This window comes from Physella acuta, unplaced genomic scaffold (assembly GCF_028476545.2).
Source record: "Physella acuta isolate Inbredline_101_S28 unplaced genomic scaffold, ASM2847654v3 ptg000519l, whole genome shotgun sequence".
In the NCBI taxonomy this organism is placed as follows: Eukaryota; Metazoa; Mollusca; class Gastropoda; family Physidae; genus Physella; species Physella acuta.
In genome coordinates, this window is record NW_026732038.1 from 589,481 (window position 1) to 661,569 (window position 72,089).

General features: G+C 36.8%; 4 protein-coding genes across 17 annotated transcripts in view; 1 reads left to right on the forward strand and 3 right to left on the reverse strand.

The window, feature by feature from the left end:
- Window positions 1–1,302: 1,302 nt before the first annotated feature.
- LOC131945024 (fatty acyl-CoA reductase 1) lies at window positions 1,303–18,727 on the reverse strand. 4 transcript variants are annotated; one of them, XM_059305985.1, is made up of 13 exons: window positions 18,704–18,727; window positions 9,423–9,836; window positions 9,073–9,248; window positions 7,896–7,968; window positions 7,623–7,729; window positions 7,238–7,415; window positions 6,883–6,927; window positions 6,684–6,802; window positions 6,042–6,109; window positions 5,827–5,908; window positions 5,477–5,566; window positions 5,127–5,384; window positions 1,303–4,225 (listed from the first exon to the last, which is right to left on the reverse strand). In XM_059305985.1, exons 2-13 carry the CDS (start codon window positions 9,633–9,635, stop codon window positions 4,066–4,068), a joined length of 1,569 nt encoding a protein of 522 aa, XP_059161968.1. In that variant the 5' UTR covers window positions 9,636–9,836; window positions 18,704–18,727; the 3' UTR covers window positions 1,303–4,065. The 4 variants fall into 4 exon arrangements, with proteins under 4 accessions (XP_059161968.1, XP_059161966.1, XP_059161967.1 ...); XM_059305983.1 differs by lacking the exon at window positions 18,704–18,727 and adding an exon at window positions 11,669–11,751; XM_059305984.1 differs by lacking the exon at window positions 18,704–18,727 and adding an exon at window positions 11,238–11,350.
- A 2,440-nt stretch (window positions 18,728–21,167) lies between these two features.
- LOC131945031 (uncharacterized) lies at window positions 21,168–27,422 on the forward strand. The gene is made up of 4 exons (XM_059306003.1): window positions 21,168–21,289; window positions 21,669–21,805; window positions 24,913–25,065; window positions 25,786–27,422. Exons 1-4 carry the CDS (start codon window positions 21,277–21,279, stop codon window positions 25,945–25,947), a joined length of 465 nt encoding a protein of 154 aa, XP_059161986.1. The 5' UTR covers window positions 21,168–21,276; the 3' UTR covers window positions 25,948–27,422.
- Window positions 27,423–30,091: 2,669 nt separating this feature from the next.
- On the reverse strand, window positions 30,092–48,048 carry LOC131945022 (uncharacterized). Of its 4 annotated transcripts, none has more exons than XM_059305977.1 (23): window positions 47,781–48,048; window positions 47,378–47,495; window positions 46,702–46,826; window positions 45,939–45,983; window positions 45,408–45,476; window positions 44,349–44,487; window positions 43,698–43,822; window positions 43,373–43,402; window positions 42,912–43,074; window positions 42,447–42,571; window positions 41,680–41,721; window positions 40,264–40,332; window positions 39,783–39,918; window positions 39,288–39,412; window positions 34,236–34,286; window positions 33,871–33,991; window positions 33,612–33,736; window positions 33,089–33,130; window positions 31,573–31,638; window positions 31,274–31,409; window positions 31,063–31,187; window positions 30,734–30,763; window positions 30,092–30,570 (listed from the first exon to the last, which is right to left on the reverse strand). In XM_059305977.1, exons 1-23 carry the CDS (start codon window positions 47,878–47,880, stop codon window positions 30,494–30,496), a joined length of 2,184 nt encoding a protein of 727 aa, XP_059161960.1. In that variant the 5' UTR covers window positions 47,881–48,048; the 3' UTR covers window positions 30,092–30,493. The 4 variants fall into 4 exon arrangements, with proteins under 4 accessions (XP_059161960.1, XP_059161959.1, XP_059161961.1 ...); XM_059305976.1 differs by having other exon boundaries at window positions 40,264–40,329; window positions 43,370–43,402; XM_059305978.1 differs by having other exon boundaries at window positions 30,092–30,407; window positions 43,370–43,402.
- Window positions 48,049–55,490: 7,442 nt separating this feature from the next.
- LOC131945028 (CD151 antigen) overlaps window positions 55,491–72,089 on the reverse strand; it is a 30,818-nt gene continuing 14,219 nt past the window's right edge. For 4 of the 8 annotated variants that reach the window (XM_059305994.1, XM_059305999.1, XM_059305997.1 and 1 more), the window contains exons 2-8: window positions 59,106–59,283; window positions 58,493–58,577; window positions 58,007–58,198; window positions 57,729–57,803; window positions 57,058–57,156; window positions 56,728–56,868; window positions 55,491–56,225 (exon numbers count right to left, since the gene is read on the reverse strand). In XM_059305994.1, the coding sequence (XP_059161977.1) occupies window positions 56,079–56,225; window positions 56,728–56,868; window positions 57,058–57,156; window positions 57,729–57,803; window positions 58,007–58,198; window positions 58,493–58,577; window positions 59,106–59,110 (744 nt within the window). In that variant the 5' untranslated portion in view covers window positions 59,111–59,283 and the 3' untranslated portion in view covers window positions 55,491–56,078. Of the gene's footprint in view, window positions 56,226–56,727; window positions 56,869–57,057; window positions 57,157–57,728; window positions 57,804–58,006; window positions 58,199–58,492; window positions 58,578–59,105; window positions 59,284–59,799; window positions 59,963–60,603; window positions 60,669–63,174; window positions 63,364–66,675; window positions 66,734–72,089 lie in introns of those variants that run through there. The other 4 variants (XM_059306000.1, XM_059305995.1, XM_059305998.1 and 1 more) reach the window with 4 other exon arrangements.

A 72,089-nucleotide genomic window follows, 5' to 3' on the forward strand; every position in this document is an offset into this window, starting at 1 on the left:
GGACACACAAGCATCTTGGCCGGTTATACCAAACTGAACATCTTTTTATTGTGTAGGCAGTCTAAACACAAGCTATATAGTGTGAGAACATTGGTCTATAATACACTATCTGTGTATGTTTAACACTAGTTGTGTAGGACATATAGCTAACACTAGCTGTGTAAGACCTTAGTTTAAAAACTGTGTAGAACATTTTGCAATACTGGGTCCCCTTTTCATGTGCATTAACAGATTTATCAAGTCACATAAATTATTTAACTTTAATGAAAGGGATAAAAGTGACATGTATCTTTTAGTTTTAGTTATCCTCCATACTTCAGCTAAGCCAGAGAAGCCTAGTAAATCATATTCTTCTGAAGGTTGCATTTACCAATCACACATTTTTATATCTTTTGATAAACTTCACATCTATTACCTTAAAAAAGCCCCAAGCAATTGACTAAAGAAAAAGCTATGCTATGGATAAAACAAGCTAAAACACAGTGATGCAATGTAAATCTAACCTGTTAAATGAATATTTGCAATAACTCTTTAATAATATGATATGATTAATATTATGACTTAAAATTGGATTTTAATATATTATTAACTTTGTAATAATTAATTAAAAATACAGAGCTTGTCTTTATCATAACAGACTAGCTGTAGAAAATTTATAAATATATTGAGTTCTCAACACAAACATTTAAACATTAGTTATTTAACAAGCTGTCATTTAACTAAGGAGTCACCCTCAAAGTCACACTCCGTAAGAGAGGGCTTCAGAAAGTGTGAGGACACTCTTCTGCATTTTAAATTTTAATAGGTTAGGTTAGAAACTGAATTTTCACAGTGATATTGGACTTTTTAAGTTTGGGGCAGTTGTTTTTTGTAGTATATTTTGATACATAAATGAATGTACCTAATGTTGCCTGAGCTCAGTAAATATTTGAGAAAGAAATCTAAGTTTAAAAAAATAAAGCAATTTTGAGGTGGGTTGTTACAATTAGAGGGGGGTAGGTAAAAATCATCCCAAAAAAAGCATGACATCATTTAAGGATGACCACTATCAAGAAAAAAGTATTCTTAAACCAAATTTTTTTTATTATCTAAACCTGTATTGGACCAGATAAAGAGGGCAGATTTGAATGCATTATGTGCCCAGCTATGTTCACCTTCCTAGAGCTGTGTGGACTATAACATCCTGGGTCCAGGATATAATCATTAAATTTATTTCATTTAATGAACTGATTAATACCCTATACAATGTTCTGAAATATTTTTTAAAAAGCATCCAGTTTGAACAAATTAAAAACCATCCAGGTTGATCAAGCACTTTATTGCATAATGAGTTGTGTGGTTAAGCCTTGTGTAATGGGCACAAGAACAAAGGGCTTAAGAATCTCCAGGGTCAGGGGTTCTAGAATATAAGAAAAAGAAAAACATCAGATAGATAGGTCATCCCAGACATTCCTTAACTAATGTTGTGGTCAGCTAGAACAACTCTAGAGGAAGTTTGTTAAACTTTAAGCAACAGAAATGTGTGTCAACTAATTAACAACACACCCAAAGTTGCTCGTCAATTTATCTTATAGCAGCAATGTACAAGTGTGTCCTTAAAAAATGTGTTTAAAATATTAAAACAGAAAATAAATAGAAAAAAAATTCACTTAAAATTTTCAAAATACATTTTGATCAAAATGAGAAATTAAAAAAAATCTCAACATCAGCTAAAATATAACATAAAAGCTGTATCATGTATGGCAGCTAATACTTCTGTGTCAATGAAACCAGAAATTGTTGAGTCAGCATACAAAATTAAAGCAGTAGTTATTCAATAACACAAGTTAACAATAAAAACAAAAAAGTATCTGATCCACAGGTTAGCACTTGCCATAAATAGTTGCTTTACATTTATTCCATCCAATTATGTAAAATTATAAAATGATGCTATTACATTTTTATTATACAAAAGTGAAATAACATTATGACAGGGAGGTAACTAAGTATGACAATCATTAAATACCCTAGAAGGTTATGGTAAAAAGTGGTAAGCAAAACAAAATTTGACTAACAAGATTTGTCATTAGTTCAATGCTGTAAAGCTGACACACTGAAAAAGTCAAATAAAGTATCACCTGTATTATGACTATAATTCTTAGAACTTCACATACACTAGTATGTATATGAGCTTTGTATTATCTAGTAAGGCAATAAAAACATTATGCACCATACATTAGATATTTAATAGTTTGGTGCAACTTTGGAGCAGGAATTTGTTTTTAATTCTTACAATCTACTAAAAATTGCAGGATGTAACAAATAACAAAAATAAACAAGCTGCATCAGAAAATATTACATTTAAATTGACTGCAGACTAGACTGCATCAAGCTATTCCCTGATATAAAAAAACCTTTCTCAGTGCCAAATTTACAGCAATCAGCCATGTGTTATATAAATAACAAACAAGAGTTTGTACAGTGATCAAGAAAAAAAATTCAATACTGGGCTGTACATTTGTTTTAAACATACATATTGCATTGCAAGAAATGTGTTGAGATAACTGAGTATAAACTAATGGCAACCACGGAGTAATTTTGATTGTTAATATGTGTGATCACTATTCATTAATAAAAACAAATATTTCAACAGAAATAAGAACTACTAATATACACTGACTTATTACAAAGCAATGTGTAACAGAATACGTATTTCATGCATCTCAACTTTCATTATATATGGCTCAAATTCTAAAGATTAAGCTAAAATTAACTTGAGCCATACTGCATATAATAATTTCTAAATAAAACTAACTTTCGCTAACATTAAGTGGTAAATGTTTCAACCAAGTGCCACAAACTAATTTAAATTATAATCTCTGACATGAGGCCACAAGTCCCTAAGTAAAACACTAGCTCCCATTCTCATTGACAATAAATAAGGCAGACTTGCTGTCATCATAGAGTAGTTTGTGGCCGCATGCCAGAGCTTATTGCCACAAGTAGACCTGGCGATTACAATTTTTAATGTGAGAATGTAAATAACCTATTCACTAAACAACATGCATTTGCATGGAGACTTGTTATACTTCACAAATATAACGTACATGTTCCCTTTTTTGAACCTGATGGTCCAGTGGGCAAGTGAAGTAGAGTTTACCTGTAATTATTTACAAACAGAGCGGTATCCTGTACAGCAAACAAAATTAAATAAAACTATGAAATTATTTTTACACATGTTTTCAACTTTAAAAAATTAGCGTGCATGTTTGAGAGGTTCAAGAAAATGAGAGGAATACCCATGAACCAAGAAAATTGTGTACTGTCAAACTATTACGTAAAACAAAGCAAGAGTATAAAAGATCACAACTCAGTAAAAACTTCTCCCTGAAGTGACAACACTTGTATATGACTTAGTGTTTTATAAAGTATTCCCTTTCATTTAATTACATACAATCTGTAGGTAAAACAAGAAAATTATGTTTTTTACAAATCAGGAGTTTGTTCAATCTTCCTTTTAAAAAGTAACATAACTTGTAGTACATAAATTTAAAAAAAAAACATTCAGCATAACTGAACAAACAGTATATATAAACTGGTAAAAATTTGCTTTAAAGTATGACTGTATAAAATTATTAACCTTTTTAAAAATGACTTTTTGAATTTTATAAGAAATTTTATGCAGAAGTTACTTATAAAAGCAGAATGTTTTTAAATTATAATTATAAAAAGAATTGAAAGCACCAGAAAAGTGTCAACATAAATCATATACAAAGAGCAGGTGAAGACGATTGATGTTTAATAATCCAGCAAACATTACAAAAGGTAATTAGCTGTTTGAGACCACTGTTTGCCTGCTAGGGTTACAAAATTAATTGACTTATACAGAACTTAGTTGGGAGATAAATAAAGTGACTTACATACCTTAGGTTGGTTGGCTTGTATTGTTTAAATATTGATCAAAGTATAAGTTGTTCAAAAGAACATGAATGCTATTTACCCAAAACGTGTAAAAGGGGTGGTTTTATTATTTTTTTTGTTATATAGTTTGCGACATTCACAAGCAGACTGGACCATTCAAGTACGCTAAGATGATCGGGCTAAACGTGGAACCTTCATGAACAAAACCTGGACCCAGCCTAACAAAAGATTCCAAAGTGAATGAAAAACTGGTACTCTCTTCACCAGCAGCCTCCAGACCAACACACAGGCTACAACTTTCAACAAGCTCTGTATGCGCTGTAACCTAGAGATTAAAATTTTAGCAAATTAAGAGACACTCATCTAGAAGATTTTTTACAGCTACCCGTTTCCAAGTATTAGTATCAAATGTTGGTTAAAATGTTAAAAGTTTTGGTTTTAAGTAACATAACACGCATAAGGACACTACTAAAGCATCCACAAAGAAAGACAGTAGTAAAGGTGAGTCTCAGCAGTTAAAAACATTTTAAACGCAATTTTCTTGTAGCTCTAAATGATCTAAATACTCAGTGATGCAACTAAAACGCAAGTGGCATGTGATACCAGGTTGGCTATGACTCAGCTGCTCAGTGTGAAACTGTTGAGCAAGATGTTACATAGACCTGATGAAACAGCTTGCCAGACACATTTTCTGAGTATTACTGTATCAATCTAACTCAAAATCTAATTACTTTCTTTAAACTAAACCATTTTAAGCATTTTTATTTTATCATTTTCCAAAGTTTAGAAATGTCATGGGTCATTCTGATCTGAAATATGTACATATTTAAAATGCACATTAAAAGTTTAAATGTAAATGCCTCAGCTAATGTAAATTGGCACCCCCAGATAATGAGATTGTTAAAATTCCAAACATCACCAGTTTGAACTTGCATTTTAAACATTCTGATTAATAGTATATAGAGCTAATAAGCCTTCTTGTATAATCTGTACAAAATATAGCATAGGAGGGGGGGGGGGGGGGGGGGGGAAATTTAATAAATTTCCACTTATGGGACTTATGATATCTACACAACCTCAAAGCAGGCTCATTTATCACTTGGTCTTGATGGTAAATAGTGATGTATGTATATTTGCCAAAATTGGATATACAATAAATTATATACAATATACTCTTAACCACAACAAATATAAGTATATTTAATTGGTGATGTACAAGAACTCACCTCTGAAGAGCTATTCTAGCTCTGGGTAACTCTGATATATCTTCTTTCAAAACAAACTGTTTGACGCCTAGGCAGTAGTTGAGCATGTACTTTTTCCAGTCAATACTTCGAGGATCAAAACAAAATGTCCGCTTGTCTTCTTCTGTCATCTTCCCAAGCAACATAAAAATATTATCATTGTGAAAGTGCCATTCATTTGATGTGAAAAACTCTAGCGTTGTCACTGCTTTGGACAACCTGTCTTGAATTTTAACAAACCTGGAAAGGATTAAAACACGAAAATCAATTTCAAAGTTAATGTTCAGATTGTTCAGTATGGCATGTGTTAAATCTTTAAAGCTTGTACTTACATTGGTCTTTTGCCGGTGATCCTGAGATAAAAGTCCATGATGTAGGCTGGAATTAGCTGGTCAAAGAACCACATTGTATCACGCCAAAACCTGGACAAAAAAAAAAAACACCTGTTCTAAAGTTATGTAAATATTTTTACCATGACAATGTAATAAGTTTATTCATTTTGAAGCTTAAATTCTACCAAATAACAAAAAGATTCTTATATAACTCATGTAGGTTTTATCAGCTAGAATCCAATTTAAAGATAAGGTACTTATGCTAGGAAAACTACAATATGAACAGGTATGTTAACAAGTTATTCAAAAAGTTCTAGATACAACCCAAGTGCTAAACAATTCAAACTTACATGCTAGGGGTGAATCTTGGCTTCGGCACTCTAGCAATATTGTGGCAGGGATTGATGATGAAATTTTCTCTTATACAACATGCTAAAATGAGAGAATATTGAAAAGTTTAAGCCCTGTGTATTTACCAGTACACAGCAACAAAAAACCTTTCCTAACAAAGACATAACAATAAGTACAACATGTATATTTCTAACAGTACTACAACTGAACTTACCCATGGCACCCCATGTTAACCTGTTGATCTGACCACTTGTACAGTTATAGACAAGAACATCTTTAGGCCTAGAAAAAAAGTTGTTAGAAATATAAATAGAAATGTAAAAAATATATTAAATGAACAATACAATAGTAGTATATTTTACTCAGTTTAATCATTAATTAATGGTGTTACCCAAACATAATTAGCATAGAAAAAATACAAATTTGGCCACCAAATCCTAATTTTACAGGAAGTAGAATAGTTTCAGAATCCTTTAGCTCTTTGCCAAATTCAATCCCAAAATGTGTAACATATCCTTTGTTTTTTTAGTTACTTTATAATTATTAATTATAATATAAAAATTAAAGTTGCCTACAAACAACCCATTTTAGATTTTCTCTGATATTTTAAATTTTTGTAGTGTACATTTATTGAATGTATAAAGAGTTATTTACTAGTGTTAGAAAGTCAGATTTAATTTCAACATTAGAAAAGCATTTATTTTTTATTTTTTATTAAATATGGAAATAAATATTTTATGAAAGGGTTCCCTTGTCACAGAGTTATTCTTCTTACATTGGGAATTCAAGCGTGGTTTTAGACAGAATGGACGGGTCACTAATGGTTAAGCACTGCCTACTTAATGTGTTAACTCACCTTTCAACAGCTGTATACCATGCAGCTGCAATCATAGCATTGGTTGCTGTGTCCACAGGTATCATGTCTGCAGTGCAGTACACATCGCCATGCATTACGAAGAGCAATCCTTTACCAACCTGTCAGGTCAGTTAAGAAAACATAATATACACCATGTATGTAAAATTTTAAAAACTGAAATGATAGAACGTTGACTTACTGCTGCTAGCAATCCAGTTGGTCCATTCAAATTGTCCACCCAACCCTGTTGATTAAAATAATTGAAACATTTAAAAGCAAGCAACAAAAAGCGAAGTAGTTTTAATGCGCAATACTCTGTAACTTAGGTGGCCAGCGTGGTCGATAGTAGAACATACAACTGCTAACCCGAAAGTCTAGAGTTCAAATCTGGGTTCAAGTCAGTAGAATGTCAATGAGTCCACCCAGGTCTGATAGTAAACAAAGGCAGGTGGGCATATTGCTAACCACACTATCCCTTCACATGACAAGGTCACAAAAACAGGTGAACTTCACTTCCTCATGGACTATTAGGTTTGAAAGGGAACTTTACTTACAGGCATTGGCTCCTCCCAAGAGGCCCCCACTATAGACGGTCGAACAATAGCAACAGGGAGACCAGCTCCCTCTTCAACCAGCAGGAACTCTGCCATAGCTTTGGTGTATGTGTAGGTGTTTGGTCTGGAGCCAATCAGCTTGCTTGTCAAGGCTTGAATGGCATCTTTGTCCATCCATCTGACAAAAAGGGAAAAAAATGCAAAATTAATATCTTTTATAGTACAATAATAAGCACTAAAAAATAAATTAAGTTTTATTCCTGCAATTGATGCAAACTATATACAGGAAAAATTATTCAGTGATAAACACAAGTTTGACTGGTGTTTAAGTATACTTTGTTTATCAAAATATGTTGTATTAGGTGTAGAAATAAACAGAACATACTCCATGGCATCAATAATTTTATTTGGGTGAAGTGGTGGGTCATACACAATTTCTTTCACAGATTCCTTGTCACAGTTAGCATAGGCCGTAGATACATGGATGAGAGCCTGTGGATGTATTAATAAATATCTTTACATGTCTGTACCTTTAAAAAAACATTATTTTGTGGGAAATTGAATTAAAAAGTTAACTCAGTCAGCCATGCTGATATGCAGTAATAATTAATATACTCAAATTATAAAATGTATAGCACATGCTATAAATGAGACTTGCCTCTAAATTCTTCATCTTGCGAGCCAACTCAACTATTCTCCTAACACCAAGCACATTCATTTGAACAGACAACCTAAAAGGCATTATTAGAGAAATTAGAACAAGAGCAGTGACACTTCAATTCAGAATGGGTCACAACATTTTGAGTAGAAAACATAAAAAGAAATGGTAATTCTAGACAACTTTAATTGCAGGACAATCAGCCACTGGATCCTGTTCATTTAGTAATATAATCAGGGAGAAACAATAAAATATACCTTCATCTAGAAAAATAATTTAAAGAATTGTGTTAAAGATTAAAATTGTAGTCTAGTGAAAAACTTTAAAAACAGTACGTCTATAAAGATGTGTAGTATGCACCCAGTTACCTAGCCACATATTTTAATGAATTAAAGTGAATAAATACAATGAGGTAACTAATACAGTACAGACTCAAGGGAGATGTGAAGTTAAAGAGAAACAAAATTGCCATATGGATTTCTCTAACTAATCCACGGCCTACTGCAAACAGATGAATAATTTATAAACATTTTGATGCTTCTGGGTGGCAACAGTGGCATATGACAACATCAAAAGCCCTATAGAATGCTGCTGATCAATAATGTGGATGGACAACTTGGGCTTGGGGAAAATCAGCAGAATCATATTTACAGAGAGAAAAAATTGATTTATGTATCAGTGAAATGTCAGCACTTAAATAACTAATGAGACACAGGAAGTAACTAAACTCCAGTAGCATTATAGCATAGACCGTGAAGCATAGTTGACAAATGTATACTAGATTATTAACTGTGAATTTGAGTTGAAAAATATAAATTAAGGTTTAAAAGTGAATTTTAATTAACACAATGTACAGATTTTAACCTGAAGGATATAACTGACAAAAATGAATAAAGAATAAAAGAATGACTAGGCAATATGGATGAACTTACTAAATACAGCATGAAAGCAATGATATGGTGATAATCAATTTATCACACTAAAAAAATGCATATCTGGCAAATATAAAAAGTATGAGAGCAATTTATGGGTGGAAATAGATATCAATCTGTCTTTTGACAGAATATAAATAAAATGAAAACTGTATTATAACAATATCAATGTAGACCTTAAAATAAAATGTATAGAATTTAAATATGAATTTGTTTTCTTTTAAACAAACAAAGAGCTGCCTTACTTTAACTCTTCATCAAATTTAACAGTTGCGGCTGAATGGAAAACTATGTTGGTCTCTGCTGTGATGCTCTGTTCATCTTCAATACTCAAGCCTAGTCTAGGCTCAACAATGTCCCCGCAGACAGCTACCACACGTTCTTTTAAATCTGGCATACTGGCTCTCAATTTGTCATACAACTGTAAATCAAATAAACATACATTTGTCTTTTAGCTTTTTATAAATAAAATGTAAACAAATTTACACTCTAAATAATTTGTTGTAATGTTAAGGTTTAATATTGTATATAACAATACAATCAAATAAGAGTAATAAAAATTTTGGTAGGATATATGTCAAATATAAAAAATTACCTTAGAATTTATTATGCTATCAATTCTTTCCTGTGGTGTCTGTCCTTTCTTAGGTCGAACTAGAAGGTAACATCTCTTTATGCCTGGGCAGGATCTCAAAAGCTTCTCTAAGAGAACTTTGCCCATAAACCCTGTAAATCCTGTGACAAAGATGCATTTATTTCTGTAAAACGATGGGATACTTGGTCTTTGCTGAGAAATGTCTTCTGCCATGATTGTTGCTTGAACTGGACGGTGGGTATAGCGAAGTAACTGGTGACAGGTATAGTCAAGCTAAATTTTGAAAATATCCAACTGATCCCACAGATGTTAAAAAATTATGATTCTATATTCTGTTTTCTGAAGATTCAATTCAATGCAGCACAAATCTTAAACAGCTAGCTGTGTTCTTGATAAGATGTTAAGAAATGTTACCTAGAAAAAAAAAGAAACACGTAAATCTAAATAAAACACCAACGACTTTGAAATAAATGAACAGCTTTTACATTCAAAACAATAGCAAGCATTCATCAGTGTACTGACATATTAATTATACCAACATCCAAGTAAATCAAATTAGACAACTCTTAGAAATGTGAATATGATTATTGCAATTAACTTCAGCTTATCAAATAGGCAAATAAATTTAAGTCTCCTCCTTTAATTTAAAAGCCTTACATAGCATTTCTTAGTCACCAATCACCCAAAAAAAAACAAATTTTTACATCCTTTCATTTTTCTGTCTTAGTTCATTTAAAGAAATATTTAATTTAGTAAATAAACTTTATCTAGCCTATAATTAAAAATATTTTATTTTACAGTGTGGATGGCATGGTCAAGAGCTCAACTACTCCCTAAGAAGTCTTTAGTTCAGATCTTAGGGAAAGTAAAGGCATTGAAGAAAGTAAAGGTGCTCCTTCATATGCCAAGGTTCGGTTAATAAACATGTGAACTCTGCTTCATCTGCCCAAAAGATCATTAGGTCTGAAAAGGGAACTTTACTTTTATTTTACTTTTAAATAAGGCCTTGATAGGCTCAATATAATTTATAATAGTAAGAGTACTCTTGCTTATAAAGGCACATCCAGCTCAAACAATAGTTACAAAGTAATCAATACTCTTATGACTAGACTAGATCCAGATTAGAATCTAGATCTAAGATCTAGAATCTAGATCTAGAAACCTAGATCTAGTCTAGATCAGTTAGATCTAGTAGTAGATCTAGTAGTTAAGTAGTTAGAAATAGATCTAGATCTAGATCTATATCTAGATTTCTAGATGTAGATATAGAATTCTAGATCTCTTTCTCTCTAGAATCTAGAGATCTGATGCCACAGTCCTTATTATTATTATTAATATTAATTTATTATTATTATTAATATTAATAATATTATTAGGCCTAAGCCTTAACTTAAGCTTTAACTGTTCCTTAAGTTAACACTACTTAACAACAGTTTAATTTTAATCAACAACGAATGCCACAAACTTAGATCTAGATCTAGATCTACCGTCTTTTTGTCGAAATGTAAATCCATCAAATAAGTTCCATACGAATGATTTTTAGTTAGCCTCGCCCTAGTCCCTAGCACTCGTCTTTCATTCCACTAGACCTAGACTCAGAAAAAAAGGTGTGTGTGAATCATGCGTAGCCAACGACGGAACATTGATTGGCTGAGTTTCCGTGAATGTTCGGTTAAGTAAAAGACCGTTCATAAAATTCGCATTCAGTCATTAATAATTATCTATGAATGGAACTATAATTATTGTCAAGATAAATAAATGGGGATTAACTAGTAAATTAAAGGCTTATTTTAGATAACTAGAATGTCTACTGACCTGTAGAGTTAAATACTAAATAAATACATTTTCCAATAACTCGACTGTAAAAATGACACTGAGCATCATCATTAGTATTAGTATAAGTATTAGACTTTCTAGAATCTAAATCTAGAATCTAGACCTAGATCTAGATATCTATCTAGAATCTAGATCAAATTAATTATTATACTAATATTATACTATTATAGGCGCGACATCGCGGTGAAATACTGTTTTACCAAGTCCCTTCTACCAATGTAACAGTAACGCAGTTGCCAGAAAAAGGAAACTTATTATAATCTACGTCTCCACATATCTAGATCTAGATCAAGATTCTATATTCTATACATTTATGCCCCTGTAGGGTCCAGATTAAGTTATCGATTTTATCACCGTACTTATTTTAAAGAAATGGAGCTGAGCGATTTTTTTAAAATGACGTCACGTACTTGCCTAATGAAGATCGTATGCTTAATGTTTGCCGGCCGGTGGAAATCGTTGAAGTATAGACAACCAAGCAGATAAATATAGAACTCGCGGCACTTCTATCGTTGCGTAGCACGATTTAAACAAATACCTTCTAGGTGGGGTGGTTAAGAATAAGATAGGCCAATGTTATCTGGTTTGCTAACATAATAACCTGCCTATATTAACAGGCCTACATTTTGGCCATTTAGTGCAGGTTCAAAGGTTTCGAACACATTTGCGTCACAAATTGTTCAGAAGAAGTGATTTAAATAACAAGTCATACTGGCCGATTTTCACAAACTGTGGCGTAGAACTTAGTACAGCCTTGGTTAAGCAGAGTTTCTTTCAGACTTTTTTCCAGAGTTTCTTCCAGGCATCTCTTCGGGGGGGGGGCGAAGCCCCCCCGGGAAATTTTTTACCGCCCCCCCCCCCCCCCGAACGAAATGAAATTTATATAATTTATATAGAAAATATATACTTTTAACAGTGTCCGCCTCCAGAAGAAAGTTTACCGCCCCCCCCCCCCGAAGATTTCAAGTGCCCCCCCCCCCCCGGAGAAAAAAGTCTGGAAAGAAACACTGCTTTTTTCTCCTGGGGGTGGGGGTGGGGGGATGGAAGGGGAGGAGGGCATCTATAATTTTCGGGGGGGGGGGGGGGGGGGCAGAAACTGGTAAAAGTTGAGCATATCTATTTTCTATATAAATTATATATTTTTTCTATTTTGCTCGGGGACGAGGAGTAGCTTTGCTTCGAAGGTGAGAGGTTACTTTTGAGGCATCTCTTCTTTTCCCCCACCCCCCCCCCCCCCCCTCCACAAGCAGCTTCACGGTACCACGACAAAATAGAAAACAAATATAATTTAAATTAAAAAAAAAATGGTGTCCGCCTGTTCCCAAACAAATAAGCGCCCCTCCCCCTCGAAAGTTTTAAGTTTTTCCCATCCTCGGAAAAATGTCTGAAAGAAACTGATTTATTTTGGTTGGTATACGGAGTGGGGGGGGGGACGGCTTTGCCTCTATGTCCCTCTTGAGAAAAGCCCGAGCTACACAATACAAAAAAGCCTTATAGTTATACTGTAATAGATTGAGATAATTGTGAGGTCAAGGGAACTCACTCTTCTGTATTAGTATTATATTTATATTGTTATCTTGAGTGATGTCCCTTGTATATGGTACTTCCTCTTCCTCTTCCGTCATGGCTGTAAATAAAGACTGTTAACAACCAATGTGGCTCCTCGTCAGTGTTTGCCAATCTATCTCATTGGCGGCGAGGATAAATAATCTACTAGAAAGAGCACCTACTTACGCAAAAAAGAGGTTTGCTAGAGCTTATTAGCTAAGTATTTCTAGAATAATGGCGCTGTATGGCCAAATAAAAGAATTTGATTCGAATGATGAAATCATTCAAGATTACCTAGATAGGTTAAGCTTTTACCTTGAAGCAAACGACGTGACGATAGAAGCCAAAAAGAGAGCTGTTTTGTTAACAGTTATAGGGCCTCAACAATTTAGGCTACTAAAGGACTTATGCGCACCAGCTAGTCTAACTACCAAGAGCTTTAACGAGCTGAGCAAATTGCTAACAGACCACCATGCGCCTACCCCATCAAAGTTCCTATGTAGAGCTAGATTTGACGGTAGGACTCGTCAACCAAACGAGTCAATATCAGAATATGTTGCTGCTTTACGTCATTTAAGTAAATTTTGTGAATTCGGCGATACGCTGTCTGACAGACTATGTGAAAAGTTTGTGACAGGTGTAAACAGCCCTGATGTTCAAAGAAAGTTGCTGCTCGAGTCAGATCTAACATTAGAAAAAGCAATACAACTTGCAACTTCATTCCAGCAGTCATCCGATGCGGCGAGATCTCTAGCACCTTCAGAGATCCATGCAGTAAACAGCAGGTTAGTCAATAAACATCAACCCCATCAGAGCATTTCAACTTATGCTAAACAGCCTGCACGTTTAAAGCCTAGATCTAAATCTAGTAATAATTATCAAAAATGTCATCGATGCAAAGGTCCCCATGCATCTCATCGGTGCAAGTTCAAGTTGGCAACTTGTTATAAGTGCAGTAAGCAAGGTCACATTGCCAAGGCCTGCTTTGCAAAGTCTTCGTCTGTTGCTAAATCTAGCCAGTCAAGACAGTACCGCAACCAAAGGCAGCACTATGTTAACTCTCACCAAGACTACCTAACCCAACCAATGAACCACTCTACCTGTAAAAATGCTCAAACTGATTCGCAGCCGGATTTCAACCTGTTCTCTGTGAAATCAATAAGTCATGCTCCCATCAATGTACTAATTAATATCAACGGTAAGAGCATCAGCTTCCAACTTGACATTGGAGCATCTCTAACAGTCATAACAAAGAAAGATTTTGACGCTGTCACAGGAGGATCAGTGTCTCTACAACCGTGTCACAAGTGTCTAACAACATACACTGGTGACAATGTTCCGGTAATAGGAGAGTGTATGGTTCATGTAAGTTATAATGGTCAAAGTGTTAAACTTCCTCTTCTTGTGGTTGAAGGAAATGGACCACCATTACTAGGTAGGAACTGGTTAAGTAATCTTAAGTTAAATTGGGAGAGTATTTGTTCATTGAACAATGGAAAAGAATCTAGTCTTACTTCACTAGATAAAGTAATATCTGAAAATAAAAGTGTTTTTGGCAATTCAGGTTTACTAAATGATAGAACAGTGAAGATAAGCATTAAAGACACAAATCCAAGATACTGCAAAGCTAGAGTTCCACCTTATGCAATGAGGAACAAAATTGAAAATGAGCTAAGTAGATTGGAATCTAATGGCATCATAAAGAAGGTAGACTATTCCGATTGGGCAACGCCCATTGTGCCAGTGTTAAAGAAGGATGGTTCTATAAGAATTTGTGGAGATTATAAAACTACACTGAATAAGCAAATAGAGCTAAATAGGTACCCTATACCTAACATTGAGGAAATTTCTTTGAATTTGGCAGGAGGAGACAAATTCACTGAATTAGACTTTAGTCATGCTTACACTCAACTAGAACTGCATCCAGATTCAAAAATCTATACGACAATAAACACACATAAAGGACTCTACCAATATGAAAGACTATGTTTTGGCATATCATCTAGCCCTGGAATTTTCCAAGCTGTCATGGACAGTATTTTTAAGGATATTCCAAATGTTTGTGTGTACTTTGACAATGTGTACATGACTGGTAAGAATGACACTGAGCATCTTAAAACACTTGATAAAGTATTGAAAATTGTTGGTGAAAAAGGTTTAAAGATAAACAAAGATAAATGTCAATTCATGTTGACAGAAATTAGTTTTCTTGGTTATATATTGAGCAAACAAGGCATCAGACCTCAACCTGAGAAAACAAAAGCCATTAAAGAAGCACCCAAACCTGAAAATACCCAACAACTAAGAGCTTTTTTGGGCTTGATAAATTACTATGCAAAGTTCATAGGGAATCTGTCTGGTAAACTATCACCACTGTACAAGCTGCTACAGAAAAATGCAACTTGGCACTGGGGTAAACAACAAGAAACTGCTTTTAATACAGCAAAAGAGGCTTTGTCTTCTGACACCTTACTAACTCACTATGACCCAGGGAAAAGACTTATATTAACATGTGATGCTTCACCAGATGGTGTAGGAGCAGTCTTGTCCCACATGGATGAGAAGGGTGACAGACCCATTGCTTTTGCCAGTAGATCTTTGAACCAGGCTGAGAAAAATTATTCTCAGTTAGATAGGGAAGGCTTAGGCATCATTTTTGGTGTTAAGAAATTTCATAAGTTTCTGTTTGGTAGGAAGTTCACCATCTTTACAGATCATAAACCATTGCTAGGTTTATTTGGAGAAAACAAAACCCTACCTGAGCATGCCTCACCAAGAATTCAAAGATGGGCTATCACACTAACTGCATACAATTATGAATTGAAATACAAACCTGGATCTGAGAATAGTGCAGATAGTCTTAGTAGATTACCTTTAAAAAACCAAAGCCTGAGCTATGTACCAGAAGATGTATTTGTTCTCTTCACTATCATGGATAACTCCAATATAGATGTGAATGATATTAAAAGAGAAACACAAAAAGATGAGTGCTTAATAAAAGTATATGAGTACTGTAAGAATGGTTGGCCTGAAGAGTCTGTGAATGATGACTTAAGGCCATATTAAATAAGAAATAAAAACCTTTGTGAAGATAATCTAAAAGATGGAGAAGATGCAGTCCATTATCAGTCAGAGTTGCCTAAACAAAGTATTTGTAACTTAATAAATGATTATGGTGATATGGCAATTTCAAATGTTTTAAAGAGAATACATTAGTAAGAAGGAATGTGATCATCAAACAACTTTGCTAACATCATTAGCACTTACAGAAACTAAAAGAAACTAAAAGGGTAACATCAAAAGTAAATACCAAACAGAAGAAGCTAAATATGACAATGAAAGAGTAAACAGGTTATTAGCCAAATACCGCACAACTCCTCATATAACAACAGATGTTGCACCATGTGAATTGCTATGTGGTAGGAAAATTAAAACTCATCTTGACCTACTACATCCAACTGTTCAAAGGTCTGTTTCCCAACATCAACATACACAAAAAGTAAATCATGACAAACATTCATTGAAAGAGAATTTGGTGTTAATGAGAATGTGTATCTAAGAAACTATGGGAGAAGGGAAAAATGGATACCAGGTCAAATTGTTCAATGTACAGGACCTGTGTCTTATAAAGTAAAAACAAATGATGGACTTATTGTCCGTAGACATGCAGACCAGTTAAAAATAACTTGTGCAGATAATAAGTGTGAATCTGCCAATCCCACCAAATCTGAACAGTTCACACCAACTCAGTTTGTTCCACAACCAAGTTCTGTTGATATGAGTGAACCAAGTTGTCTGGAGTCAGAAAATGTAAATTCTGGAGTTAATGATTTAAATCCTAGACCTCCTGAGATAGAGAATCCAGATGGTCAGAATCTTGAGTCACCAAATCAAAAGCCACTGAGAAGGTCAAGCAGGACAATCAAAGTCCCAAATAAGTTAGACCTATGATTTTAAAGGTCAAAAGGACTTTGACATCATTGTTTCGTATCTTGATTATGTTGTGGCATATTGTGCATTGTTTGTAAGGATGTAATCTACCATAGTGTTCATGTTACAATATAATTGGTGATTTTAGGATACTATCAATTGTTCTATTGAGAGATGTGTTATTGTGTTCTAAGGGTAAAGGGATGTAATAGATTGAGATAATTGTGAGGTCAAGGGAACTCACTCTTCTGTATTAGTATTATATTTATATTGTTATCTTGAGTGATGTCCCTTGTATATGGTACTTCCTCTTCCTCTTCCTTCATGGCTGTAAATAAAGACTGTTAACAACCAATGTGGCTCCTCGTCAGTGTTTGCCAATCTATCTCATATACATTTTTAAATACTAAGAACAAAACATGTTTATAACAAATATAAAAATTACAAATATATCAAAGATTTACTAAGTTTTGAGAGCCCTACCGACCAGTCACCTCCTAGATCCGCCTATGACTAGGGGCAGGCTGGTCGGGCACAAGCAGTTTGTGAGCACCACATTGTCTTTAAGGCTATAACAGATTTAAAATATAGTCTCAGTGGTGTTGGTCACCGAGACCTCGCTCAAACCAGAGGCGTAGAGACGGGGGGTTACATATGTCACCGGGCGCCGACCCCAGGGGCGCCAAAATAAGCTCATTTTAGCTGCTATTTTGAATTATAAATATAAAAATATATGGGGGATGGGCGACAAAATGAAAGTTTGTCCCCGGGTTCCGGGAGGGGTCGCTACGCCTCTGGCTCAAACTGAACCTACCCCTGCAGCAGGGACCCTGGACCTCAGTCCACCTCACCCACGCTTTGCACAAATGACGTCACGCAATTTAAGACGATTTCACCCTGAATCCTATCGTCACAAGTCGTCTCAAATTATTACCCACTCATCTTAAATAACGTCACAATAACACCCCTAGTAACAATAACTATGCTTTTCTTTTTTTTCCTATAATGTACAAAAAATAGGTTATGTCACTTTTACGTGAAGCACATCCTCACAAGACCCCTTCACCGACCAGTGGATCCCTAATAGTATGACGTCATGTAAAGACGACTTCCCCACTCATGTGTCCCCCATTGTTACAAAAGTGTTAAGGACTTCTCACGTGCAGCAAAAGTGTCAAGGACTTCTCACATGCAGGTGCGGGGTGCGGTTTAGTGACGATTTCCTTTTGTTCCCTGTTTAAAGCCCTCACTTGAATAGTGTCACCTCATCTTATGGACCTTCTAACCAGGAAGCGGTGACGTCATTTTAAGTAATTATTTTTATCTTATTTGTTTGCCTAGACAAGTGGCTCCTTAACATAATCATCGCACACCTCTTGTTTACTTAGCTATTTGTACTGAACTACACCACTGCAAATATACACGGCTGTGTACCAGACAGTATTTATAGTTGATGGGGTCCTAAGATAATAGTGTGTAGTTTTTTTAAATGTTTGTTTGTTATCTTTACTTCCAAAGTACATATTCCTGTCTTTTAAAATTTACTTGGGGGTCCACAAAAGCTGGGACTTTCTAAGCTCTGGCATGTTTAGCTTATAGATCCTGATTGTAACTGATTGAGGATTGAGCTCTTTACAAGCACTTTATACAAGCATTAATATGATGTCTAACTGTCTATTATTCAAGTTATAATTTGTTACGGTCTTGTCTATTTTACCTAATTCACGCGAACATCTTTTGAGAACCACCCACTCACTCGAACTTAGAAACACAATAGACTCGACAGGATATATATATATATATATATATATATATATATATATATATATATATATATATATATATATATATATATATCTGCCTATGTGTACATATTCTCGAGGAGGTTAAACCCTCCCCCCCCCAAAGAAATTTAAAAAAAAAAAAACTTCACCTACGCCCTTTAGAAACAAGCACATGATATTTACCTATTGTTAGCAAACAATGAAAGACAACCTACTGTTGCACTTTGAAATGATCTGCTCAGTGTTTGCACAGGTCCGCGTCTCTTCCGTCTCGTTACGTTTTTTCTTCCTCATTGTTAAGTGTACATGTGTGTGCGCAGTAATTGTGTGTGTAAATGTGTGTTGCTGTACATGTGATGTAAATTCATGTTATGTTTTTAATGAGTTACGAGCGAGCTTTATGTGAATAAACGATGCCTCATAGTATCGTTAACAATAGCAGAGTTTTTTGTATATGTCTGTGTGTTTGAAAACGTTTCTGGCTTGATGTGGGGAACTGAGAGATTGTTTTCTAACTTTAATCTAAGATTAAGCCTTTTATTTGTGTGGTAAGGAAACTCTGGTTTGGTAAACATTTAATGCGGAGAACAGTAGGATTGTTTGTATGTGTATACCTGTTTTAAATCTGGTCTGTTTTGATATGGGAAGAGAGGTCATGTGATCACAACACAACTCGTAACATTAAATGTAAACATCAACCTAACGCTACAACTAATTACAACGCTAAGATAACCCTATCCCTTGATTCTAGCTGGAGTTTCTGTCCTGTGGCGGATTAAAGTTTGGGCTGGCAGGGATTACCTCAGTGGGCCCCCAAATTGTCTTTTACAAACAATAGTGAATTAATCTTTTAATCATCTTTTATTTTTTACTAGCTGATTAGTAGTATATACTGATTCAGGAATAGATTTAAATAAGTTACAGCGGTATTATGACAGTATGGCCTACGTATGCTGGAGACACACACATTGTTTTGATAAGCTTGTGCCTGATTAACTTCTAGTAAAGCAGCTGTTACCATTTAAAAGAAAGGATTACATACGAGGAATTTCAGCATGACAAGCTCACAATGTAACAAGGAATGAACAATTATATATGTGTGCCTTGAACTAGAAGGCCCCGCGGCCGGACGTGAAACAATAAGCATTAGTACTATTTACAGCTACATTTTTCTGGTCTATAAATAACACATGAACCTTGACTGGTTTGAACCGGTAACACGTGTTTTATTTCGTTCTAAAATTCAATTCTTTTTCATGTCATGTAAGAAAATAGATATTAATTGGTAATACTCCTTTACCAAATATCTTTTACTACGGCTATATCTAGCAAGTTAAATAATCAATCACATATACATTATAATCCACTGTTAAAAATACGGGCAAGGTGAACAGGTTAAAATATTTGCACAAGTAGATTTGTTACTTCCAGCAATAGGGTCAACCGTCATCTACAACTTTCCAGAGTTTTTTTAGTCATTTTATTCTAAGTTAAATTTATTTATTATTATTTATGTACTTGACATTTGGGAAGCGTTGAAATTTATCTCCATCTTAATCCTAACTTGGGACATGCAGATGATGCAGTTCATTTGCTTCAAGGACTTAAAGCCTAACCGTAAACTTAAATTGGCATGATGTAATGACATAATTTTAAAACGTATTTGAATAATGTTCAACACTAAAATCTAGCCTGGTGAACTGTAGGTTAAAATAATTAATTAAAGCACGCATAATTTGGCCTATAAAGTCATACTCAGTTACACGATAAGCTGACATAGATAACTGATGTCGAGTAGAACAGATAAATCCTGACAATTCAGATCAATGATACAAATGTGCTACGTGTTGGGTACATGTGCTGTTACATTGCCTTGTCGCTAACATATGACAAACGAAGTCACACTGATAAGAAGGAAAAAAACCCATATCGAACGTCATTTAGCCATTTATCCTTCCGAACTAGTAACACATTTTTTATAGTAGAGAGAGAAAAATTGTTTGTAAAAGTTTGGCTGCAAATTCGCCACCAACTATGCAAATAAGTTGGTACAGCTAGATCTTTATTATAGGAATCTCAAAGTAGGTCAAAAAATGCGATAAGTAATCCTAAAAACGTCTTAAGGCCCATTAAAGTAGGGGTCGCTTTTGTTCAGATGAAAGTTTATATGAAGGAAAAAAAATTGACAAGCACGGTGTCCTGCTTATTCCTCTTATTTCTGCCATGCATGATCTAATTATTGCTGCAAAGTACTAATTAGGACCGGGTGAAATCACAGGAAAGCTACAAAACAACTACCTCATTTTCGGGTGCATAAGTGGATTCTACACACCCCCCACCCCCAACACTTCATGTTATAATATAGATCTAGTTTCAAATATACCCACCCTATACTAACACCGGGAGTATGAGAAGACCCCCAAGTTTTGAGAAGAGATTTCTAGGTTCTAGAGTAATCTAGAAGCCAGTTTTAGGTTAAAAAGTCGATATTATAATAAAATTGAATAAAAAATTTCACAGATGTAAACGTTTTTAGTAGGTAGGCGTGAAATAACACACGATGATTAATTCGCCTTTTTGCGCTCCCAGCACCTGATAACGACAACTACCAATCCTGATATCGTCTGCTGGTGAAAACTGTCCCACAAGTTATTTATACATTCTGATCTAATTCTCCCACGTGATTGGCCACACAGATAAACGAAATTTCCCGTCCCTTTTAAGCCACGGTATTGAATTCGTTAGAATATACCAAAATGGAAGAGAAAAGTAAGTTTTCAGTTATTTTTAAATAATTTCCGTAAATTAAAATATTCAAATGTATAAGTAAGCTTGTTTCCTTTCATCAAAATAAAATCAAATTTACTTTTTTAGTGTAAAAAACATCTTCATTGCCAATTAGTACATGGTTTATATTGTTGAACATTGACCTATAGGCCTACAAACTGTTAACCCTTGTTTTTATACGCACAATAAGGGCGACAATTGCTATTAATTTCATAAAATAATAATATTTATATGTGGACTATAAAGGCGACTAAATCGAGAGATCACCTGTAAAGTGTAAACATCTTTAGCCGGCTCCCCAATGCTAAAATAAGGATAAGATTATAATACATTCGATTTCTTTTGTTTTTCTTTACAACAGCCGCCCCACCCCCTTCGTATGAAGCAAGCAACTCTGGGTCTGGGGGGATAGCAAACCCCAACTACGACGCGGTCTATTCTCCGCCCCTGACGGTGTCAACTGCCCCAGTTCAGCCATACTATGGCATACCGATGGGGGTAACTATACCATTTTGACATCTACATTGTTGTTTTGTCTAAATGTATCTGTTCACTGTCTTTAAATCATTATGTGTAACAAACAATGAACTAAGCGCTCAATCTTCATTGCTTTTTACAATGCAGATTTACGAATCAAGGCCCGCAATCCGGGATTTAATGGGTAGATGTTTAATTAAATTGATGTAGTAGCCCACTCGTATCAGACACAAGTCCTTACAATTATCTGGCAAATTTCAGGATCTTATAATATGAAGGATTGTATTGATGCCAAGTTTAATAATCAGTGTTTCTTCCAGACTTTTTTCTCCGGGTGGGCACTTGATATTTTCGGAGGGGGGGGGCGGTCAACATTTTCCGGTGCGGGGGGCGGACACTAGTAAAAGTATATAAATAAGTATATAAATTCCATCTCGTTCGGGGGGCGGTAGACAAAGTTTCTGGAAGAAACTCTGTTAATAATTTGTCAGAATGTTCAGATCCAGTCTATTAGGGTTCTAAAAAACAACCTTCACTGTATGTATCTATCTGATGGACGTTTCGAAACGTTCTATACTTGACTCACTTTCTGTTTGACCTAGCTGTCACCAGGTGTTGACTCTACTGCTCAATGCCATCAACGTGATAGATTTCAGGGACAGGGTAATTGATACACCACATATCACGTGACGTGTTTTCCGGGTACGAATCGGGTCAGGGGGTAGCATAAACCGTGACGTCAAATGCGAAACGAATTCACAACCCGGCGGGTCATGTTACCGACCTGTTCATGAAATGGTGTCATGTGTAAGAGAAGATTCCAGAAATTTAGTTCGTGTGGTGACAGCGAGCTTTCCATTAAAACATCTTCCTATAAAGTAACTTAAATCCCAATATATGTGTATGAGTAAATAAATAAATACACACACATTATATATATATATATATATATATATATATATATATATATATATATATATATATATATATATATATAAATATATATATATATATATATATATATATATATATATATATATATATATATATATATATATATATATATATATATATATATAGCTTTTATATATCGCGAGTCTGCCCCTGTTGATGACATATTTAATTGACGTTAGCATGAACCGTGACAATTATTAATTAATTGTATCCTAGAGCGTGTCGATGACTTATTGAAACCTAGTACCTGTGGAGGTTGTGGAAATACTGTCATGTACCACCACATGGGTACCCCATACATTAGTAGACCCACTAACACCACAGGATGACAGCTGGTGTACCTAGTGAGTGTTTTGTTACCATGAACTAAATAACAAGAGTGTAGCCGGTGTTTCAAAAATATTTTACAACTTAAAAGTTTTTTTTTTCACAAGTTTTGAGTTTGTTGCAAAGACCAGAATATCATACACAGAATTATAATAGAAATTCTTTTAGTTATTTGTAAAAGTAATTGATAGATATTTTCTTTAATGTTATTCTAGAACAAACTAATACACATATACCTATGTTTAGTTTCAACTATAGATATAGGCCTAATTATCTTATATGATTAAACCCGGCCTAATTTCCATAGATTAATATTCAGCTTCGCCCTCAGAATGTGTAGGTCAGTTTTTATAAATATACAGATCTAGTCCTTTAGGGTTCTTAAAGACAACCTTCTCTGTATGTATCTATCTGATCAGAAGTGAACATACTAAAACATTTGCAGGATTAACCCTAGTAGAATTGACCATGAGAATCCCAATAGGATTAACCCTAAGAAGAAGAACACATTTAAAAAGTGAATGTGCGCTGTTTGAGGCTAGTACAGGAATCATGAAAAACATAAACACACAGCGAATTCGACCAAAGAAACGAAACAATTTTTTAGTACTGTTGACGACGCAAGTTTCATCGACAAGGTCAAAGCTCGAAATGGAATTCGCTGCTCTATTAACATCATAAATCGCAGTAAGAAAATTACGGTGAAAATGGCTCACCTGTTACAAATTTTAAGGAAGAACATGAGCGACTACTTTAGGGTTTATGAGACGGGAACATTGAAGAGATAATCTTTTGAAAACCAGGTGAATTTTGTGTGTCTTATTCAACCAACGAGTCAACTACACATCTTGTCAGTGGGGAAGGAGGGTAATTTATTTAAAATATTTAGTAAACGCCAAATCAATATGTATATGTCTGTTCCACAAAAAACATGACCACTCCCCTGTTCCAACCAAATATTTCTGTTCCCTGAAAACCTGTCTACGCCCTACGCCCCTGTTCACACCCGAATATTTCTGTTCTACAAAAACCTGTCTACGCCCTACGCCCCTGATGACACCCAAATATTTCTGTTCTACAAAAACCTGACCACCCCCTACGCCCCTGTTCACAACCAAATATCTCTGTTCCCCAAAAACCTGACCACGCCCCTGATGACACCCAAATATTTCTGTTCTACAAAAACCTGTCTACGCCCTACGCCCCTGATGACACCCAAATATTTCTGTTCTACAAAAACCTGACCACCCCCTACGCCCCTGTTCACAACCAAATATCTCTGTTCCCCAAAAACCTGACCACGCCCCTGATGACACCCAAATATTTCTGTTCTACAAAAACCTGTCTACGCCCTACGCCCCTGATGACACCCAAATATTTCTGTTCTACAAAAACCTGACCACCCCCTACGCCCCTGTTCACAACCAAATATCTCTGTTCCCCAAAAACCTGACCACGCCCCTGATGACACCCAAATATTTCTGTTCTACAAAAACCTGTCTACGCCCTACGCCCCTGATGACACCCAAATGTTTCTGTTCTACAAAAACCTGACCAGCCCCTACGCCCCTGTTCACAACCAAATATCTCTGTTCCCCAAAAACCTGCCACGCACCTGATGACGCTCAAATATTTCTGTTCTACAAAAACCTGTCTACGCCCTACGCCCCTGATGACACCCAAATGTTTCTGTTCTACAAAAACCTGACCACCCCCTACGCCCCTGTTCACAACCAAATATCTCTGTTCCCCAAAAACCTGCCACGCACCTGATGACGCTCAAATATTTCTGTTCCCCAAAACCCTGTCTACGCCCCTGATGACACCCAAATATTTCTGTTCCCCAGAACCAGTCAGTGTACGGCAACACCGTCATCACCCAGCCGGCCATGGTTTACAACCAAGTGCAGGCGGTCCCTGACCACACCACACTGGCCGTCATGTCCGCCATTTGCTGCTGTCCTCTGATTGGACTGTTTGCAGTGATGAAGGCACTCGACGTAAGACAAATTAATGCATGCATTTACACACTAATGCACACAAGATAACATACTCAGACCAGTGGCGTAGGAAAAAGGGGGTTAAGGGGGGGGGGGGGGGGTTATAACCCCTCCCCTGGACACCCACCCTTATATATATATATATATATATATATATATATATATATATATATATATATATATATGATTGTATACATATGGAAAATATTTGAACCTCTCCCATTCAGTGTTTCTTCCAGACTTTTTTCTCCGGGGGGGGGGGGGGGGGGCACTTGAAATTTTCGGGGGGGGGGGGGAGGGGGGGGGCGGTAGACTTTCTTCGGGGGGGGGGGGGCGGACACTGTTAAAAGTATATATTTTCTATATAAAGTATATACATTTCATTTCGTTCGGGGGGGGGGGGGCGGTAAAAAAGAGATGCCTGGAAGAAACTCTGCTCCCATTGCCAATTCCTGGCTACGCCACTGACTCAGATCTTTCCTTTACACACATACTTATATATAGGCGATAGTTATATATCCCACCCCTAAACGTATATAATATAGGCCATATTATATTTTGATATAAAGGTGTATCTAACTTTTTTAATAACAACTGAAATCCACTTAAAACTATCTACAAATGTTTTTAAAGCAGAAAACAAAAACACTGTTTTAGTCTGAAAAGTGTGCCATGAGTTGCCAAATGGTAAATGTCTGTTATATTTTTTGATCTGTCTAGTCTCGTACTGCCCTGGCCAACAACGACATCCCTCTAGCCATGACGAGAGCTCAAGAAGCGAAACGACTTTCGATCATAACCATCATCTGTGGTGCGGTTGTCTGCATTGTTGCTGTGGTTGTTGTCGTTGTGGTCTTACAATCAAGCCTGTATTATTATTAATGCTAGTTGTTGTTTTAAAATAATGTAATGCAATTGAGCAGTTCATGTTTCCCTTCATATCGCATCACTTAAGAGCAGACCCTTGAATGTTTCAAATTAATTTTACTAGATTTAGATCTACAAAATGTTATTTGCTATACCACGTCAAAATAGTGTTGAAAAGCAATACTTGGTTGATCAACAAAGTAGGCTAAATGAGAGAATTTGTTGTATAAAATTTGCACAAAAGTGAGAATGGCCACAGATATCACCAATTTAGCAACGTAACAAAACTACACACGTTTACTTTTTTACTGTTAGTTTTCTAATATTGTCTAGTTGATTTTTTCATTGAAGTAATAGTAGGCCTATATATATATATATATATATATATATATATATATATATATATATATATATATATATATATATATATATATATATATATATTGTATTAGGCTTTATTATTATATGAAACTTTGTTTTTATATATAATGTATGTCTATGATTTCTGTCAGACGTAATTTTCACTCACCCAATTCATGTAATGACATCTGTCTGTGTGATCTAGATGTGCTGTGCTACACATAACATTTCTTGACAGCACTGATCGAGCGATTCAAAGCTAAGCCTTATCCTAAATCAATTACTTCTTTAATACACATTCATTCAAAACGTGGTTTTTTTTCTATTTCCTGCGGTTAACGGTTATCCACTCGCTAAACCAGTCTGATATCCACTTATGAGAAAATCTGTGCACTTCCACGGCCTTACATATTTAAACGGCAAAGAGTTTATTTTTTTAGAAAGGCGGTTTCTCTTCTGAGAATGTTTGGTGCCAAGTATATCCAGCGAAGTCTGGAGTTGAATTGCTGGAACCTGTAAGTGTGAAAGAACAGTGATAGTATGCTGTCTACGCTCAGTAGCTAGCTGACTTTAGCTCTTAAGCTAGCTGACTTTAGCTCTTAACTTGTCTTAAGCTAATTGGCTTTAGCTCTTAAGCTTGCTGACTTTAGCTCTTAAGCTAGCTGACTTTAGCTCTTGAGCTAGACGGCGTTAGCTCTTAAGCTAGCTGACTTTAGCTCTGTACCTGACCTAAGCTCTAAAGGCCACCTAACTTTTAACTGCAGCTTATTGACTAACTCTGTAGGTATCTGAGTTAAGCTCTGCGGGCAGCTGACTTAACCTCTGTCGCGAGCTGACTTTTGCTCTGAAACTAGCTGATTTATATTTGTTATACACCAATAATTTCATTGATTACGTTTTTACCAATACTTTACTGCAATCGATCAGAGAATTCAATTAAATGTTGGTGTTGTATAGTAATTCAGAATTAATCTTAATCATTATCTAAAACCAAAATGGTTTCCATTGTATTTTGAGTTGTTAATTTTTAAATTAAAGATTTATGATTACACCTATAGATCCATGTATTGATAAAGGGGAATAGAAATTTTTACACGGGGTAAAAAATTAATAAACATAATAGCACACGTGTTCTTTGTTGGTTTGCATTGATTACCTACCTGGCGTATTTTCTTACGAACACATTTTTATTTTAATTAAAAAAAGAATTTTAAGAATATTGTTGACTTTTAAATGTTTTATTATAAAAATGAATGAAAACACACATTTGCTCAGGAAATAGAACTAAATCAATAAGGTTTAAAGTAAATCAGAGCTAAACCAAGACTAAACTTCAGCAAGCCAGAGTGAAAACAAGAGAGTGATTTTTAATAATTTTTTAAAAGAGCTAAATCAAGACAGAGCTAAAGTCTAACGAGCAAAGCCTCTCCCGTGAATAAATTGTAACTTGAGAAGTTTTTGAGGTCACACCCGACTTGCACTGCAGTCTGAGATTACATCGAACTATGGTACTGTAACTTCAAGGGACACAAGGCAAGGTACACGACGCTTCCCTCCCCTGTGTACGGTGTCTGTCACGCCATCGATTGGCTGAGCTAAAAGCTTTAATTGATTCAAGAAAGGCCCATTCATTGACAAAGAGTTGATTTACACGAAGATATTGGCTGAAATTTCTGGAAAAGTCAGGCTGAGGCATTTAGTTGCGTTCGCAGGCGGGGCAGCTCTAGTGTGATTAACTTATTCAGATGTTGATTAACTAAAGCAGATTGTTGTGTGATTGTCTAACACGCAGGCTACTGTTGTATGATTGTCTAACACGCAGGCTACAGTTGTATGATTGACTTATACAAACTGTTGTGTGATTGTCTAACACGCAGGCTACTGCTGTATGATTGACTTATACAAACTGGTGTATGATTAATTGACGCTGATTGTTTCATTGCGTGCTCGTTGTAAATTAAATACCTAAAAGAATAGATAAAATTGTCTCAAGGACTACATTTGGGTAGGCCTACACTAGTCCTACAGGTACCCGTACAATGTTGAGAAAATATATAATATATATTGAACAGTACACTGGCTATATAAACCTTCATATATAGCTCCTATGTGACAGTATCAACATTTTTTTCCTCATTTTTGTATGAGGAAATCTTGAAAATAAATGTACTTGTTTACACAAAAATTGTTTACTTAGCTATGGTAATAGCGATTGTGAAACTGGCACTAGCCGCCTGCACACAAGTTTATAGAAACATAGAATTCAATAGTGATTCAGGACACGAACCCACCCTTAGCACTGACTCACCTTGCCAATCACAAACAGCTGGTATCGACCAAGCTATGCGCTCACTCTCAACAAATATCGAGTCTCTCGGCTCTAGTTTTCTACCGGCGATTATTTCCCTTGACGCCATTTTGTACCACTGCTGGAGTTTTTTTTTAATTTAGTGATTATTTCCCTTGACGTGAATTTTGTCACCTTGCTGTTCATTGATTATTTCCCCTGACGCCATTTTTTGTCCCATTGATGGAGTTTTCTTATTTGTTCTTTATTGTGATCTAGAAAGGGATTCTCTGCTAGATGAGTTGCTGTTATAGAAAACGAGCCTCATTTGATCGTGGTCCGAACTCTGGACCCTCGGAGATAACAATCCTACACTCTTCTGCCGTTTCCTCGAGTTTCCTATTTCGTGATTATTTCCCCTTCCATTTTTTGTTTTTCTATCCAGTACGTACAGGTAGGTTATATTCGCAACCCGAGACCACCCCCCCCCCCTTTTTTTTTTCTTATCGACCACATGAAGCTACAATCCCACTTAGACAAAAAATGTTTTGGTCATGTGACCTTTATGTCTATACTTGTTATCTACATTCCTTTAACTGTAGGCCTACATATTCTAACGGCCTACTCATATGACTTCTTAAAACTGTTTTTACCTGACCTTCTACTGGCTTCACACTTTTGGTTTTACTCGGACCCTGAGACCAGGGATGGTGCACATATTACACAACACAATAACAGGACGTAATGACCCGCCCCTACTCAACATAAGATTCTAGAGATGTATAGCTTTTATTTAATGCCATCGCCATATTTCAAAACATATTTAATCGGTTTGTTTTAAATTATAGGAATCACGTCATTTTAAGAGAAATACCCTAGCTGAAACCCCACTATAAACAATATCAATGACCTATTATGATCATAATAAATAATAAGCTAGGCCTTAACTTTCTAAATAATCAAATTTGTGGGAAATAAAAAATATATTACACCTCAATACCGCTCCTATACAATAATACAACACAGTGATAAAACTCCAATATAATCGATCTCATGTAACAAAACTATACCCCCCCCCCCAATCGTGTAATGTCATATGTACATAATCCCTCTCAATTGTTCGAGTATTTCCTTATCTCCAATAACAATCAGCAGTTGCTTTAGCTTGCATAGTGATGCATTTATAGTAGTTATATTTTTATTCTCATTGTCACAGCATTAATCAAAAGAAAACATAAACGACTGAAGCAAAATTTCACGAGTTTTTTTTTAAAAACAATTTTTTTAGTTTGTTTAAAAAAGGGGTTCATAGATTGGAAAGGTAGATAATTGACCGGTTGATGTGGGTTGTTCTATAGAATGAGATTGGTCTCCCCTGCGTAATTCTTCTTAAATTCATCTGGCATAAAAGTAAAGACTAACAAATAGATCTATCATTTAGTTTGTTGGAAAATATAACACACAGTCAATTATACTTTTTAAAAACATTTTAATTTAAAAAAATAAGTAGTGTTGCAGTAAAGATAGACTAAAATAAATCCCATGTATTGGGCTGTCAAGTTTCCCAACTTTTTGAAATCTATACATTTTGGTTTGTTTTGTAGAATTTTTGTTGTTGTTGCTGTGACTAACACACAATAATTAACATAAATTGTTTTGTCACAAACACAATGACCAACATAGACAAAAAAAGTTTGGACTAGCACACAAAAAATGCACTTGTATTTTATAAACAACTTAAAAATCTGTCTCTCTTATCCAGGGGGCAGCACTAATTTTTGACTCTACTTCAGGGCTAATTTTTAATTGAATAATAAATTTGACTCCTCTGCTGAAAGATAATGGAAGATCATCTTGTAAAAAAAAACCACAATTTATAAAATTAAGTTTTAACTTTTTAATTTTCTGCCGCGCTTAATCCAGCAGATTGTAAATAACTAAAAAACTAAATAAAATCATCCATGAATAAGATATGCCTACTGCTGTTGTACCTGTAAAAATGGAAATATGAATCAGAATAGTTTATCAGAGTATAATAGAATTAATAACTATTATTAAAAAAAAAATTGTGTTGTATGATTATTGTTGTATAATGCACTAAAAAACAGAATTTTACAAAAAGTAATGTAAATTGAAACAAAATTAAAATCTTACCTAAACATGTAAGGTATCCAATAGTGAGTTCTGAAAGCAAAAGGGTTAATAAAAGATATAAGAATTGTTTTCTAATAGAGTTATATTCACAAGCGATCAACTTTGCTATACTTTGGTGTAGAGAAAAAAAACTGCAGGATTTTTCATGCTTAGTATATAAAATGCTAGAAAGTTAACAAGACATTTTATTTTTAAGGGAAAGTAAAGTTGGAACAGACCTTTTTTTGTTTTTAAATAACTTATTGGGTTTTATATACAGTTTTGTGAATGCATATAGTACACTGTACAAAGCATGGCTGTGTATACGTTTCCTATCACTTTATCCTTACCTTGACCACATGTGGTGCTGTGTTGGATTCTCAAGTTTTCCAAAATGTTTTTAAAGTCCGAGTTGTTGGCCAAGCCACACTCACACAGAGCGTCCTCCAGACAGATGATGCTATATTTAGAACCCCTGGAAAAATTATGTTGACTGTAATGGAGGTCATTTTGAAGTTGTCAATCACAATTAAAACAATTACTTAAAAAAATGAAACTCACTCGCAGCTAATTGTTAGTTTTTCTGGTTGAGCTGAAGTCTGATACACAATGGCTGAGTAATGTTTAGTTAGGTTTAAACATTTTTCATACTTTGTGCATTTTGTGTTTACCAAGCCTGCATATTGCTGTAGACTCACTGGAATAATACACCACAACATTGTCATTGAGTTGTAGAGAACACAAAAACATGTTGTAATTTTAAATCATCATATGTATAATTGAAAAATAGAAACCCTCTACTACTTCTTCCAGTAAAAAGTTACAGATTTATTAATTTAAAATATCGGATGATGCCATACTTTCTTTCACTTCAGTTTCAGCAATAAGTTCCTGGCCAGGGTTAGTGGCATCAAGCTTCTCTTGGTCTTAAAAAAATAATAAATGAAAAATTCTTAGACTGTTTTAAAACTTACAACTGCTAGAGAAACTGAAATGTGGTGAAATTAAATTAGTTGTTGTTTTAAAACTTACAACTGCTAGAGAAACTCAAATGTGGTAAAATTAAATTAGTTGCTGTTTTAAAACTTACAACTGCTAGAGAAACTCAGATGTGGTAAAATTAAATTAGTTGCTGTTTTAAAACTTACAACTGCTAGAGAAACTCAAATGTGGTAAAATTAAATTAGTTGCTGTTTTAAAACTTACAACTGCTAGAGAAACTCAAATGTGGTAAAATTAAATTAGTTGCTGTTTTAAAACTTACAACTGCTAGAGAAACTCAAATGTGGTAAAATTAAATTAGTTGCTGTTTTAAAACTTACAACTGCTAGAGAAACTCAGATGTGGTAAAATTAAATTAGTTGCTGTTTTAAAACTTACAACTGCTAGAGAAACTCAAATGTGGTAAAATTAAATTAGTTGCTGTTTTAAAACTTACAACTGCTAGAGAAACTCAGATGTGGTAAAATTAAATTAGTTGCTGTTTTAAAACTTACAACTGCTAGAGAAACTCAAATGTGGTAAAATTAAATTAGTTGCTGTTTTAAAACTTACAACTGCTAGAGAAACTCAAATGTGGTAAAATTAAATTAGTTGCTGTTTTAAAACTTACAACTGCTAGAGAAACTCAAATGTGGTAAAATTAAATTAGTTGCTGTTTTAAAACTTACAACTGCTAGAGAAACTCAGATGTGGTAAAATTAAATTAGTTGCTGTTTTAAAACTTACAACTGCTAGAGAAACTCAAATGTGGTAAAATTAAATTAGTTGCTGTTTTAAAACTTACAACTGCTAGAGAAACTCAAATGTGGTAAAATTAAATTAGTTGCTGTTTTAAAACTTACAACTGCTAGAGAAACTCAAATGTGGTAAAATTAAATTAGTTGCTGTTTTAAAACTTACAACTGCTAGAGAAACTCAGATGTGGTAAAATTAAATTAGTTGCTGTTTTAAAACTTACAACTGCTAGAGAAACTCAAATGTGGTAAAATTAAATTAGTTGCTGTTTTAAAACTTACAGCTGCTAGAGAAACTCAGATATGGTAAAATTAAATTAGTTGCTGTTTTAAAACTTACAACTGCTAGAGAAACTCAAATGTGGTAAAATTAAATTAGTTGCTGTTTTAAAACTTACAACTGCTAGAGAAACTCAAATGTGGTAAAATTAAATTAGTTGCTGTTTTAAAACTTACAACTGCTAGAGAAACTCAAATGTGGTAAAATTAAATTAGTTGCTGTTTTAAAACTTACAACTGCTAGAGAAACTCAAATGTGGTAAAATTAAATTAGTTGCTGTTTTAAAACTTACAACTGCTAGAGAAACTCAAATGTGGTAACATTATTTTTGTTGCCATTGGTCTAAATACAAAAACTTACCTTTACAGTAAATATCACCGGTCCTGATGACATGTTCTGAAACTGCGTGTTAAAAAACTTTAAAAATTAATTTATTGAAGTTTCACATTGTAAATCTAGAAACAAGCAGAACATAAATAAAAAGCAGGTTCCCTTTTGAACATGACAGTCCATAGAGCAATAGAAGTAGAGTTCATCTATTTCTGTGGCATATGAAGGGATAATGTGGTCAGCACTATGTCCAGTCACCTGTACTTTCCCCAACGTGAATCGGGTGATCAACAGAGCTGGGTGAAGTCAAGGACATTGTATGGACTAGTCCACATTCTATACCATTCAACATCATTATATTTAACGACCTTCTTTAAATTATAAATAATACAATGCACCTAATCTTACTGCTAGAAGTAAATCTAAGCATTCCAAAACACAAAGAAATTGTGCAAGTTTTAAACAGTGAACCATAGGAGCATAAAATGAATGACTATAACAGAATTAAATTAACTTTTGTGTTATGTTTTTTTTTTAATCATTATAAACTTACCATTTTTGCAGAAAGATTCATATGATCTTTTATAATCATGAAGAGTATTCTGCATTTCCTGAGTATTCATATATGGACAATTGCATATCATTTCTTCATAGCACTGTACCTGCACTTTAAAATTTCTGTTAAAAGAGAAAAACATTTCAATAAAAAATTAATTTAGTAAGAATTTTTCTTTTTTAATTTGTTTTAAAGTAAATATTTCAAATACCTTTTTAAAATGCTGGGAAGAAAAGAAATTATTTTAAAAACTTACTCGCAGGAAACGTAAGATTTGTCGTCCTTGTTTTTTAAACTAGAGTAATGGGATATAACTCTTTGATCACACGTCTCAAGAAAATTAATACATAGGTTACGTCCCTGGCCAACCAGTAAATCTAGATATTACAAAAAAAGAAAAATCTATTAATTTGAAAACGTAATTAAACTTAAAATAATTACTCTAAAGAGGTTTGCACTTTGGACAGTTTAGTTAGTTAATTATAAATTTTCTTAATCCACAACATAATCTTTACAAGTGTCACATATAAGTCACTAACTACACAATCTGTAGATACATGAATGGTTTAAAGTAAGTACACGAAGTGTTTTCTACCGTACTAAATAATACGTTAATAATACCTGATTTGGTCAAGTTTTGATCTGCACAGTTTAAAAATCCGAAAACTAAATCTAAAGAGATAACGTAATACTTAATTAGACAAAATAAATAACAACGCTTTCAATGCTTTACACTTTACAAATTATATAAAATTCATGATATTTCGTCACAATGCAGCAAGGGTTTTTAAATTTAGAGTATAATTATTGAACATAGGTGGCGGGGTTTCTAGAAATAACGTCAAGTAATTTGAACCTCATGTACCCCAGCTTACAATAAAACACAAAATAACAGTTCTCCTCTTCCGTCTCCTCCATTGCAAGTTTATATCACCTAACAACTGATGAAAATTATTTCTGTTTATGATAAATGCGTTAACATACATATATAAACTACGCCACAATTACATATCCCCCACTCATGTAGTGTAGTTGTAAAATCTGAATCCCCCCCCACCAACACCACTTTTCCTGTGTGTGTGATGGCATTTCGAGGCTTTAGGGTCGTGGAGGGGGGGGGGGTGGCATGGTGGGGCGCAAGGTCACACATATGAAACAAGCAACATTAACTTATTGGGAATACCTATGACACAATGGGGGGAGGGGGAATGTTTACATAGCTTAATGACACCATGGGGGAGGGGGGATGTTTACATAGCTTAATGACACCATGGGGGAGGGGGGATGTTTACATAGCTTAATGACACCATGGGGGAGGGGGGATGTTTACATAGCTTAATGACACCATGGGGGGAGGGGGGAATGTTTACGTAGCATAATGACACCATGGGGGAGGGGGGGATGTTTACATAGCTTAATGACAGCATCGGGGAGGGGGAATGTTTACATAGCTTAATGACACCATGGGGGGAGGGGGGAATGTTTACATAGCTTAATGACACCATGGGGGAGGGGGGATGTTTACATAGCTTAATGACAGCATCGGGGAGGGGGAATGTTTACATAGCTTAATGACACCATGGGGGAGGGGGGGAATGTTTACATAGCTTAATGACACCATGGGGGAGGGGGGAATGTTTACATAGCTTAATGACACCATGGGGGAGGGGGGATGTTTACATAGCTTAATGACACCATGGGGGAGGGGGGATGTTTACATAGCTTAATGACAGCATGGGGGAGGGGGGATGTTTACATAGCTTAATGACACCATGGGGGGATGTTTACATAGCTTAATGACACCATGGGGGAGGGGGGATGTTTACATAGCTTAATGACACCATGGGGGAGGGGGGATGTTTACATAGCATAATGACACCATGGGGGAGGGGGGATGTTTACATAGCTTAATGACACCATGGGGGAGGGGGGATGTTTACATAGCTTAATGACACCATGGGGGAGGGGGGATGTTTACATAGCTTAATGACACCATGGGGAAGGGGGGATGTTTACATAGCTTAATGACACCATGGGGAAGGGGGGATGTTTACATAGCTTAATGACAGCATCGGGGAGGGGGGATGTTTACATAGCTTAATGACAGCATCGGGGAGGGGGATGTTTACATAGCTTAATGACACCATGGGGGAGGGGGGGATGTTTACATAGCTTAATTACAGCATCGGGGAGGGGGAATGTTTACATAGCTTAATGACACCATGGGGGGGGGGATGTTTACATAGCTTAATGCCACCATGGGGGAGGGGGGATGTTTACATAGCTTAATGACAGCATCGGGGAGGGGGAATGTTTACATAGCTTAATGACACCATGGGGGAGGGGGGGATGTTTACATAGCTTAATGACACCATGGGGGAGGGGGGGATGTTTACATAGCTTAATTACAGCATCGGAGAGGGGGATGTTTACATAGCTTAATGACACCATGGGGGAGGGGGGAATGTTTACATAGCTTAATGACACCATGGGGGGGATGTTTACATAGCTTAATGACACCATGGAGGGGGGGATGTTTACATAGCTTAATGACACCATGGGGGGGGGGGGGGGTTACAAATCTTAATGACAACATGGGGGAAGGGGGGATGTTTACATAGCTTAATGACACCATGGAGGGGGATGTTTACATAGCTTAATGACACCATGGGGGAAGGGGGGATGTTTACATAGCTTAATGACACCATGGGGGAGGGGGGATGTTTACATAGCTTAATTACAGCATCGGGGAGGGGGAATGTTTACATAGCATAATGACACCATGGAGGGGGATGTTTACATAGCTTAATGACACCATGGGGGAAGGGGGGATGTTTACATAGCTTAATGACACCATGGGGGAGAAGGATGTTTACATAGCTTAATTACAGCATCGGGGAGGGGGAATGTTTACATAGCATAATGACACCATGGGGGAGGGGGGAATGTTTACATAGCTTAATTACAGCATCGGAGAGGGGGAATGTTTACATAGCTTAATGACACCATGGAGGGGGATGTTTACATAGCTTAATGACACCATGGGGGAGGGGGGGATGTTTACATAGCTTAATGACACCATGGGGGAGGGGGGATGTTTACATAGCTTAATGACACCATGGGGGAGGGGGGATGTTTACATAGCTTAATGACACCATGGGGGAAGGGGGGATGTTTACATAGCTTAATGACACCATGGGGGAGGGGGGATGTTTACATAGCTTAATTACAGCATCGGGGAGGGGGGATGTTTACATAGCTTAATGACACCATGGGGGAGGGGGGGATGTTTACATAGCTTAATGACACCATGGGGGAGGGGGGATGTTTACATAGCTTAATTACAGCATCGGGGAGGGGGGATGTTTACATAGCTTAATGACACCATGGAGGGGGATGTTTACATAGCTTAATGACAGCATCGGGGAGGGGGAATGTTTACATAGCTTAATGACACCATGGGGGAGGGGGGGATGTTTACATAGCTTAATGACACCATGGGGGGATGTTTACATAGCTTAATGACACCATGGAGGGGGATGTTTACATAGCTTAATGACACCATGGGGGAGAGGGGGATGTTTACATAGCTTAATGACACCATGGGGGAGAGGGGGATGTTTACATAGCTTAATGACACCATGGGGGAGGGGGGATGTTTACATAGCTTAATGACACCATGGAGGGGGATGTTTACATAGCTTAATGACACCATGGGGGAGAGGGGGATGTTTACATAGCTTAATGACACCATGGGGGAGAGGGGGATGTTTACATAGCTTAATGACACCATGGGGGAGGGGGGATGTTTACATAGCTTAATGACACCATGGGGGAGGGGGGATGTTTACATAGCTTAATGACACCATGGGGGAGAGGGGGATGTTTACATAGCTTAATGACACCATGGGGGAGGGGGGGATGTTTACATAGCTTAATGACACCATGGGGGAGGGGGGATGTTTACATAGCTTAATGACACCATGGGGGAGGGGGGATGTTTACATAGCTTAATGACACCATGGGGGAGGGGGGATGTTTACATAGCTTAATGACACCATGGGGGAGGGGGGGATGTTTACATAGCTTAATGACACCATGGGGGAGGGGGGATGTTTACATAGCTTAATGACACCATGGAGGGGGATGTTTACATAGCTTAATGACAGCATCGGGGAGGGGGAATGTTTACATAGCTTAATGACACCATGGGGGAGGGGGGATGTTTACATAGCTTAATGACACCATGGAGGGGGATGTTTACATAGCTTAATGACAGCATCGGGGAGGGGGAATGTTTACATAGCTTAATGACACCATGGGGGAGGGGGGGATGTTTACATAGCTTAATGACACCATGGGGGAGGGGGGATGTTTACATAGCTTAATGACACCATGGGGGAGGGGGGATGTTTACATAGCTTAATGACACCATGGGGGAGGGGGGGATGTTTACATAGCTTAATGACAGCATGGGGGAGGGGGGATGTTTACATAGCTTAATGACACCATGGGGGAGGGGGGGATGTTTACATAGCTTAATGACACCATGGGGGAGGGGGGGATGTTTACATAGCTTAATGACACCATGGGGGAGGGGGGATGTTTACATAGCTTAATGACACCATGGGGGAGGGGGGATGTTTACATAGCTTAATGACACCATGGGGGAGGGGGGGATGTTTACATAGCTTAATGACACCATGGGGGAGGGGGGGATGTTTACATAGCTTAATGACACCATGGAGGGGGATGTTTACATAGCTTAATGCCACCATGGGGGAGGGGGGATGTTTACATAGCTTAATGACACCATGGGGGAGGAGGGGATGTTTACATAGCTTAAGGACACCATGGGGGAGAGGGGGGAATGTTTACATAGCTTGATGACACCATGGGGGGATGTTTACATAGCTTAATGACACCATGGGGGGGGGATGTTTACATAGCTTAATGACACCATGGGGGGGGAATGTTTACATAGCTTAATGACACCATGGGGGGGGGGGAATGTCTACATAGCTTAATGACACCATGGGGGGGAATGTTTACATAGCATAATGACACCATGGGGGAGGGGGGAATGTTTACATAGATGACACCATGGGGGGGAATGTTTACATAGCTTGATGACACCATGGGGGGAGGGGGGAATGTTTACATAGCTTGATGACACCATGGGGGGAGGGGGGAATGTTTACATAGCTTGATGACACCATGGGGGGAGGGGGAATGTTTACATAGCTTGATGACACCATGGGGGGAGGGGGGAATGTTTACATAGCTTGATGACACCATGGGGGAGGGGGAATGTTTACATAGCTTAATGACACCATGGGGGGGATGTTTACATAGCTTAATGACACCATGGGGGGGAATGTTTACATAGCATAATGACACCATGGGGGAGGGGGGAATGTTTACATAGCTTGATGACACCATGGGGGGGGGGAATGTTTACATAGCTTAATGACACCATGGGGGGGATGTTTACATAGCTTAATGACACCATGGGGGGGGGATGTTTACATAGCTTAATGACACCATGGGGGGGGGGGTTACAAATCTTAATGACAACATGGGGGGGATGTTTACATAGCTTGATGACACCATGGGGGAGGGGGGATGTTTACATAGCATAATGACACCATTGATCAGACGACGGTCACCCACCCTGGTCACAGAACTCCTCGTGATAATGCCGAAGTTTCCGGATTGTTTGTCGTGCCGTGAGGTCAGAGTTCAAGCCACACTGGCAGAACTTGTCGTTCAAGCATTCAAGAAATAGGCGCGACCCCCTGGGGAAAGGTTCAATTACATCATTATTCTAACAGAGTGGAGAGGTATGAAAAAATATATATATAGATAAACCAGTTTCTCTTAACCCCCCCCCCCTATTTTCCAGAGTTTTCAGGCATCTTTCTAGGGGGGGGGGAGAGGGCGGAGTACACCCACCTCCACCGACTACCCCCTTCCCATTAGAGTTCCAGATACCTTTGAAAATCACACTATCACCCAATGTAATACAAATGAGATGGAGTATCATACTTTAATGCAATTTTAATCAATAAAAAATGGAGCTCACGTTAATTAACAACAACCAATCAACGTTATCGATCACGAATTATGTTTTATTTAACCCTGTGCAAAACACACTGACAAACTCACTGGCAGACGAGAGCGACCTGCTCTTCCTCGTCCGTTGTGGCCATGGCACGCGCATTGTACGCCTGGGTCAGGTTGTAGCACTGGTCGTAGCCAGGGCACTTGAGGTCGATGTTCTTTATCTTGGTCTTCAGATCCACTGGATTGGGGGTGGGGAGTGGGGTGGATCGATGCACAATTTGGGGGTAGTGAGTACAACGTGATAGAGCAATATAAAAAATCTATTCAAGATTGTAGGAATTTTTTCATTGCTTTCAGATTTAGGTTACAAAATATATATTAAAAATAACAAAGTAATAGGCCTACATATGTAATGTAGATATTTAAAAAAAAAACTATTTTTAAAGGAAACTTGCTTATGCTTATATAAATGTGTATGTAGATTTAAAAAAAATCTTTTAAAATAAGAAAAACTGCTTTAGATTTCACTTTTGTTTCACTTCACTAGTGTAAACCAGGTTGTGAGAATGCTATCAATGCTTACACGAGCTTTCAATTTCTCCAAAAATGACATCTTCTTTTGGCTCCAAATGTGCTTCATTTGTGAAAGCTGGTGTGACATATTACGTAATGAATATTCTATTAACATTTCTATGTAACATAATAGATAAATAGGTAGATAATGTATTATATATATATATATATATATATATATATATATATATATATATATATATATATATATATATATATATACATATATATATATAATTTTAATTTAGCACTTATATTAGAAATGTTACAACAATTTAAGGAACTAATGTGTCATTTTATTTTCCTGCAACGCTTAGATCTCTTGTATCCAGCTTACTGAAACCTCGGCAGAAAGTTATCCTTTCGAACCTGACGGTCAATGGGGCAGATGAAATAGAGTTCATCTTTTGATTTGACCTCGCACATAAAGGGATAGTGTGGCCAGCTATACATTGCCACCTTTACTTTCCCTAACGTGAGTCAGGTACCTATCGGGGGTGGAGTCAAGGACGTCCTACGGATTAGTCCACGTTCTACACAGATCTAGATCGTGCCTGAGATCTAGATCGGATTAGTATTGTTGTAGCCTAATGTACCCAGTCTTTTAATCTTTTTTTTTTTTTTTGAGGAACTTCGAATGCTGAAATTTTAGGCTCCAATATAACAAAAATACTAGATCTAAATTCTAAATAGACTCTATTTTTCCGGAACGGTTTAGCGGTATTAAAAAAAAGTAAAACAAAACAAAAAATAAATAGCAAAACAATGGCTATATAGTATATCACACTGTTCCTGATCACTGGAATTACTGTAAACCATGTTTTATTTAACGCTATCCTTTTTTTTTAAATACAGAGTGTTGAAAAATGTGGACAGATTGATTTTAGTCGCATGTTAAATACTGTTTTGCTTATCATTTTTAGTGTTTAGCTAATCATTTCTGCTGATCAGTTTTCGCTAATCAATATTCAAGTCATTTTTATTATTTTAGTAATCATTTTTTACTAGATCTAGATAATTTTTACTTATTGTCGCAACACTTCTGAAAGTTTTTACTCCTGTTTCTTAAAAAAAACATCAATTTATACTACACTTGACTTTATTTTTAAATTAAGATACACTAATTCTTGCTAATTTTCTGTATGTTTTGTTTCTTTTTCTTTACGTCGATTAAACTTAAAACATATTTGTACACTCGGCTTTGTTTATAATTTAACGGTTGAATAAACTATGTTTTAAGGTATCTACTGTTTACGAAACAAATACTTCCGGAAAGTATCCGAAGCTAGAGGCTAGATCTATAATAAATATAATGTGATTACCAAATCTAGGCTAAGTAATAATATTATGATACACAATTTTAAAATCATATGCGATGTAACGTCGAAATGACTTTAACTTAAACAATGAACAGTACACGTCTTACATTTGCATCGAATGTTTCCAGATTTCGTAACATGTCCAACAACTGAAACAGACTATAAAAAGTTTAGTTCAATGTGAAAGTTTTCCCGCCATTTAGTGCAACAAATAAAAAGCATTGTTTTCTTAACGAAAAAAAAATCTATTTTAAATCAGATTTCTTTCAGGCATTTCTAGGCGGATTGGAGGGGGCATTTGGAAATTTTGGAGGCGGGGCGCACTTAAAATTTCTGGGGGAGGGGTCAAAATAATTATTTTCTATATTAATTATATATTTTTCTATTCGCCCGGGGGGGGGGGGGGGGGGGGGCTGTGCTTCCCTTAAAGAGATGTCGGAAAGAAACTGACTTAAAAATCATAATACCCTTCAATGGTAGACTTTGTGTTTGTGTGTGTGCAAATAAAAACAAACACAAATTATTATTTTTTTTAATAACAATATGAAATATGCTGATATGAAAAATATTTTACATACTTTACCTACTTAACCTTTTAGTTATCATTTGCTTTTAAATGAACTGTTACAGTGGCGTAGCTAGGATTTTTGGGCCCTATGCAAAAAGTGTTAGTGGGCCCCTTAGAGGCGTAGCGACCCTTCCCGGCGACCGGGGACAAACTTTCGATTTGCCTTGGGCCCCTATACCTTGCTTACGCTAGCTTTACGGTAGCTACGCCACTGAACTGTTAATCATGGACGGAAGTGCAAGAAGGACTAAGTATTAATTTCTAGTAAGATTAAATACGACGTTTTAGTATTTCTTTAGCACTGACCGTTGGAACAGTTGCCCCTATACGAAATCATGGCGTCATCATACTGCAGCACTAATTCGGCTGAATTCATACCAGGGCATTCACAAAGATAATCCTCAATGCAGATCATGCTTTCCAGTGTCAGTCTGATCAAAATGCATATATATATATATATATATATATATATATATATATATATATATATATATATATATATATATATATATATATATATATATATATATATATATATATATATATATTATGGGGGTGGGGGAGGGGGGATAGACGTGCGCGAGAGGAGGGTATGCCAGGGGCACGCTGAACTGAACGCTAGCGAGTCGAGAGGTCAAACTGTGGTTGGTTGCAGGCCGGGGGAGGTTATAGACCGGGTCGGCTGAATCAGGTCATGTCAGGCGGCCCGACCAGGTCAGGTCAGGTCAGTGGTGTGGTACAAAGGTCAGGCGAGGTTAGTGAACGACTTACTCGCAGACGACGTAGGCCGTTTGGTTGAGCTGGTTGGGTTTGAACATGGCCTGTCTGATCGCCTGCCTCTCCTCGCAGGCCGTCACCGGGTAGGTACACAGCCGCTCAAGGTCACTGGGCGGACCCGTGGGGAGAGGGGTGGGTGTGGTTGTTTGCTTTGTATCTGTAAATAATGGGGGGGGGGGTAACTTATAAGTTAACGTAAAAATTTATTATAAAATGGTTTTTTTTAATAACAAACGGCACTAATTTGAAAGATTTTTCTTTTCAATCGGAAACTAATTTTATACTAGAGATCTGCTATTAAATGTATACAGATTAGCAAAACATTTCAGTTTTTATATTACTCACTATTTATTACTTGTATTTAAAAATATGTAAAGGTCTATAATATTATACATCTAGATCTACATGAAACAGACATATTGGACTAAAACCTAAACATATCCATGACTTACCACCGTTGCACCGCAAATAGCCGATATTCAGATCTGTAATACACGCAACAATAATGTGATACCAGTAATAAATAAATATGATTTTGATGCTAAACTATAGTGTGTGTGTGTGTGTGCGTGTGTATGTGTGTGTGTGTGTGTGCGTGTGTATGTGTGTGTGTGCGTGTGTATGTGTGTGTAGAACATTGCCAGTTGCTGTCTACTGATATTCTAAAAATTAGCACAGTCCGGTTAAAGTTCGGATGATATTAGGGTAAGCGAAGGCACGTTTGATGATAAGACTGGGTTAGGGTTATGAATGGTGTTAGGGTTCGGATGTTTGCCTCACCCTCGTTACAGGACGACTCGTGGTTGTGACGTATCTGCCGCAGGACCATCTTCAGGGCTGGGTTATTTCCCTGCCCACACGCACACAACACCTTCTCGGTACAGGCCAGGCTTTCCTTCGACGCCCTGGTTAAAAAAATTTATAAAGCAGTTTCAGCATCTTTTCAAATCAGTCATCATTTCGCAATTTCATATTGGGGTGGGAAGGAGGGGGGGGGGGGGGCGCTTGAAATTTTCGTTTTCGGGAGGGGGGGGCTAAAATTGTCTAAACTAGGGGGGGGGGAAGGGTTTGTTTACCGAATGGAGTAGACCCGCATATATGAACAGTCAACAGATACAACCAACAATTGGCCTGCATATATGAACCGTCAACAGATACGACTAATAATTGACCTGCATAAAACATGTACACACTCGACTGACAACTGACCTGCATAAAACATGTTAACACACGACCGACAACTGACCTGCATAAAACATGTTAACACAAGACTGACAACTGACCTGCATAAAACATGTTAACACACGACTGACAACTGACTTGCATAAAACATGTTAACACAAGACTGACAACTGACCTGCATAAAACATGTTAACACACGACTGACAACTGACCTGCATAAAACATGTTAACACAAGACTGACAACTGACCTGCATAACAACTGGAATGTCTCCTGTGTTGTCAAATTTCTAGAGGATATTTTTTTAACTTGACTTGTGTAGTTGTAGTGGCAAGAGGCATATCCGGGGCACCGGGCATTTAGTTTTTCTACCGTGCTCTCAACTGTCACTGTAGGGTAGGTGGAGTAGAGGGCTGTAAAATTCTTGGTTTCACATAAGCTTAATTACACGTTTACATTTTTTTTCTATCAGAACAGCAGTTTTTTGTTTTGGTGTCACCCATCTCATTTTTTTTTGTTGGACGATTTTAGCTGCGCCTATCGACGTATTTAACTCCCATCTTTCAATGATGCTACCGGGCTAAGCATTATTATCTCACTGTATGTAATTTTCGTCATAGTGTCACCCCTCCCACCTCACCCCACACACAATGGTGTCACGTCACCTGTTTCAACCCCTTCGTCTCTGCCTATTGTAGCTATTTACAAAGTTTAGTATTCATCTGATCAGATTCGAGAAATTACCTACAGTGTTTCTTCCAGACTTTTTTCTCCGGGGGGGGGGCACTGGAAATCTTCGGGGGGGGGGCGGTAAACTTTCTTCGGGGGGGGGGCGGACACTGTTAAAAGTATATATTTTCTATATAAATTATATAAATTTCATTTCGTTCGGGGGGGGGCGGTAAAAAATTTTCGGGGGGGCTTCGCCCCCCCCCCCGAAGAGATGCCTGGAAGAAACTCTGATTACCTAGCCTTGTTATTGAATCTTCAAAAAGAAGTTAGTGACAATATGTTAGACACCACACAAGGCGACACCAAAAAAAAAATTCTCTCGCCCCATATCATTGTCACCAATTTTCAAAGTTGACATTTTTTTCACACAAAAAATTACTGCTTTAATAAATTACTTGAATGTCTATTGTGTTCTTCCACGCCCCTTAGTTTGACGCCCGGGGCTCAGGTTTTACCTCGCCCATCCCTAACCCTGATACAGGCTAGATCTTTGCCTGTTGTACCTTACTTGGTAGAATAAAGAAACGCTTGCCGTCTGCGCGTATAATTAGCGTATAATTAGCGGCTGTCTACTCACACACGTCTTCCGCCTCCTCCAGTATCCCGTCATTAACCAGGTTCTCGTGGCTCGTCACGTTGTGATCTTCTGCTTGGGGAGGGGGAAAAGCGTATCAAGAAACAGAAACAAAAATAGTTTGTGGTTCTCTGGGGTCGTAAAATAAAAACGCTAGGCAATGTCACACGCGCACATGGACACACAAGCACACACACACCTACACACACACACACGCACATACACACACAAACACACAAAGCCCAGAAAAAAAATCTCAGACTGTTTGATGTTGCGAAGTTCCACCCACCCATTCCTCTTAATAAGAGATACAAAACGTATGCGACCTCACATACAAAAAGTATCTTACCCCAGACACAATATGTATGCTAAACCACATTAAAAAATGTATGCTAACCCACATACAAAAATGTGTACTACCTCACTGTGGACCTCACATTTCCACAGGTAGGACAGTAACTTCATATGAAATACCAATCTACACATACGTTTATTTAAAAAATAAATGGTTCTAGTTTGTAAACATGTACTTACTTAAACATTTTAAATCTTTGTTAGTCCTGATGTGACTTCCTGGAACTAGTTTAAAAAAATAAAATAATTGTAGGCTATAAAATCTAGCTATCAAAAATAAAATTATTTACTTAACAGTAACTCAAAGTGCTGTTCTGTAAAAAAAAAAGTATGTAAGGGCAGTAAAAACAGTTTTACACTCCCTTGTCTGTTTTTAAATATTATAATAAAATTGTATGCATAGAAAGGAGGTAGAGAAGGTGATTTTCTATTTTTAACTTCGCCCTTCTCTGCTGCTGATCCATACAACAGTATACCTGAGAAATAATCTCGTTGCTATCGGGTATAGCCACAGACTGAATTGAATAGGTTTAAAACTTTGTACAAGTGTATAATTTTTACTCAACGTATTTATATTCTAGGTTTACTGACAATTTTATTTCCTCGTTTATGTATCCAGAAGGGTGACAAAATGGCCACAACTAGACATCCATGATATGTTGGTCTCTAATTGGTGAACTGATCCCGTTAAAAGACCTCTTTTATTGGGAGCCTTATTGACGGGAGCCATATTGCCATGGGTTTTTAATTTTATCAGGAATCAGATTGTTAAGAGCTCTGTCATTCTGTGCTGTATTGTCAAAGACTTTATCGTCGGAACAGTCACTATTTCAGCGATACATATTTACGAGATATTTTAGTCACACCCCATTTGACCAAGTCGTATTTTTTCGGGGCTGTTTTATCTCGAGCCATTTTGACCCGCAGACAGCAGACGACTCACCTTTACTGCAGGCAGACGTGTACTGGTCAAACAGCTCACTAAAGGCTCGGACCTGGAGCTGGCTGAGTTCGGCCACGCACGTGCACAGGTACTCCTCAGTACAGCTGACCGTTGTCTCGTACACGCTGGAAAGAGGGGGTGAAATGTGAGGGGGTGGGGGAGGGGTGCCTTACATTAGGCTGTTGGTAAGTATTTCGTGTATATCGCTCAATACAAAGCTTAATTACGATATTTAGAAATAGACTAGCTTTGTGTCAGTGGAAGCTTTATTTTTTTAAAAAGCATTGTGTAAATTGATAACAATACACGAACCTAGCAGTTTTATTTCAGTGGTTTCTCGCAGCAATTGACCGTCAAAGTTAGATTTCTAAATTTGGACTTTCGCACATACCAAAACAATCTGCTGTTCTATTACCCGCTGTTTACACACTGGCTATACATTATATTATTATGTTTGGTTTTTCATTGCATACACTTTTGATTTAAACAGAAACAAACTGTCAAAACAAAAGGATGTTTCGCTTGATGGTCTTCGTCAGATCAATAACAACAATTTGGTTGGATGCGGATTTAGAAGACTGAGAAGGCTAACACAATATTCAAATGAAGGAACAAATTGGTATTGAAACTGCAATGGGCTCTTTAAAAAGTGTGTCTAATAATTAAACTAACTCACATGCACGCGTAGAGGTCTTGTTGTGCTAAGGTCAGGTTGACCACCTTCTTCTGAGCCCTAGTCCCACACTCGGTGACCATGTCCGTACATAGCATGGGGGTTGGCGCGGCAGACGACGCTGCACACAGAGGCGTCACCATCATTAAATTTGTAAACGTTTTATTAAAAAAAATAGAAAAAATTAGATGCGTTTAGTTATTTTTTTACTGTAAATAGTATTTTTAAATACAAAGGCAGTTTCTAAAGCCTAAACAAGATGATATAGCATCTTAAATGTTCACTTGTGTTTATGTTATGGGGTTTTAAAAAACAAAATTGTTATATGAAAATGTTTTTGTTCAACTGTAAAGTTTATCGGAACTTGTACTTTTAAAAACGACTTATAGGCATTTAAACTACTTACCCAAGCCACATAGTGCAATAATTACAGCAAAGGCACAAATCGACACGACTTTATAATAACATTGCATCTTGTTTGAAATGGACAACTTACAGATGTCCATGTTTTAAAATTAAAACTGTTTTTAAATTAAGTTTTAAAATATGCAGGGCCTACACGTCAATTATAATAAAACTGTGACCATTGGTCTACACGATTCAAACCGCCCACACACACACTCGCCCAGTCACTGGTTTCCCCTGTAGTTACATGTGTGTAATGTCCCAAGCCACATCAATACACCCCAGCCTTTCCACGAATGTCACCAATAAAACAATAGTCTGGCTGTCGTAGCATTCAGCAATGACAGATTCAGGTGAGGGGAGCGGAAAACGCAACGAACCGAAACATTAGTTTTCAATTTTGGCCACAGATAAAAATCTGGCCAACAGATCTAGGATCAGTAAAATCAATCTGGGCATATAAACAATACCTTCTCGGCGCAATGGCGTAGACATGTATTTTGTCGTGGGATTTTGGGGGCAATCTAGCCCTTAGCACACCTTGTCTACGCCACTCTCTTGGCAAATATCAGTTTATTTCAACTCTTTCTTAAAAGGGTCGTCAAAATGCATTGAACGGAATATGATTCTGGATAGACTACATTCCGGCTTGACCGAATGTAAACAGATATAAATAATGCAAAAAATAGATTTGAAAAGAATATCAATGTTATGATTTAAATTTGAGTCTACAGTATTTTTAACCAATTTGGCTCTTGCGCCAAACTTATTTAATTTTTTTTAAATTTACTGTTTTTAAGGTCTATTTCAATATCTCTTCTTCTTCTTCTTCTTCTTCGTTCTTAATTTTAGTGTTGGAAGGGATCCCCCTCCAACATAATTGAGGATACTGTCAGCTGGTTATGCGCCATTGAGGCCATTGACTCCGATTTCAGCCTGCTATTCTTTTTGGATTTGCTTCCATAGCCTTTGTCCAACCAAGAACAAACTACAAGGCAGCAGTTGTTTGATTTTTGGAGTAGTCTCTCATAGAAGAGCGGCTGTCCCCAGCTAACGAGCCTCATCTGCCCGAGGGTTCGAACTCGAGACTTTTCGGTTTAGCAACCTTGAGCTTTTACCGAATCGACCACACCGACCTCTATTTCAAATAATGTCGCATATCAATGATTGCAGTATTTTTTTTCTACTTAAATTTAATTTTTCGTCCCATGGTTGTGTTTCGATGCATTAACCCCCCCCCCCCCTTTCCCCCCCCCCCCCCCCCCCCCCCCCGGAATGATGAATAAAAGATAGATTGTGTTATGTAAAGATCCGTGAGTGTGTTCTAAATAGTTGGCGTTTTTTGTTAGTTCTTTCTTTTTTTGTCACGCTGCATCGATTTGTACAAAAGGGTCATCCATATATGACGTCACGCTTTTATTGACGATTTTTACCTCCCCATCCCCCCGTCACACTTCTTCACAAAAAGCCAGACACCCCCCCCCCCTTAAAATGACGTCACACCTCAGCCTACATTCCCCCTCAAAATTGCAGTTGAATTTTTTTTTAAACTTCGATATTTTTCTAAAATCTTGTCTGATCGCTGTCAAAATAGAGTATTTTAATCAATTCCTATTACAATTTATTAAAACAGTTTTCTAAAACTCGAAATAACGGCTAAAACTCGTTTTCTAACATTGCTTTTTTATAATGCAAAAGTGTGACGTTGCACCATCTGAACCCCACCCCCTCATCACACACCGTCACAAAATTACGGACCCCCCCCCTCTTCCCCCCCCCCCCCCCCCCCGCTACGAGTGTGACTTCATTTATGGACGATCCCAAATGACACATTAGGATAGGGGGAAAATATGCTTAAAACACTTTGGTGATATTCTTTTGACTAATAATAATTTGCTTCCACAATTTAAGCCAGCGTTGTCACATATAAATGATGGTTAATTTTTTTTTTTTAAACACAGATAGAGTGGCCTCCAGGTTTGAAAATCTACCAACAAGGCCAAATTTGAAACTTGTTCAATATTCCGATTGCAGTTACAATTAAAAAAATACTTAAAAAAAACTTTTTAAAAAACCACGTTTTTCTTGTGGACTAAAAAGTAGAAAATAACTATTTACATACATTTGATGACAAAAAACGTGGGTACGTTCACCATCAAATTTCCCGACCCATCTGCCCGACCCACGTTTTTTGTCATCAAATGTATGTAAATAGTTATTTTCTACTTTTTAGTCCACAAGAAAAACGTGTTTTTTTAAAAAGTTTTTTTTAAGTATTTTATTTTCTCCTTTTTAGTCCGTTGCTACACATGAAAAACGTGGTTTTTAAAAAAGTTTTTTATATAGTTTATTTTCTACTTTATCTAATGACTTGATTAAGTATGAATTGACTAAGTGTTTATAAATACACGGACTAAAAAAATCTTGAGCGACCAGGATTCGAACCTGGGTTGTCGCGGCCACAACGCGAAGTACTAACCACTATACGATCACGGCCAGCGCGCTCACATCGATTGGGGCCGAAGTAACTGTGTCAACAAGCCTCCAGTCTTGTCGGTATCTTTAGAAATCATGTCCTCAATTTTATGGTCCTTTGGGCGTAATTAAATTAAGCTAATTACGGTCTTTAATTGCTAGTTTTTATGATTGCATCTGAAATTGTTAGGCGAAAGTAGCATGCATGCCAAATTTCAGGTCTCTAGAGCAATCAGAAGTGGGCTAATTTTCGATGTCAATTTTAACAACAAACAAATCCACACATCCACAAACGCGAAGCTGAGTTAAGAAAAACGTGTTAAAAAAAAAACTTTAATTCATCTCTCCCTTACACAATATCTGCCCACACTGAATTGACCCCCCCCCCTCCCGGAAAATGACACCAGACCCATCTCGCTGGTTGGGTTAAGCCAACAGGCGTCAGCAGCGTGGTCCAGTTCTGTTCTCACCTCATCCTCCCGGTGTTGCTATTTTTAGATTATTTGTGTTTGATGTTAATTCATACCCCGGCCAAGCCCGTGGACACAGAGCAGATGACCTATTCTGATTGGGTCGCAGCGAGATCATTGATTAAATTATCATCCAACCATCAACGTCAGTCACAGCCTCGAGAGTTCACTAGCTTCTCGCGAGAGTTCAGTGTATTCCCCTGGGCAAGCAAGTTCTATGCAATTTGTAATTTGTATACATTAGCTATCCGAATTACACTTCTTTTTATCAACTTGAAATATTACCAAAAAAAAAACAAAAACAAAACAGTACTACAAGTATTAAAAATCCCAAATGAAAATGTATGTGAATCAGCAGAAAATACCATACACAAATAATTAACAAGAAGAGTAGGTTTATAATTCAAGGAAGCTCCAAATTTTTTCCTTATTGTGGGGGAGGGGTGGAGACGGGAGAGTGAAAGGAGAAAAAGCAGTGTCAACTTTGTAGGAGTATTTATATATCTAAACGGGAAAATTAATTAAATAAAGTATATATATATATATATATATATATATATATATATATATATATATATATATATACAGGGGCGTAGCGAGGGGGGGGGGGGTGCGGACCGCACCGGGTGACACCATTTAGGGGGGTGACACCAAGGCAAAAAATAGCAAAATATATAGAGAAAAACTCGAGGGGGGGGGGGGTGCAAATCGAAAGGTTGAGGGGGGGTGCAAATCGAAAACTCGAGGGGGTGGGTGCAAATCGAAAGGTTGAGGGGGGGTGCAAATTGAAACCTCGAGGGGGGGGGGGTGCAAATCGAAAGTTTGAGGAGGGGGGTGCAAATCGAAAACTCGAGGGTGCAAATCGAAAATTTGAAAGTTTGTCCCTGGGAAGGGTCTCTATGCCTCTGGGGGGGGGGGGGGGGTGACACCATTAAGTGCCGCACCGGGTGACACCCGACCTCGCTACGCCACTGTATATATATATATATATATATATATATATATATATATATATATATATATATATATATATATATGTGTGTGTGTCTGTGTGTGTGTGTTTATATGCATGTATATATATAGGCTACAATCTGTAATAAATGAAGAACTATTAGTTGATAATTTAGTATTTATTTAATGAATGATACATTCTTTATCCATCAGATGACTAAATCAATGTGTTCAAATCAAATACAAATTGTGGTTTACAAGCATAGGGTCAAGAAACAAACCTGGCCTAGCTAGTGAGACCAGGTTTGTTGTTCTGTTGACTGTCTTCACATAGCAGATGGTATCTTCATATCCTGACACCTTGCACCTGCCTACACTCATGAATATTCTTACATATTTTATCTTATTTTTTCCAATTAATAAGTAAGAAGTACATTCTAAGCAATGGTAGTCTTGTCTTATGAAGCAGGGTTATATTATAGAACAGCAAGTATGAACAAGTAAAATAATTATCTCAAAAGTAAATGTTTCCAATTTTGTTAAATTCAGATCTAAAAACTACACATTCATTTAAAATTTACATTAAAATCAATTTTAAAATCTTTGTGGTTTCATAAAGAATATCAATTAAAATTAAATTACAACATAAATAAGTGAATGGATTAATCAATAGTGATAATGCATTTACTCCAACATTTTATTTAATGTATTTTTAGCAAGCTTTTTTTTGTTAAAGCTAATCGTTATTATTTTGTATTTAAATCATGACATTGCAAATGAATATGGTAACACATTTTAAATGAGAGAATTAAATGTGTACAAACAGGGTGTCATAGCTATTTGTTTCTAAACATGTCAATGCTGTTTAAACATTGAAAAGTCTCATGCTATCACTAGCTGTGATGGAAGATATTAATCAAATGCTGTACTTGAAAAAATAAGTCATTCTCATCAAAATAATTTATAACAAAACCTTCACAGACTAAACAATTAAATAGACACATGATAATTTACTTACATTACAAACAGTATATTTTAAAAAACATAAGTAAAAAAAAACAACTCAAGAAGTGGTAATTACACAAAATCAATTTTTAAAATACATCTAAATGACAATTAACATAAAAAACTGTAAGACAAAGAAGTGTATATTGCTATAATAAATAGTACAACTCTAAAAAACAAACTTTAAAGAAACAGAAAATGTGTTTAGCTTGGTCTATTTCTTCAATTCTATGACAATCAGTTAGAAGATGGCTACGTTGTTAGCATATACAACTAGTGAGACAATCAAAACACAAATCTCCACCAGAATATCACACATGACTCATGTAGTGATCTTCACACCATACATATTGAATAACACTTAAATAACTTTTAATGAGATTATTTGGAATGCAAAACTTAGAACTCTAATTGTTTATAGTATAAGAATTAATTTAAAATAAAACAGGGTCTAAATAAAATGGAAACACTGAGATCAAAGAGTATATAAATTAAAACTAGCTTGTGCAGCTAAATGTTTTTTTTTAATTTGTTTATCTCCCTTGTATTACTAGGCACACACAAAATTCCACAAAGAATTTGGAACAGAAATTACATGAAATAAGAATACAAAAATAGAAAGACCTTGAAAAAATACAATAATAATTCTACATGCAACACACCTTATTGAGTATTTCTGAATCCTAAAAAAAGTTTTTAGCATTTGTAAGGTACATTCAACAAAAATATTTTAAAGAAGAAAGGTACAATTTAAGTATGGTAAAATTTTCAATGTTTTTATGAATGAGTTGCAGACACACTAAAGATTCTTACTAAATTAGCCTTAGTGTAAAGTTGTCAATTCGAGTTTCAATTTAATTAAGCAATGAAAATAATTTCTGTGTATTGTAATTTGTAATATTGAGGTGAACAAAAATCAGTTTATTTCAACATAAACATACTCAAACTGAACAACACTTAATTTAAATGTCAGTCATACACATCGTAGTAATAAAAAGATAAATATATATATTTTAATCCAATCAATTAACCAACCAATCAGTCAATCAACCAATTAGGCTCTAATTAACAACTCCATCTTAGAGTAGTTAGAATACAAGAAATAGGGTCATATGTGGAGGAAATTATTTTTAGATTTGGTAAAGAAATCTTTTTGATCTAGAAAACATTTACAAAAAAGGAATATAATGCAATATTATTAAAGCCATTGAAAAGCCAATGTTTGTTCCTAATAGAAGTTGTGATGTAATTAAGATCTGCATTTTTAACACAAGTTAACAAACATTTACTTATTAAAAGATGTTAAGTAACAATTAATTAACAATGATAATGCTTAGTCCAATATACTTTAATTAAAGCTGCAATATAAGTGTGATTACCTCATTTAAGAAGTGATTGTATGAAATAAACATAGCTACCATTTAATGGTATATACAAGCAGCTATTTTTAACAACTCTCCTCTAATAGGTACTCAGTAATAATGCTAGATCTATGTCTGATTACAAAACCATATCTAGAATAAAGCATTGGTTTTTATGTCAAAAGATGAATAAGAAAACATTTCTAACCCTCTCTTACTCTATCATAAATTTAAAGGTCACATTTTTAAAAAATCTCTAAGACCAAATCCTCAATAAAATTCCAGAGTTGAAATAAAAATCAAACAAATGTATTCTGTGATAAAATTAAGACAAAATCAGGACAAAAATACTTTGTAAGAATATATACAAGTATGTTCTTATGTACATGAAAACTTTATTTAATGTAATACATAGGTAGAAGTATATAAAAGATTTCTATTACTGAAATTACTCTTAAATATAATTAAACTACAATAACTGTGAATATACTAGTTGACAAGAAAGTAAAAAGAAAGAATAGAATCACAACCATTTGAACAGCAGTTTGGTCAAAAAGGAAACTAGTTTTGGCTGAGGAATAGTTGGATTATTTCATTGAAACTAACAGGCAACTAAAGCTATATGAAAGATAGATTATTTCACTGAAATTAACAGGTAACTAAAGAAAAAATCAGAACATACTTCTATTATGGACAAATACTACATAACTGTCTTTTCACAGCAATGCTAGCACATTTATGTTTTTAGTTATTTAGTTGGTAAAATTAGGAGATTCCTGACAAAATGCTATCAAATGTACATTATGTTAAAGATTAGCAGAGTATAAGTTAAAAAAACTTATGTCTTTAAGATAAACCATTTTATTATTTTAAAAAGTATTATAAGAACAACAGTTATAAAAATGGCCCATTTTCTAAAGATGTCCCTTCATTACCAACAGCTTGAATGACTAGGTGACAATAAAAAAATACTTGTAGAGTAACAAATTAGGTTTTCAATTGTAGGAGATGAAATGTTTGTACAACATAAGTATTTACATAGTCAGGAATACAAGTTTTTAAAATCAATTCATTTTCTATACAGCATAATTTTTATTCTGTACAGAAATATTGGGAGTCAATGCATGTTAGAAACTTCTTAAGTTGTCTTCAATGTTGTCCAGATGCTCATCATCTGAATAAAGATTTTACATTCCTCAGCACACAGAGATAACAATGCTTCCACTTTCAACTGTTATATCTCCACAGAAACCCTGTAAATCACACATTCAGATATGCTAACTGCTGCCTACACTCATACCCTTATCATATCCTCAGCTGCTTAACAATAACATTGTGTTGATTTCAAAAATGACATTTAAAAAAAAAGTATAAAAATAAAATGATTATGTTACTAGTTGTTGGAACAGTTATTTTTATAAAAGAAAATAAAAAGAATGATACAATATAGTTTAACTTACACTCCAAGTTATCCCTAGAGTTAAATTTCTGGTACACCTTGTAACTTTCCAGTGAAAATGTGATTGTCTTGTTTTAACTTGTATTTCAAAAGTCATTCATTAGTACAAGATTTCTTCCTGTTATGCCTGGTACTCCATATATCCACACACAAAAAACTCAACCAAAAAAAAACAACAGTGTATGTACATTTGTCATACAGCTGCAGGTTCTGGCACTCCATCAGTGATCACTCATTGAATATACAAGTAGAATCCTTTCAGAGTTAATCCTTATTACAGCAGCAACCAATCCTGGATACATCAGATACAAATCCCAAACTGTATCTGGCACAAATCTTGACTACAAATGGCACAAACCAACTACAGCTGGTTACAGGTCCTGACTACAGCTGGTTACAGGAAGTGATGACAGCTGGTTACAAGTCCTGAATACAGCTGGTTACAGGTCCTGACTACAGCTGGTTACAGGTCCTGACCACAGCTGGTTACAGGTCCTGACTACAGCTGGTTACAGGATGTGATGACAGCTGGTTACAAGTCCTGAATACAGCTGGTTACAGGTCCTGATTAAAGCTGGTTACAAGTTAATTTCTTCTTTGATTTTCTGTGCCAAACAACAGGAAAAAATAATTCCAAAGAGTTGCAGAATGCTCAGTCCAAGACCAACCCCTCCAATAAGAATGAGGTGAAATCTTACGTATTTTTCCAGATGGTCTACACATCCCTGTAAATAAATAACAGAAGGGTACTATTGGTGAGTTATGTGGAATAATTTATGTGGACATATTTCAAAGTATCAACAAAAAAATTGTTTGTGATGAAGTGTGATGAAATGTCATTTAAGAATAACGTCTATCATGATAAATGAATAACCCAATAACTTGTAAATTTTTTCAACCTTAACGATCATAAATATTTCTTTGATGTGGCAGCTTTTCTAAAAGTTAGGTGTCCTATATAGGCAGACAGTTTCTGCCTATTTTTAGGATGGAGTGTTAAACACCATTCTCACTTCCCACATGTTGTTCACCATCTTATGTCAAGTACTCATTAGAGCTGTGAGGACTCAGGTATGTCTTGTGGAGTTGAGTCAGGGAAAACTATCTCAAAATGTTCAGGTCGTCATGATAAAAGTTGAGCAATAAAATAAAACAATTTTACATTTTTACTTTATATACTTTAAAATCCTAACTAAATATTGAGAAGAACTATGAGATCCAGCTCACCTCAGTGTAGACACCAGCAAGAGTGCAGGTGGCATTGGTCAGGCTACAACATGTTGTAGGGAACACCCTGGTATCATTTCTCTGCATGCTCCACTTTGAGAACTCCCAGTCACTGCTGGATGTGGCCCCACAACAATGGAACTGGGAAAATATTTTAAATTTATTCTATCATGCATCTTTTCAAACAAGAACAATTACAATGTTGTAAAAGAATCTAAAACAAATATACAGGGAGATAACCAAATAAAATACAATTAAACTTAATGCATATTTATATTCAAAAACTTTTTTTTTTTAAATTATCATACATTTAAAAAAAAAACTGTTTACCTGTGATTGCATATTATCAACAGCTATTGTAACGTCATTATCTACAGAATACTTTTCACTTATAGTTTTATTGAGATTCCTTGCTAACTCCTCATGTATCTGTAACAAATATAACAGTTTTAGAATTTAAGTAAAACAAATCATCAGTCTAGTAAATATTTTATTATTTGGTTTGTTATTTACAAATGGGATGGCATGGTTAAAAGGTAGAGCATTTGGCTGCTAGCCTGAAAGTCTCGAGTTTGGATCCTCATCAGAGGATTGCAGTACTACTCTTAATCCACCCAGGTGTGATGGATACCTAATTCAGATTGGGGCAAATAAAGGGGGCTTTGTAAAGAGCAAAGCACACCATCCCTGTCCATTTATATGATGAGGTCAAGAAATATATATACTCTACTGTATCTCCACTATGGATAGTGAGGTCTGAAGGGGGAACTTAACTTACTATTTTTTAATAAACTAATAATTAAAGCATACAAAATTGTATTCAGGAAAGAAAATTAAATGTTTAATACAAGAATTTTTTTTATAAAAGTGGTACAATATATATCTATAATTAATATAATCTACAACAAATATTTCTGTAACTTAAAATCATAAGGAAAATACCATAGTATGTTTGAAAGCTACAGACAGTAAAAATAGCATTGACAGAGAAGAACACTTACTGCACTTTCATACATATAAGCCAACACTCCTACACAGGTTTCTAGCAGAAAAACTGCCATCAGTACAAATGAAAACTGAAATAGAAACAATATATTTTTTAATTTTATAAACATTATATTGTGTTATATTTTTAAACCTATTGAAAATGTATTTGTTAGCTCTTTTTTTAAAAAAAAATGTCTGTTACCGTAACTTACTAAAATTTTAAACCCATGAAGTTAAGAACCAAAATTTTGAAAAAAATCAAATAAATAGAAGGTTTACTGTAAGTACTTACAAAAATGAGGCAGCAGCGAACCTCCCTGACAGTTCCTATACAGCCCACACAACCCATCAACAAAATTAAACCCCCTGTGCCTATAAATATGTAGGTTGTGATTGGGAAGAGCTGATTGTTCAGCAGACTTATGTAGCCATGCCTCATAAATAAACTGCCAAGCCCAATGAGAAGGAAGGCTATGCCACTCAACTGAAACAAAATAGGCAGACTAATGAATGTAAAGCTGAAACATAAAAAAAAAAAAATCATCATTCATTATTTCTCCTCTGGGGAAAAAACTCCAGGTAAACAAGTGAAGTCATTAAAATCTCAAAAGGAGATAAATCTTTAAAATAACAACAGGACTTCTCCAGCTCAAGTACACAATTATGTAAAATATGAATTGTATTTTTTAAGGAAACAATGACTAAAGTAAGGTATTTCTGCAATACATGTCAACAGGGTCTCATCCAGCATAAAACAACAAGACTAGCACATACTTACCCAGAAGAATATGTTGAAGACGACCATAATGGATTTTAAAAAGATGCGGCTACAACAGCCTGAATCTTCACGGCGATTATGCATTCTGTAGACAGAGGAATCCAGAGTTCAATAATTATTCATAAGCTCAATCAATCTCCCTAACATACAAGCAACCAACAACTTCATAGGCATACAAATTACACCACAGACGCATCAACACACCTGAATGAAAATCTAAAAAATTTAACTTAAAATATCAAAATATAGCTATAGAACTATTTCAAAAGCTTTTTTTTTCTTAATTTTAAATTAAATGCTGTAAAGAAGTCTGACCATAAACAACAATTTAAAAAATTAAATATTGAGCCTCAAGTACAAAACTTGCCAGACATATAATTTGATGAAAAACCTTATGTGTTCTTTCCTTAGACAGCTAATATGTTTCCATAGTTACAATCAAAGAATCATTTCATAAACAATCTTTGTGTATATACTAAAGGACACCGGCCAATATGTCAGAAATCATTTCTGTTTTTAGTTACACCTTTGAAGTTGTGTATAAACATAAGGTATCTTTGTGTTCCCACAAATACATTGAGATAAACAGACCATGAGTAGAGAGGGCATTTACCTCATTGAAATGGCGAGCTACCAGTTCAACTCCTTGACCTTTGCCAGGTAGGTTTAGTCCTGGGAGTTATAGACAGGCATATGAATCTTACAGGTGCTAAGTGCCTGTCGGTAGCAGGGCAGGCTTGTTTAGATTAACGATTCCTTACAATGAAACATAGCAAACGTCAGTTTCCTTTCTGAAAGAAGAAAAAATAATCAATAGGAATGGCAGTATGTCTAAGTTAATTCACATTTCTAGGCCGAGATATGGGGTAGACACAGCGAGACAATACAGTAGGAAAATACTGGCTGTAAGCAGTCAGTATATATGGAGAACAGTTGGGACACATTGCAGATATACAACATTCAGTTTAGACCCCATTCATGTAACACAATTAAATGATACAATAAAATTTATTTTTAAAAAAAAAACGTGTAACAGAGTAAAAAAAAAAAAAAAAAAAAAAAAAAAAAAACGTAGGCCGACGCACGCTGCTTAGGCCTACGTAATTTTTTTTCCGTTTATATTATTAGGACTGCTCTAAATTATACTGACTAAATAGAACTTTTTAAATAACCGGCTGATATTTTTTTTTTTAAATTATCTAAAACAAATATGTACTTCTACGTGACTTTAAACAACTTTTCTGTACGTTACATACACAAGTCACGACCGATGTGCTGTGATATGATCCGAGTCAAGAAAAACCTACCTTAATGCTACAGTTTTTGAAACAAGAAACACCTTTAGGAATGCAGTCAACTTAGGTTTGCGTCACCCTAGGATCGGCAGTGGCCGGGTAATCTATTTTTAGTGCTGCGGTTTTCACGCTACCATTCCCATATCTTATTCAACATTAATGAGCAGAGGTGAGATACTCGATTCAGACGAGATAGAAAACACCGCGGCAGGTTTCTATAACTACCCCGCGGGTTGATTTTTTCCTGCATGCGGGCACGAGTAGGGGATGTGTACCTGGATTAGCACACAGACCTTTTTTTTATTTAACAAGGCAACCCGCATAATAAAACACAAAGCAGAAAACCCGGTGTACATTCAACACACGCCTATCGTACTCTACTTGTAACACACGCCGGTGTATGAATCATCGGGCAATATGCACTCAAATACATTTTCAACCCCCCACCATCTCTCCACCCAACTAATTGACAAAAAAAAAAATTTCGTAGTCTGAAATTAAAAAAAAAGTCTGCCAAGACAGCTGTTGAAGGAAATAGTTCACACCCCCTCCTCAATGTTAAAAAAAAACAAAACCTTAGCTGTTTGAATCTTGAATCATCGGCTTTACCTTGGTTCGTATTTGTATCGACTGAACTGACTGAGCGTATGCATACACACACATAGATATATATATATATATGCACATATGTATATATTTAAAAAAAAATCTATATAGACAGAGAGAGGGAGAGGGGAGTGTCAGATAAACAGAACAGAAACATTTCACTGAACACTCCCAATAAATCCTAAAATATGAAAGCTATTTTCTACTCACCAACGGCTGCGAGTAAAGCATGTCTCACTAACAATCCCCCTCAAAATCTCAATGGCCCAGAAACACGCTCAACAGTTGTATCAAAAACCTATTTGCCAAGACAGGAAAAAAAAATCCGGACCCCATTCACGCTCTAATGGTCTCCGTATTTCTCCACTCCCTCCCCTCTCCCGCCGCCCCCGTAGCTGAGGCACTGGAGCAGCGCAACGTATTTTTAGGGAGGGTTTATTTTACCTGTCAAGGCCGACATAAGCTGTGGTAATCCACTCAACGCCTGCCGCAGTTGACGTCAACCTCATCACATACCACACCTCGATACAACAGCGAGTAGTTGATACAGTTAATTAACATCCATCGGTAATTTTCAATCAACAAAACGCACATTAAAACAATACATCGGCAATTCCCAACTAGAAACACATTTTTTAACAGGTTATTTCCCAACAACTAAAATCTAGTACAACGCACAGGAATTTGAGGAATTATGTTTCTGTCAGTGTTTCTTCCCCACCTGAGAAAAACGTGCATTCAATTTGTTTACAAAATGTTCTCATGTCATTCTTGATGAACGACAACAGGAAATGAAAACAAAAAATACAATAACCTTTGCGTGTAAGGGAGACAAAAGATGTCATTGATATTTTTTGTAAAACATGCAATCTTCTAATCCCACCCATGTTCATCATTTATTTAAAGACATCTGACAACTTCCTCTTGATTACCACCTTAATTCTTAATTGCTTTACGCTTAATCACCCAGTACATTAACCTGGCCTAGGGATGGTAAGGAGTGTGCACATATTTAACACGAAAGTTGTTGTTAACTATTTGTTATGTCGTGTTATATTGGGTAAGGGTTCTTAAAGATTTACTCTTTTCCTATTTTTTAAACCATCTTGCTATTTGGACAGTTCGATGAAATAATTTAGTACAGCTTGCTTACTCCTTCTTACTTTTACCACAACATAACGTTTTACAATTGTTTATATACTTCTATGTGTGTGTGTGTGTGCATTTAGATATATTGCTCTATAATTTATTTAATTACACATAAACGCACATTACTTGAGATTCGGCCGACGAGCCCATCTAAAGCTAGCACGCAACTCATGTCCATATCCCCTCACGCGACATTCCCATTCAGTCTGAAGGCATCAAGACGCGTGTGCCCTATATCCGGCTCTGAGTTTCCTCCATCCCCACAGAAAGAAACTGTCCACGGGCTAGAGACGAGGACGAGCGGTGTACGTGCTAATTAAGTCATCGCCTTCCTGGCCTATCTTTGATTAGTCTATATAAACAGAGAGACGGAAGGGACAGCGAACACTGCAAATAAAAACCGATAATCCCATACATAAATGTAAGGGTGTGCTCTCGAATCGAAATATTCATGAGCGCAGATCTTCACAATATACCAGGACAATCTCAAAGAAAATTATTCTATTACAATATTATTAACTACAATTAACGTGGGGGAATTTAATTTTAAAAAATTCAGCAACAGTTACGCGATATAGATTATAATGTCAAGATTTTAAAAAAGAAACTAGCGTTGCTGGAGCGTTTTTCTTGCGTATCTTTCTTTCCCAAACCAAGTAGCTTTCTTTTTTTTTTCATTTTCGTTTTTCTCCAAACAAAATGAAGCCAGAGTTCACGCCCCTTGGTAATTACCTTTCTTGGAATGTCTAAACCGTGTTTAATGTACTCACACAGGGGGTTCAGTGGGTACACTCACAGCGTTACATTTGACAAACATGACAGGTTGAAATTTTTTCTGTCTACTAGCCTCGTCAAATGACATGCCTACATTTCTGTCAAAAGTATTTTCACACACGTGCTGAGTGAAGTTCCCACAAATAAGATACGGCTTAGATAAGAGTACAGGGTTTTGAAATGTGCAGTTAAATAGAGTTTTAAAATTTGTTGTTAAATAGGGGAAAGTAGTTCATGCTTTTGTTACGCTATTTGATGGTAGATTAACGATCAGTGGCACGCACGCATATATGGGGTCGTCATCTTAAACTACAAAAATTGTTAACGCAGTATAACATCCATTGATCAACTGCTTTCTACCGTGAAAACAAAGTATCAAACACGACAAAATCAAGGTATCTGAAAATATAAAAATATATACTTTTTCCAGTGCTCCCCCCCCCACACGCAAAAAAAAATCTTATAAAAGAAACACAGCTGTCCATGGATGCCAACAGGCAACACAAACACCACGATATATTTATGAGCAAGAACTTAGAGTCGAAACAAACGTTGAACTCTATCTTATTTTCACACCGACATAGCTTTATCCCGTCTACATCTCGCACCCAAACACCAACGTCAGAAACTACACGAGTCGCTATTCGTTACCTCAAGGCACAGTCTACGCCAATCAACATCAACCCTTATCGACACAATTGTATCGCCTATAACACCACTTTAACTCGAATATTGTTATCGGCGATTCAATTCGGAACGGCGTTACGGTGAAAAGTTTAGCGGCAGCTAGTGATTCAACCACCACTACACATTCTATGTTTAACCCGTTCATAGTAGTGAAAAGACAAGTTTGCCTACCGTCAGGGTAAATGACAAATGGAGCTAGTCCTGCACACACGGAGCAGCCTGGGCAAATAGATCGATTATTTGCCTATTCTTCTAGTTATTACTTGCACATTTTGCTAAAAGACGTTACGGAGAGTCACACGTTATACGGTTAAACTGCAACTCCCCGAATATTTCGTTATCTTGCTTTGTGTATCCCATACACAACCATTTAAATGCGACTAGTGCCGGAAGTGGCCAGCAATAAATGACTATGCAGCCAATCGGCAAGATAATCGTCCACACAGAAAGCCGTGTGAGACTACCTTGTAATACTGTAAGCGCCGGATGCATTAAATCACTCAAACCGGGACAATTTATAGCGTAGGGATGTGTTAACAAGAAATATATGTGCGAGTAAACAACAGTAATCTCTGGCGTAGGTGGTGGTATGCGTGTGTGTATGGTGTGGGGGGGGGGGGGGGGGGGGAAGGTACAAACGCCCATTCATACTATGTGTACCACTAGCACACCTGACGTAACCAAGTTGGCTCAAGTTTGTGTGGACAAGTAACTGGCAAGCAAGGCTGGAGAGACGTGTTCTTAATGTAAAGCCAGCCGTTCGGATAATAGTTCGTATTAAGGCTGGTTTCTGCTGTTCGGGTCGGGATATGGGCTAGGGATATAGTCGGGATATGGGCTAGGAATATAGTCGGGATATGGGCTAGGAATATAGTCGGGATATAGTCGGGATATGGGCTAGGTTGGGTCAAGATCGAATCCGATAAACACCAAGAGAAACACTATGACTCCGCTGACCGCGGTGTTCTCTGTGACTCTGGCACCCCTCTAGCCAGTAGACGTCAAGTCTGATGACATTTCACATACGTGACATCATCACGTGAACACGATGGTGACTACGGTTAATTATTCTAGTTAAAGCAAGAAACGGTCTGTTAATCGCTCATCGAACTAATTAATTTGTCAATCTTTTTACTGGATCTACAATTACAGAACAAAGTTCTAACCAAGTTTTTCCCACACTAAGCAATCAAAGCGAAATTCTCTGCTTCAAGTATTCACTGTCACAAACTGACTAATTGAAAGGATGTATTATTACAAGTAGAAGCAGAATTAGCTATTGACATAACATGCTTTACTACTGGTGCAACCATCCCACATTCTTTCTGATGGAAGTTGTTCTTGCCGACTGGTACAAAAATGGCTGAGGAAAAGCTGTAAGTTGAACATTTATACAGTTAGTACTACTCTCTTTACCACATCCATATTAAAAGAAGTGATGGGGCTGAGCAAAATAGTTTGAATTCCTCAATGTGGGTATGAAACAAAACAACGCACAGCTCCGGACGTCTTCCCAATTAAACTTCCAAACAACAACATAAAAACCCCATTCAGCCAGCGCATCTTTAACACTAAGTCTGGTTAATCCAACAGGCCAGCAGAAAGATTTCAGCGGCAGGAGAGAAAAAAGCCAGGAGTTGCGGGCCCCGGTGATATAAAAGACAGCAGCTGACGATGCGAGAGTTGTGTCGCCTGAGCCGAGGAAAGTGTTGGTTAATGAAGCTGTCAACTCGCCTCGAATGGACGGGGGAAGGGGAAGACGGGGAGATCAAAGCCAACCGTCTCCCCCGAAAAAATCAATGACTAAATTGGTTATCCAAATAATGGCGACAAGTCAATGTATCAACACAGCGGTGTTTGGAATACAAACTACAGTTGTATGAATATCACCAGCTCATCATAACAGTGATGGGGGGGGGGGGAAGAGAGGGAGAGAAAGGGATTTACAGAAATGGCCTGACTTATTGCTCTTCGGGATAGAGAAAGAACTCTGATGTGGCCCAAAGGGCAAATGACAAAACCTTTTCTCACAAGAAAAAAGTTTAGGATTTCTCCATCCTGTAAGGTTTCTGACACACGGGTATTTAAGGGTAATCTCGCCCAGGAAACTCTTTATTTTAGCAATCTATGCGGACAATCTAAGGCAGTGTTGTAGCAATAGATGGATAGACATTCAATTGAAAAGATTCTGTTTAAACCTTGGAGAATGGAAAAAGTATCAAGGAAAACAAAAAGAAATACGTGTAAGAAACCGAGTGTCGAAGGCACCACAATGATATACATGTGAAAAAAAATCGTGGTAACAAATCAATAAAAGCACATGTATAAGAATAATTTATTATTTACTTATTAGATAACTACTAGGCATGAACTATATCAACATATGAACAAGTTTTCAGAGTAGTAAAAAAACGACATAAATTCGTTTGGAGACAACCACTGTTTGTACTTTAAGTTTACACAACCCGCGTAGTTGTATATAGATTCTTATTCTATTTACTGGGGCACAATATATCTCGACTATAATTCAATGAACACGGAAATTCTAAAGCCTATGTCTGCTATTATCAGCACTTATAGTATACATAGTTTGTTGAATCCCGTGTCTAAGTTTATTTAAGTTTCATATACCTATTCTGTTAGAACATTGCTGTCAAAGTGTTCAGAATACATTTTAAAAATATAAACATAGGGCAAATTAAGCCTTTGGGAGGAAAAGTTACCTACTCAATAACATGTAGCGAACTCAGCTTTCCATAAACACTGTATTTAGCTAATACTAATTAAGAGTAAAAACGGCGTTACTTTAAGACTAATCTCCACCAACTTGAGCAGGACGTTATTGCTGCCAGATGGCACAGCAGTCAAAAGTAGGGACCCTGGTGTTTCGAGGTCACGTGGACTCTCCATGCTTGTACACACTTCAAGGTGAGCGCCTCGGGACGCTACCTTGCCATGACGTCTCTATGCTTTGGTTGGTGCAATACGTGACGGAAAGACCTTGACTAAATAATTGTAAACTATATCAACGCCTGTTAAGTCATGTCAGATATTATATACAGATTAAATACAGGGATATGTAACTATATACAAGTTGTATGTAATTTTCAAAGAATATGTATTTTGTAAAGTTCACGAGTTACTCATGTATAGAGGATGGCTATCAATACAACATTTCGATACAAAAATGCTTCTGTAAAACGGGTTAGAAAACGAAGTCTAAAAAAAAAGACTTTAAACACACACAAAAACAACACCTTAACGGTTCTGTTAATCACACCGAAAACCCATCAAGCCTGTACAGTTCCTACACGACCTTTCACCAGCTCCTGCCTATCTTCTAGACCCTTTTCTCACCCCTCAACTTGATGGACGGGGTGGGGCGACACATCAAGGGTGTACATGTAAGATTTAAGGGGTGGGGGCGTCTCAACCAGTTTATTTTGTGTTATGAAATCAAGTAAAAATTCGCGTACTTTTTAAAAATAAAAGATATATCAATTTTAAACGTGTTTTTCTTAATACACCACACTGCAAGAAGATTACAACAAAAAAAAAACGTATTTCATAACAACACGGTTGCTCAGAGCTAGTGCGCCATTATATAATGGGTGTAAATAAAACCCCATCAATCAAGCAGAGACTTATCGTGCTCATGTCTACAGCACCTACCAGCAGGGGTCCTTGACACAAGCCAGGGCGAGAGAAACAAAGCGGTGTAATCAGCTGAAACATCACCAGCACACAAGGCCTGACAACTCAGCCCATCCAGCAGTCGACACGCCTGATTAAAGCAAGCTTTCGATTCACCGCCTCAGTGGGTGTGGCGACCAAAGAAATAAGCGTGAAAAAAAAAATCACGGTTCCATTGACAAAACGCAGTCCGTCTCAATCAATCCTACAGACACGTATCCAGAAGCATGGAAGAAAAAAATCCTCCCAGTCGGGGGTGGAGTGATCTCTCAGCGCGCTCTTCTGCTGGCCAAGTCAACTCAAGTAAACATTTGCCTATGTTGACATAGCGTTGCGCATGGCTGGAGCTCGGAGATTCAGGCTCAATCGTTGGCAGAGTGATGTCATCAAGTTGTGGGTGGGATCCTTGAAGAGAAACTCGACACAATTTGTTCGACTCTCGAGTGTATTACTGTAGCCTCGGACAAGGAGCAGCTCTACACCCACGGGTTTTGGAAGCGACACAAGCACACGGTAGATGTTAATGTTAGGATAAAAATATGAAACACAAACGTGGATTATTACAATATCACATAAACAGTAGGACAGAACTATTTTAAAATTAAGATAAACAACTAACATGCTTAAAAGCGGCACAATTTGTCACACGCACAAACACATAGTTACTAATATCGCAGACAAAGATACTTTAACCCCCTGGATTATTATATGGTCCTCAATTGTTACATTCCAGTCAGAAAACGGAGAAGTAGTACGAAACTTTGTGGTTTTGTTAATGGACCTGTAGCCCGTGCTGAAAGTCTTGCAACAAGACAACGAGCTAAAATTAACAAACTACTGAGCGAAACTCTAGCAATAAACAATTGAATAAAACAACAGCCCGTATTTTGAACAGAGCGGGATGCTAGCATATACCGACAGATACTCAACAATTAGCCCACAGGCACGTCAAGACAAGGTCTTCACGGCTCACTAGATGTATCGTCTCAAGAAATTGCTCGCAGATAAACATCGTGTCGCAATTACCAGAAATTCTGGCAGCAATAACGGCATATTTAATGCACGTGTATCAACCGATCGAGCCATGACGCGGAGCAATACATCAGACGCACTACGCTATAGCAAAAGTAAATTACTTGAACATGGCAAAAAATGTATTCCATGCACCGTGGTTCGCAGGGGAATATAAACTATAAAAACACATAAATCATCAAGTGTTGTAGAAATACATACATAATCTGGTACTGATTATGCGGGAAATAAAAACATTCATTATCTGGTAATGATTGGTTGAGGAATAAAAACACATACCATGTCTATTACTGATCACATAAAATACACACATACATCCATTAGTACAGGTCACGTGACCATGTACATAATCTTGGACCAAAATCTTGACCGCAACGGTCCACTGGTTCAACAAGCCACAACACACAGTCAGCAAGAAAAATAAAACTTAGTTTACGATCAGCCAGGTCCTCGCTTGACAGCAGGTCCTCTAAAGCTTCCACCCCTATCCCGCCAAACACGCACCCCCCATACCAGACCTATTAGATTACTGGGTGTTTTTTTTTCCTTCAATTTTTTAAATAGAGGATGAGATAAGATCAGACATGTGCGATGGTAAAATTCTTTCTGTACTCACCATCGCAGCCGACAATGCCAGGGTGATTACACGATTGGCCAGATACGCTACCGCGAGGTTAGGGTTACTTTAAACATGCCTGGTGCGCTGATTAGTTTTTCAACTGTATGCAGGGCGCTGTGCTTAGATTACACGGCGCTAACAATTTACCCAGAGTTTGAACACCCCACCAGGCCATCAGAGGACGTAAAACACTTGACGCCCAACATGTATTGAGTCACCCCAAACTATGGCCAAAGTTTGAACACCCCACCAGGCCATCAGAGGACGTAAAACACTTGACGCCCAACATGTATTGAGTCACCCCAAACTATGGTCAAAGTTTGAACACCACACCAGGCCATCAGAGGACGTAAAACACTTGACGCCCAACATGTATTGAGTCACCCCAAACTATGGTCAAAGTTTGAACACCACACCAGGCCATCAGAGGACGTAAAACACTTGACGCCCAACATGTATTGAGTCACCCCAAACTATGGTCAAAGTTTGAACACCACACCGGGCCATCAGAGGACGTAAAACACTTGACGCCCAACATGTATTGAGTCACCCCTAACTTTCTGGTCAAAGTTTGAACACCACACCAAGCCATCAGAGGACGTAAAACACTTGACGCCCAACATGTATTGAGTCACCCCAAACTATGGTCAAAGTTTGAACACCACACCAGGCCATCAGAGGACGTAAAACACTTGACGCCCAACATGTATTGAGTCACCCCAAACTATGGTCAAAGTTTGAACACCACACCAGGCCATCAGAGGACGTAAAACACTTGACGCCCAACATGTATTGAGTCACCCCAAACTATGGTCAAAGTTTGAACACCACACCAAGCCATCAGAGGACGTAAAACACTTGACGCCCAACATGTATTGAGTCACCCCAAACTATGGTCAAAGTTTGAACACCACACCAGGCCATCAGAGGACGTAAAACACTTGACGCCCAACATGTATTGAGTCACCCCAAACTTTCTGCTCAAAGCAATTTTACCACGTTATTCTCACAACATTAAAGAACCTTAGTAGAGACCCCCAACGTTAATTGTGATTTAGCTCCATAATCAAATCAGTTTTTGCGAGCAGGTTAGGGTACGAGTTAAATATAGGTATATACAGTGGCGTAGTTAACGTTTGGTCTATCGGCCCTCTTATAGTGACAAGTGTGAGATGAAACAAACTGCCCTGAGCCTAGTGGTAATCAAATCAAACAGTTATGGTTTGACTAGCTTTCTAGAGAGTAAAAACAATTGGAGTAAAATGTTTCCCCTAAGGTCATGCTTTTTAATGCTTAAAATTTGTATAAATAATGAACAACGTGTATCACCATTATGCTTGTTATCAGTTTGTTAGATGTATTTTTAAGTTTCAAATGTCAGCACGAAAATGAAATCACTTGTAGTTCTCTTGTTTCTGTGTACTAAAACCTACTAGGACGGTCAAAAAAAAACTTTTTTTTCAAGTAAAATTATCGATCATTACCTCACACTGAAAATATTTTTAAATATTTAGAAAAAAAAATCTCTAATCGGTTTTCTTATTAAACTTGTATCTAAAGAAAATCAATGAGACGGTTAGGAAAACCAACCAAAGCAAGCAATATTTTACGAGACATCTTTAACAGCGTCTGTGTGATTTCTAAGTGCGCAGCGTTGGTGAAGTGGCCTAGGGGTGAGCTGTAGGACAGGGGTGAGCACTTCACCAAATGAAACTTTCGTCTCACTCGCTACAGACAAACCGGCAAAGATGGACGCTGTGGGGTGGTACTTGCTGTCTACAGGTAGCCAAGTGTAGTTTGTAAATTTGAAATTTTATGGGTATAGATATTAATATACAGGCATACAAACACACATTATATATCTAACTCAAATGATGGAAATCAGACAGTCATAGTGGCACTACAGTCAACAAATATCCCCGACTTTCACGGGCAATTTTGCTTTAAAAATTGTATTTTATGATTTATCGAAAATCATTTCCGCAAGAACAGCAATTAAAAGGGGAAGAAAAAAGAAGAAAACCCCCAGAGTTAATCGAAAAGATGTATTTTTCTATATAAAAAAAAATCACCAGACGATTGTAATACCCATAATCATTTTTGATGAAGCATCCTAAAAGCAATAATTTTATCACTAAAAGTTGGGAATGGCAGACTAAATTACAGATGCCCACGGGTATGATTAAGCGAAAGGTCGGGTATTGCCGAAGAAGCGAGCGTGCTGTGGTTGATATTTGTCATACTGTGAACACACTATCTCTTTACATCTTTCTGATGGCATCATGACATACGTCTCACTCCATACGTTCATCTGTTTAAAGCCCCCCTATCCCCTCACATCCGGTCTTCTGTTTAACTACACACACAAGGTCTTCAGTGTAACACCTCTCCTACACTGTTTACCCCCCCCCCCCCCCCAACTCTGTTAAACACCCCTATAGATGAACGGAAACTTTCACCCCGATATTGAATTTCTCGCCAGCATACGGCCAGAACCCACGCAGTAAATAAACACAAACAACAGCCCGAGATCAGAGAACCGGAGAAGGGGAAGAGATTACGTCCAATCGATAGCCATACAGATGAGCCGAGAGATGCCAATAAATGCTGGAACTACATCTTGTGCTGACAGACACTGGAGGATCAACGTCAAATTTCGTCTCTCATTCTTATACATTAGGCCAATGTCGGAACTTGTCATCACATTTTAACGTTGTTTTAACAGGACATCATTCTTGGACGTAGTTTCAACACGTCATCATATTTTGACGTTGTCTCAAACACGTCATCATATTTGGACGTAGTTTCAATACGTCATCATATTTGGACGTTGTCTCAATACGTCATCATATTTGGACGTTGTCTCAAACACGTCATCATATTTGGACATAGTTTCAACACGTCATCATATTTGGACATAGTTTCAATACGTCATCATATTTGGACGTTGTCTCAATACGTCATCTTATTTGGACATAGTTTCAACACGTCATCATATTTATACAGGTTCCACACGTCATCACATTTAGACGGGGTCAACATATTTAGACAGGATCAACCGGTTTCGACGTTGGTTCAACCCGGGTGTAGGGGGAACGGAGGGAGCGACTAATGAACAAAGACCGTCTACCATGGAGCCGATCAATATTAAAACACGTTAGAATCGAGACTCGGCTTAATCCTTTAACATTTGATCTTCTCCCATTGTGATCACGCGATGTGTTTAAATAAAACAAAATCATCCAAATGGCCGCCGCGGTGGTCCTTGCCGTCAGACAGCAAGCTGACTGCTAGGGAACTTTACTCTTCGCTCTAAGAGATGTAACATTTACTCCAACCCGGAACTCTACAGTGGCAGCTGACGAAGGTTTTCTTTAAGCTGACATTTCTACTAGACTGCTAGAAGCAATAATGGGAGAAAATGCATGGTCCTATAAAAGATCTCTACTTTTAATTAAAGGGCAACTGAATGCAATTAACAATGATCTGAGTGCTAAGGATAAGAGAAAATAATGAATACATTTAAAAAAAAAAATCTAGCGTACAGGGAGGTGTAAAACAGCACCAGTGAAGCGCAAGAACGATGGCCATCGCCCCATCACATGCAGCAACCTGAGCCCGTATTGATCTACAGCCAAATCGAATCAAAGGTTAGAGTTACATGCGATCACGTGACCACCTAACCTTTCCCTGACGATGTTATCTCTTACGCAATAAACGCAGAGAAAACTAGTTATACAGC

Bases quoted from the DNA above. Each gene is read 5' to 3' on its own strand.
- LOC131945024 (XM_059305985.1), bottom strand. From the start codon at position 9,635: ATGGCAGAAGACATTTCTCAGCAAAGACCAAGTATCCCATCGTTTTAC. The intron at 9,249-9,422 runs GTAATTTTTTAT...TTTGATTTACAG, and splicing joins ATAGCATAATAAATTCTAAG to TTGTATGACAAATTGAGAGC. The intron at 6,803-6,882 runs GTAAGTCAACGT...CTGACCTGACAG, and splicing joins CAACTGGATTGCTAGCAGCA to GTTGGTAAAGGATTGCTCTT.
- LOC131945031 (XM_059306003.1), top strand. The intron at 21,806-24,912 runs GTAACTATACCA...TCTGTTCCCCAG, and splicing joins ACTATGGCATACCGATGGGG to AACCAGTCAGTGTACGGCAA. The intron at 25,066-25,785 runs GTAAGACAAATT...TGATCTGTCTAG, and splicing joins CAGTGATGAAGGCACTCGAC to TCTCGTACTGCCCTGGCCAA.
- LOC131945022 (XM_059305975.1), bottom strand. From the start codon at position 47,880: ATGGACATCTGTAAGTTGTCCATTTCAAACAAGATGCAATGTTATTAT. The intron at 39,413-39,782 runs GTGAGTTTGTCA...ACCTTTCCCCAG, and splicing joins CAGGTCGCTCTCGTCTGCCA to GGGGTCGCGCCTATTTCTTG. The intron at 34,287-39,287 runs GTGGGTGACCGT...TTATCTCTTTAG, and splicing joins CGAGGAGTTCTGTGACCAGG to ATTTAGTTTTCGGATTTTTA.